The sequence below is a fragment of the Eucyclogobius newberryi genome, unplaced genomic scaffold (assembly GCF_026437365.1).
Source record: "Eucyclogobius newberryi isolate DKJ021-1_F unplaced genomic scaffold, fEucNew1.0.hap1 SCAF_14, whole genome shotgun sequence".
In the NCBI taxonomy this organism is placed as follows: domain Eukaryota; kingdom Metazoa; phylum Chordata; class Actinopteri; order Gobiiformes; family Gobiidae; genus Eucyclogobius; species Eucyclogobius newberryi.
Window position 1 is genome coordinate 37101422 of NW_027315768.1, and position 72089 is coordinate 37173510.

General features: G+C 48.0%; 3 protein-coding genes across 4 annotated transcripts in view; all 3 read right to left on the reverse strand.

Annotated features, from left to right (window-relative positions):
• ptpn4a (protein tyrosine phosphatase non-receptor type 4a) overlaps nt 1-14839 on the reverse strand; it is a 35339-nt gene extending 20500 nt beyond the window's left edge. Inside the window, exons 1-11 of the mRNA XM_072445369.1 lie at nt 14557-14839; nt 9719-9873; nt 9321-9428; nt 9096-9138; nt 8954-9032; nt 5096-5140; nt 4972-5024; nt 4021-4144; nt 3015-3191; nt 1382-1445; nt 1001-1173 (exon numbers count right to left, since the gene is read on the reverse strand). Coding sequence (XP_072301470.1) covers nt 1001-1173; nt 1382-1445; nt 3015-3191; nt 4021-4144; nt 4972-5024; nt 5096-5140; nt 8954-9032; nt 9096-9138; nt 9321-9428; nt 9719-9856 — 1004 coding nt within the window. The 5' untranslated portion in view covers nt 9857-9873; nt 14557-14839. The remainder of the gene's footprint in view (nt 1-1000; nt 1174-1381; nt 1446-3014; nt 3192-4020; nt 4145-4971; nt 5025-5095; nt 5141-8953; nt 9033-9095; nt 9139-9320; nt 9429-9718; nt 9874-14556) is intronic.
• Nucleotides 14840-15571: 732 nt separating this feature from the next.
• On the reverse strand, nt 15572-21315 carry tmem177 (transmembrane protein 177). Its single transcript, XM_072445373.1, has 3 exons — nt 21278-21315; nt 19969-20842; nt 15572-16546 (listed from the first exon to the last, which is right to left on the reverse strand). The coding sequence occupies exons 1-3, from the start codon at nt 21298-21300 to the stop codon at nt 15824-15826; spliced, it is 1620 nt and encodes a 539-aa protein (XP_072301474.1). The 5' UTR covers nt 21301-21315; the 3' UTR covers nt 15572-15823.
• Nucleotides 21316-23323: 2008 nt separating this feature from the next.
• Nucleotides 23324-52586, reverse strand: farsb (phenylalanyl-tRNA synthetase subunit beta). Of its 2 annotated transcripts, XM_072445371.1 has the most exons (18): nt 52506-52586; nt 51676-51731; nt 51443-51597; nt 50952-51024; nt 50479-50594; nt 37635-37785; nt 34443-34551; nt 33777-33847; nt 32349-32410; nt 32236-32287; nt 32100-32161; nt 31786-31993; nt 31142-31222; nt 29306-29398; nt 25986-26103; nt 25530-25682; nt 24893-25040; nt 23324-23832 (listed from the first exon to the last, which is right to left on the reverse strand). In XM_072445371.1, the coding sequence occupies exons 1-18, from the start codon at nt 52561-52563 to the stop codon at nt 23418-23420; spliced, it is 2181 nt and encodes a 726-aa protein (XP_072301472.1). In that variant the 5' UTR covers nt 52564-52586; the 3' UTR covers nt 23324-23417. The 2 variants fall into 2 exon arrangements, with proteins under 2 accessions (XP_072301472.1, XP_072301473.1); XM_072445372.1 differs by lacking the exon at nt 23324-23832 and having other exon boundaries at nt 23974-25040.
• Between the last annotated feature and the right edge of the window lie 19503 nt (nt 52587-72089).

Genomic DNA, 72089 nt, shown 5'->3' on the forward strand with positions numbered 1-72089 from the left:
AGTCTGTACATTAGAGTCCGTACATTAGAGTCTGTACATTAGAGTCTGTACATTAGTCCGTACATTAGAGTCTGTACATTAGAGTCCGTACATTAGAGTCCGGACATTAGAGTCTGTACATTAGAGTCCGTACATTAGAGTCTGTACATTAGAGTCCGTACATTAGAGTCTGTACATTAGTCCGTACATTAGAGTCCGTACATTAGAGTCCGTACATTAGAGTCCGTACATTAGAGTCCGTACATTAGAGTCTGTACATTAGAGTCCGTACATTAGAGTCCGTACATTAGAGTCCGTACATTAGAGTCCGTACATTAGAGTCCGTACATTAGAGTCTGTACATTAGTCTGTACATTAGAGTCTGTACATTAGAGTCCGTACATTAGAGTCTGTACATTAGTCTGTACATTAGAGTCTGTACATTAGAGTCCGTACATTAGAGTCTGTACATTAGAGTCCGTACATTAGAGTCTGTACATTAGTCCGTACATTAGAGTTGGTTGACAGTAGTTGTCATGAAACACTCAAACTCAGACACTTTTTCTGATGAACTCATTTTTACACAAAGTCTCGATGTGAAACTTCTCAGAGAAGAAGAGGCGCCAAAAAGGTCAAAGTTCGCCATCTATTGGGGAAATGTGGGCATTACAGTGTCGTGAGTTCAAATCCCGACTCCGACATTTGCTGCATGTCCTCCTTTCTCTCTCATTCCATCTACTGTCTAATAAAGCCTACGGGCAAAAATAAAATATATATATTTTAATATACCTTGGACAAGCTTGGCGGGCCGGATGTGGCCCGCGGGCCGTAGTTTGCCGGCCCCTGGATCAGAGTAAAACAGATTGAGAATGACTTTTGGATGAAAGTCAAACAGTGTTTTTGTCGGGTCCATTTCTTCAGGAGTCGCACTTGAAAGTCAAACAGAAGCTGAGGAACATGAGCAGGTGTCGGACCCGCCACAGAAAAGTCCCACAGAGCATCTTTAAGTGTGAGTTCTCACCAGTATCGGAACTTGGAGCCTAAGGTGAAGTAGTGGCTGAAGAAGTTCTTCTGAGGCGGCAGCGGGCGCTCGAGTCTGAAGAAGGTGTGATGCTCCACACACGCCTTCCACAGGTTCTTACAGGCGCGATAGTTCACCATGTGGAAGCCCAGCAGCGTCTCCCGAGACTCCGCCTGGAACAGCAGGAGGTCAGAGGACCACCGGGAGGTCATCTGCAGAGGACCACCGGGAGGTCATCTGCAGAGGACCACCGGGAGGTCATCTGCAGAGGACCACCGGGAGGTCATCTGCAGAGGACCACCGGGAGGTCATCTGCAGAGGACCACCGGGAGGTCATCTGCAGAGGACCACCGGGAGGTCATCTGGAGGAGGCGCTCGTACCACTTCTCGGCGCAGCTGGATGAAGAACTGTTTACACTTGAACGAGATCTTCACGATTTTTAACCTGAAACAGAAACACACAAAATTCACACTTTAATTTTCCACAGCTTTTCACATCCAGTTTATGAGAAACAGAAGAGTTCATGTGAGAGCAGGAGGAACAGAGCAGGAGGAACAGAGCAGGAGGAACAGAGCAGGAGGAACAGAGCAGGAGGAACAGAGCAGGAGGAACAGAGCAGGAGGAACAGAAGAGTCCTTCCAGAAGACAGTGGAGATGATCGTGGTCACAGCCCCCCCTCACCTTCACAGCCCCCCCCTCACCGTCCCAGCCCCCCCCTCACCTTCACAGCCCCCCCCTCACCGTCCCAGCCCCCCCCTCACCTTCACAGCCCCCCCTCACCTTCACAGCCCCCCCCCCTCACCGTCCCCCCCCTCACCGTCACAGCCCCCCCCTCACCTTCACAGCCCCCTCTCACCTTCACAGACCCCCCCCTCACCGTCACAGCCCCCCCTCACCTTCACAGACCCCCCCTCACCTTCACAGCCCCCCCCTCACCGTCACAGCCCCCCCTCCACCTTCACAGCCCCCCCCACACCGTCACAGCCCCCCCCTCACCTTCACAGCCCCCCCCACACCGTCACAGCCCCCCCTCACCGTCACAGCCCCCCCCTCACCTTCACAGCCCCCCCCACACCGTCACAGCCCCCCCCTCACCTTCACAGCCCCCCCCACACCGTCACAGCCCCCCCCTCACCGTCACAGCCCCCCCCTCACCTTCACAGCCCCCCCTCACCGTCACAGCCCCCCCCTCACCGTCACAGCCCCCCCACACCGTCACAGCCCCCCCTCACCTTCACAGCCCCCCCCTCACCTTCACAGCCCCCCCCTCACCGTCCCAGCCCCCCCTCACCTTCACAGCCCCCCCCACACCGTCACAGCCCCCCCTCACCGTCACAGCCCCCCCTCACCGTCACAGCCCCCCCCTCACCGTCACAGCCCCCCCTCACCTTCACAGCCCCCCCCTCACCGTCACAGCCCCCCCTCACCTTCACAGGCCCCCCCTCACCTTCACAGGCCCCCCCTCACCTTCACAGCCCCCCCCTCACCGTCACAGCCCCCCCTCACCTTCACAGGCCCCCCCTCACCTTCACAGCCCCCCCCTCACCGTCACAGCCCCCCCCTCACCTTCACAGCCCCCCCTCACCTTCACAGCCCCTCACTGTCACAGCCCCCCCCCTCACCGTCCCCCCCCTCACCGTCACAGCCCCCCCTCACCTTCACAGCCCCCCCCTCACCTTCACAGCCCCCCCTCACCTTCACAGCCCCCCCTCACCGTCCCCCCCCTCACCGTCACAGCCCCCCCCTCACCGTCACAGCCCCCCCTCACCGTCACAGCCCCCCCCTCACCTTCACAGACCCCCCCCTCACCGTCACAGCCCCCCCTCACCTTCACAGCCCCCCCTCACCGTCACAGCCCCCCCTCACCGTCACAGCCCCCCCTCACCGTCACAGCCCCCCCCTCACCTTCACAGCCCCCCCTCACCTTCACAGCCCCCCCTCACCGTCACAGCCCCCCCTCTCAGTGTTGTAGTAGTTTTGGTGGTAGTAGTATTTGAGTACTTCAGCACTGACCAGGGGAAGTAGTTGATCCGGACCCGGTTCTTGTAGACCAGGATCCCCCCGGACTGGACCCCGAGCAGGATCTCGCTCTGGTTCTGGTCCCGGGCCCAGTGCAGTTCCACTCCATAAAGATCCAGAGTCCGAGCCGTGTTCAGGTACTGGAACTCAGCCTGGGCCGGGGTCAGACCGCTGTGGACAGACCAAGACCGGGTTCAGACCGGGACTAAACCAGGGACTAAATATGAGGAGGTGGACTTTAGCTCAGGGGGAGGAGCCTCCACAGCGCAGCCAGATGATTGGACGAGAGAGAACGCAGACCAAAGCAGAAACACTAAAGAATCATTTGTCTCAAACTCTGACTTGATCTCGTGCTAAAGCTCCGTGTTTCCACTGATGCTAACGACCATGTGGAGCCTTAGCAACACAAAGCTAGCAAAGCACGTTAGCAACACAAAGCTAGCAAAGCACGTTAGCAACACAAAGCTAGCAAAGCACGTTAGCAACAGCCGTTTCCTGTTTATGGCACTCGCTCTGTCAAGAGCCACAATCTGATATTTCCAGGTCATAAAGCGTCTGACATTAGCATTAGCATTAGCATGACATAAGGAGAGGTTCAAACGCCACGCCCCTCACACACACACTAGCTTTAGCCACGCCCCTCACACACACACTAGCTTTAGCCACGCCCCTCACACACACTAGCTTTAGCCACGCCCCTCACACACACACTAGCTTTAGCCACACCCCTCACACACACACTAGCTTTAGCCACGCCCCTCACACACACTAGCTTTAGCCACGCCCCTCACACACACACTAGCTTTAGCCACACCCCTCACACACACACTAGCTTTAGCCACGCCCCTCACACACACACTAGCTTTAGCCACACCCCTCACACACACACACTAGCTTTAGCCACACCCCTCACACACACACACTAGCTTTAGCCACACCCCTCACACACACTAGCTTTAGCCACGCCCCTCATATGCGTAGAGGCGTGGCTGGTCAGTACCTGTGCTGCTGGTGGTGCTTGCTGACCTCGCGGTGGAAGTCCTGGGGCGGGTTTGGGATGAAGCTGAAGTCGGACAGATATTCTGCCACTGGATGTTGCTCCTCGCTGTAGTCGCCCAGTTCAGCTGCACAAACACACCACATTAAAGACCGACGCGGCGCACACGTGTAAACGCGAGGCACACGTGTAAACGCGAGGCACACGTGTAAACGCGAGGCACACGTGTAAACGCGAGGCACACGTGTAAACGCGAGGCACACGTGTAAACGCGAGGCACACGTGTAAACGCGGCGCACACGTGTAAACGCGGCGCACACGTGTAAACGCGAGGCACACGTGTAAACGCGAGGCACACGTGTAAACGCGAGGCACACGTTACACGTGTAAACGCGAGGCACACGTGTAAACGCGAGGCACACGTGTAAACGCGAGGCACACGTGTAAACGCGAGGCACACGTGTAAACGCGGCGCACACGTGTAAACGCGGCGCACACGTGTAAACGCGGCGCACACGTGTAAACGCGGCGCACACGTGTAAACGCGGCGCACACGTGTAAACGCGGCGCACACGTGTAAACGCGGCGCACACGTGTAAACGCGAGGCACACGTGTAAACGCGAGGCACACGTGTAAACGCGAGGCACACGTGTAAACGCGAGGCACACGTGTAAACGCGAGGCACACGTGTAAACGCGAGGCACACGTGTAAACGCGAGGCACACGTGTAAACGCGAGGCACACGTGTAAACGCGGCGCACACGTGTAAACGCGAGGCACACGTGTAAACGCGGCGCACACGTGTAAACGCGAGGCACACGTGTAAACGCGAGGCACCGGACTTTAAATGTCAGTAAAAAGGTGATTTTTTTCTTTTGTTTTTCAAAACAAACTAAAACAATGAAAAGTTTAAAACTAAATAAAGCAGGTGAAAGGTCAAAGGTCAGACTCACATTGAACGGCGTAGGAGGCGAGCAGAGCCGCAGTGTTGTGTGGACAAGGCAAACTGCACACAAAGACAAAGACACACGTGTAACAGCGCTCACATGTGTCCAGAGAAATGTGAGGGACACAAACCGGCCACTGCAGATGTCCTGCTTAATCTGGAGGAAGAACTGGTACCTGAGGGTCAGAAGAGCAGAAGAGCAGAAGAGTCAGAGTCAACTGGATTTCATCTCACGTGTTTTGACTCTTAACACGTGTTCTTACCGTTGTGTTTTGACTCATTACACGTGTTCTTACCGTGTGTTTTGACTCTTAACGTGTTCTTACCGTGTGTTTTGACTCTTTACGTGTTCTTACCGTGTGTTTTGACTCTTTACGTGTTCTTACGTGTGTTTTGACTCATTACACGTGTTCTTACCGTGTGTTTTGACTCATTACACGTGTTCTTACGTGTGTTTTGACTCATTACACGTGTTCTTACGTGTGTTTTGACTCTTTACACGTGTTCTTACCGTGTGTTTTGACTCTTTACACGTGTTCTTACCGTGTGTTTTGACTCTTTACACGTGTTCTTACCGTGTGTTTTGACTCTTTACACGTGTTCTTACCGTGTGTTTTGACTCTTTACACGTGTTCTTACCGTGTGTTTTGACTCATTACACGTGTTCTTACCGTGTGTTTTGACTCATTACACGTGTTCTTACCGTGTGTTTTGACTCTTTACACGTGTTCTTACCGTGTGTTTTGACTCTTTACACGTGTTCTTACCGTGTGTTTTGACTCTTTACACGTGTTCTTACCGTGTGTTTTGACTCTTTACACGTGTTCTTACCGTGTGTTTTGACTCTTAACGTGTTCTTACCGTGTGTTTTGACTCTTAACGTGTTCTTACCGTGTGTTTTGACTCTTTACACGTGTTCTTACCGTGTGTTTTGACTCTTTACACGTGTTCTTACCGTGTGTTTTGACTCTTAACGTGTTCTTACCGTGTGTTTTGACTCTTAACGTGTTCTTACCGTGTGTTTTGACTCTTAACGTGTTCTTACCGTGTGTTTTGACTCTTAACGTGTTCTTACCGTGTGTTTTGACTCTTAACGTGTTCTTACCGTGTGTTTTGACTCTTAACGTGTTCTTACCGTGTGTTTTGACTCTTTACGTGTTCTTACCGTGTGTTTTGACTCATTACACGTGTTCTTACGTGTGTTTTGACTCATTACACGTGTTCTTACGTGTGTTTTGACTCATTACACGTGTTCTTACCGTGTGTTTTGACTCTTTACACGTGTTCTTACCGTGTGTTTTGACTCTTTACACGTGTTCTTACCGTGTGTTTTGACTCTTAACGTGTTCTTACCGTGTGTTTTGACTCTTAACGTGAACTTACCGTGTGTTTTGACTCTTAACGTGTTCTTACCGTGTGTTTTGACTCTTAACGTGTTCTTACCGTGTGTTTTGACTCTTAACGTGTTCTTACCGTGTGTTTTGACTCATTACACGTGTTCTTACCGTGTGTTTTGACTCTTTACACGTGTTCTTACCGTGTGTTTTGACTCTTTACACGTGTTCTTACCGTGTGTTTTGACTCTTTACACGTGTTCTTACCGTGTGTTTTGACTCTTTACACGTGTTCTTACCGTGTGTTTTGACTCTTTACACGTGTTCTTACCGTGTGTTTTGACTCTTTACACGTGTTCTTACCGTGTGTTTTGACTCTTTACACGTGTTCTTACCGTGTGTTTTGACTCTTTACACGTGTTCTTACCGTGTGTTTTGACTCTTAACACGTGTTCTTACCGTGTGTTTTGACTCTTAACGTGTTCTTACCGTGTGTTTTGACTCTTTACACGTGTTCTTACCGTGTGTTTTGACTCTTTACACGTGTTCTTACCGTGTGTTTTGACTCTTTACACGTGTTCTTACCGTGTGTTTTGACTCTTTACACGTGTTCTTACCGTGTGTTTTGACTCTTAACACGTGTTCTTACCGTGTGTTTTGACTCTTTACACGTGTTCTTACCGTGTGTTTTGACTCTTTACACGTGTTCTTACCGTGTGTTTTGACTCTTTACACGTGTTCTTACCGTGTGTTTTGACTCTTTACACGTGTTCTTACCGTGTGTTTTGACTCTTAACGTGTTCTTACCGTGTGTTTTGACTCTTAACGTGTTCTTACCGTGTGTTTTGACTCTTAACGTGTTCTTACCGTGTGTTTTGACTCTTAACGTGTTCTTACCGTGTGTTTTGACTCTTTACGTGTTCTTACCGTGTGTTTTGACTCTTTACGTGTTCTTACCGTGTGTTTTGACTCTTTACGTGTTCTTACCGTGTGTTTTGACTCTTTACGTGTTCTTACCGTGTGTTTTGACTCATTACACGTGTTCTTACGTGTGTTTTGACTCATTACACGTGTTCTTACCGTGTGTTTTGACTCATTACACGTGTTCTTACCGTGTGTTTTGACTCATTACACGTGTTCTTACCGTGTGTTTTGACTCTTTACACGTGTTCTTACCGTGTGTTTTGACTCTTTACACGTGTTCTTACGTGTGTTTTGACTCATTACACGTGTTCTTACCGTGTGTTTTGACTCATTACACGTGTTCTTACCGTGTGTTTTGACTCATTACACGTGTTCTTACCGTGTGTTTTGACTCATTACACGTGTTCTTACCGTGTGTTTTGACTCATTACACGTGTTCTTACCGTGTGTTTTGACTCTTTACACGTGTTCTTACCGTGTGTTTTGACTCTTTACACGTGTTCTTACCGTGTGTTTTGACTCTTTACACGTGTTCTTACCGTGTGTTTTGACTCTTAACGTGTTCTTACCGTGTGTTTTGACTCATTACACGTGTTCTTACCGTGTGTTTTGACTCTTTACACGTGTTCTTACCGTGTGTTTTGACTCTTTACACGTGTTCTTACCGTGTGTTTTGACTCTTAACGTGTTCTTACCGTGTGTTTTGACTCTTAACGTGTTCTTACCGTGTGTTTTGACTCTTAACGTGTTCTTACCGTGTGTTTTGACTCTTAACGTGTTCTTACCGTGTGTTTTGACTCTTAACGTGTTCTTACCGTGTGTTTTGACTCTTAACGTGTTCTTACCGTGTGTTTTGACTCTTTACGTGTTCTTACCGTGTGTTTTGACTCATTACACGTGTTCTTACCGTGTGTTTTGACTCATTACACGTGTTCTTACCGTGTGTTTTGACTCTTTACACGTGTTCTTACCGTGTGTTTTGACTCTTTACACGTGTTCTTACCGTGTGTTTTGACTCTTTACACGTGTTCTTACCGTGTGTTTTGACTCTTTACACGTGTTCTTACCGTGTGTTTTGACTCTTTACACGTGTTCTTACCGTGTGTTTTGACTCTTTACACGTGTTCTTACCGTGTGTTTTGACTCTTAACGTGTTCTTACCGTGTGTTTTGACTCTTAACGTGTTCTTACCGTGTGTTTTGACTCTTTACACGTGTTCTTACCGTGTGTTTTGACTCTTTACACGTGTTCTTACCGTGTGTTTTGACTCTTAACGTGTTCTTACCGTGTGTTTTGACTCTTAACGTGTTCTTACCGTGTGTTTTGACTCTTTACACGTGTTCTTACCGTGTGTTTTGACTCTTTACACGTGTTCTTACCGTGTGTTTTGACTCTTTACACGTGTTCTTACCGTGTGTTTTGACTCTTTACACGTGTTCTTACCGTGTGTTTTGACTCTTTACACGTGTTCTTACCGTGTGTTTTGACTCTTTACACGTGTTCTTACCGTGTGTTTTGACTCTTTACACGTGTTCTTACCGTGTGTTTTGACTCTTTACACGTGTTCTTACCGTGTGTTTTGACTCTTTACACGTGTTCTTACCGTGTGTTTTGACTCTTTACACGTGTTCTTACCGTGTGTTTTGACTCTTTACACGTGTTCTTACCGTGTGTTTTGACTCTTTACACGTGTTCTTACCGTGTGTTTTGACTCTTTACACGTGTTCTTACCGTGTGTACTCCTCCTGCAGTTTACTGGGCTCGCTCACAAAGAACTTGACCCTGAAGCTGAGGCTGTGCGGAGAACCTCCTGAAACACAAACATGAGTGAGACTCAGACGTGGCTCCAGAAGGCGACGGGTTCTAGACTCACTCTTGAGCTGTTTCCGGACGGGTTTGTTTGGGTCGAGCCATCGCTGCAACAGAGACACAAGTTTAGACTGGAACTTTCTCAAGCTCCAAGAGAAAAGATCAGAGAAATCAACCCTAACAGTTCAGGGTCTAAACCGGGTCTGAACCGGGTCTGAACCGGGTCTGAACCGGGTCTGAACCGGGTCTGAACCGGGTCTGAACCGGGTGTTTGTGAGGCGTTTCTGACCGGAGTGTCTGAAGACTCGTCGGTCAGGTGAAGACCAAAGTAATCTCTCTCCGTCAGCTCCAGATGTTTGAAGACCAGGTCCAACAGAACCTGCCCCAGGTCCGACTTCTGCAACAGACACAGGAACGTGTCAGATGCCCTCCCGTGTGAGCCGCACGAGCCACAGTGAAACACATGTGTTTTATATGTATTATTACATTTATTTAAATGTGTGTGTGTGTTATGTGTGTGTTGTATGTGTGTGTGTGTGTTATGTGTGTGTGTGTGTGTGTGTTGTATGTGTTATGTGTGTGTGTGTGTGTTATGTGTGTGTGTGTGTGTTATGTGTGTGTGTGTGTTATGTGTGTGTGTGTGTGTGTGTTGTGTGTGTGTGTGTTATGTGTGTGTGTGCGTCTCACGTTGACCCTGAAGGCGTGGACCCCGTTGTCCAGCAGCAGCACGTTGCACACGGTGTGGGCGTGGCTCCGCTCTCTCTCCAGCTCGCTCGCTCGCACATTGTAGGCTTTAGCAGAAGGTAAACGGAAGCGAGCGCTCATCACGGCCCCGCCCACGTCTGCAAGAGACGCACGACACCGTCACACTGTGTGTGTGTCTGTCTCTCTGTGTGTGTGTGTCTGTCTCTCTGTGTGTGTGTGTCTGTCTCTCTGTGTGTGTGTGTCTGTCTCTCTGTGTGTGTGTGTCTGTCTCTCTGTGTGTGTGTGTCTGTCTCTCTGTGTGTGTGTGTCTGTCTCTCTGTGTGTGTGTGTCTGTCTCTCTGTGTGTGTGTGTCTGTCTCTCTGTGTGTGTGTGTCTGTCTCTCTGTGTGTGTCTGTCTCTCTGTGTGTGTGTGTGTGTCTGTCTCTCTGTGTGTGTGTCTGTGTCTGCGTGTGTGCGTAGCAGGTCGGAGCCTGAACACAAAGAATGTGAGTCTGAACAGAAAAGCTGACGTGACTTTTCTCTTTCTACAAACTCTTCAGTGCAGTGGCCCCTCCAGGGTTCCAGGGGCCCTGGAGGGGAGTCTTGGGGTCCTACCCCAGAAAATCTTTGAATATATCACACACATTATGAGACAGAGAAGAGGAGAGAGGTCCTGTCCCAGACCCGGGACCCTGTCCCAGGTCCAGACCCAGGATCCTGGTTCAGTTTGTAGTTGAGTCAGAGGAATGTGGACAGGTCTGAACTGGTGAACGCTCTGAGTCTGAGATCAAACTTTTACTGAAGTTTGAGTTGTGTTCAAGAGAATATCACATCTGATATTTTAGAGATCTGCAAATTTCAAAAGTGGAATATCTCGTTTATGATCATAATAATCTAAACTGATCTGAAAAAGACAATCTGTGACATCTCAAATGTGACGAGTTTGAGACCTCGAGAAGAAAAGCAGGACGAGGATCTTCATGACCTGAACCCAAAGCGCCTCAGGAGCTTCCTCAGGAGCTTCACCTGGAGCTTCACCGGGAGCTTCACCGGGAGCTTCACCGGGAGCTTCACCGGGAGCTTCACCGGGAGCTTCACCGGGAGCTTCACCGGGAGCTTCACCGGGAGCTTCACCGGGAGCTTCACCGGGAGCTTCACCGGGAGCTTCACCGGGAGCTTCACCGGGAGCTTCACCGGGAGCTTCACCGGGAGCTAACCCGGGGCGCGTCTGGTGGTTTGTCCATAACCAACACCATGTTCACTGACACCAGGACACAGGCCCTGATCCACTTTGGTGTCGGGTCATCCGACCTTAGGGACACTCCGGTGAAGAGAGGGGCGGGGCTGAAGAGAGGGGCGGGGCTGAAGAGAGGGGCGGGGCTGTACCAAATAAAATGTGTAAATCTGAAGCTTCGAGGAGACAATATTAAATGTTGAATGGACGATTTTTTTTGGCCCAAATCTGAGTCTTATTTCCTCGTGTCGTGGATAAATCATTTGTCCTGCCACGTGTCAATCATAAAACGCACCTGTCGCTCACATGCAGCCGCGTCAGGCTCGTCCCCACGTTTCCGTGTGTCTAAGTGCATGGATCTATCATAATATAGTTCCCTCAGTGTACGGGGCAAAATGAAGACGGAGAAAGACGGTTCGAGCTGACGCAGAAGTGGACAGAAATCTACGGGAGACGAGAGATGTGATGCGATCTGTTGCGCTAATAAACAAACACACGTGTGTGTTGTATCAGTCCACACGGGGGAGTGGCATGTGCACGGGGGAGTGGCATGTGCACGGGGGAGTGGCATGTGCACTGGGGAGTGGCATGAGCACGGGGGAGTGGCATGTGCACGGGGGAGTGGCATTTGAGGAGGGGCTCAGAGGAGGCGCTCAAAGGAGGCGCTCAGAGGAGGCGCTCAGAGGAGGCGCTCAGAGGAGGCGCTCAGAGGAGGCGCTCAGAGGAGGCGCTCAGAGGAGGCGCTCAGAGGAGGCGCTCAGAGCACTAAAGTGTCCCACATAAAGAGCTCAATCCCAAAGGAGGAAACACAGGAATTAAGGTCAAATATGTGTGTGTTTTATAAAGCCCGTGTGTCCAACAGAAACACGTCTTTAAACATGTTCATTGCACTAGGCTCCTCCCCCCTGAGCAGCAATAGATTAAATAAAAAAGGTCAATAAATAAAGAAATGAATAATTAAACAAATGTAAACGTCTGTAAAATTAATACAAAAGTGCAGAAATATCACTATTTTTTACTTTTCTGTAGCATTTCATAAACGATAAACTCCATATGATTTACAAATCCTCTAAACAGTGTTGCCGCCATCTACAACATCTATATTACTACAGCTATTACAGTGTTATTACTGTTAGAACTACTGCTATTACAGTCTTATTACTGTTAGTAATAACACTAATAGCAATAGCAGTAGTTCTGTTAGAACTACTGCAATTACAGTCTTATTAACGTTAGAACTACACCTATTACAGTCTTATTACCGTTAGAACTACTGCTATTACAGTCTTATTACCGTTAGAACTACTGCTATTACAGTCTTATTACCGTTAGAACTACTGCTATTACAGTCTTATTACCGTTAGAACTACTGCTATTACAGTCTTATTACCGTTAGAACTACTGCTATTACAGTCTTATTACCGTTAGAACTACTGCTATTACAGTCTTATTACCGTTAGAACTACTGCTATTACAGTCTTATTCCCGTTAGAACTACTGCTATTACAGTCTTATTACCGTTAGAACTACAGCTATTACAGTGTTATTACTGTTAGAACTACTGCTATTACAGTCTTATTACTGTTAGTAATAACACTAATAGCAATAGCAGTAGTTCTGTTAGAACTACTGCAATTACAGTCTTATTACCGTTAGAACTACACCTATTACAGTCTTATTACCGTTAGAACTACTGCTATTACAGTCTTATTACCGTTAGAACTACTGCTATTACAGTCTTATTACCGTTAGAACTACTGCTATTACAGTCTTATTACCGTTAGAACTACTGCTATTACAGTCTTATTCCCGTTAGAACTACTGCTATTACAGTCTTATTCCCGTTAGAACTACTGCTATTACAGTCTTATTCCCGTTAGAACTACTGCTATTACAGTCTTATTACCGTTAGAACTACTGCTATTACAGTCTTATTACCGTTAGAACTACTGCTATTACAGTCTTATTACCGTTAGAACTACTGCTATTACAGTCTTATTACCGTTAGAACTACTGCTATTACAGTCTTATTACCGTTAAAACTACTGCTATTACAGTCTTATTACCGTTAGAACTACTGCTATTACAGTCTTATTACCGTTAGAACTACTGCTATTACAGTCTTATTACCGTTAGAACTACTGCTATTACAGTCTTATTACCGTTAGAACTACTGCTATTACAGTCTTATTACCGTTAGAACTACTGCTATTACAGTCTTATTACCGTTAGAACTACTGCTATTACAGTCTAATATATGTGTAACAGATAAACCCAGATGCCCTGGAGTCAAAAGTCTCTGTTTAAATGCATTGTTTGTCAGAACTAAAGATACTTAGTGAAAACACGTTTTTCAAAAGAGAGTAAAGTGTTATTTTTAAACTGTTTTAAGACTTTTAAGCTGCAGCTTCTTTTCCCCAGAGCTCCGCGGCGCTTGTTCCGCGCCGTGACGCGACCGCGCCGCCACCGAAAATCCGCGAGCGCAGCACCATTACGTCATCCCCAAAGCTCCAGCTGCGCGCGCGCATCGACCCCCGCCACCGGAACCGGGCCCTGCACCGAGCCCCGGGACCGGACAGAGCGGCATGGAGCGGCACGGAGCGGCACGGAGCGGCACAGAGCGGCACGGAGCGGCACGGAGCGGCACGGAGCGGCACAGAGCGGCACAGAGCGGCACAGAGCGGCACGGAGCGGCACGGAGCGGCACGGAGCGGCACGGAGCGGCACGGAGCGGCACGGAGCGGCACAGAGCGGCACGGAGCGGCACGGAGCGGCACAGAGCGGCACGGAGCGGCATGGAGCGGCACAGAGCGGCACAGAGCGGCACGGAGCGGCACGGAGCGGCACGGAGCGGCACGGAGCGGCACAGAGCGGCACGGAGCGGCACAGAGCGGCACGGAGCGGCACAGAGCGGCACGGAGCGGCACGGAGCGGCACGGAGCGGCAGAGCACGGCAGAACCCGGGCCTGCGCTCTGCCGCGCTCTGCCGCCCGCCTGACGCGTGGAACAGAAGCGGGCGGTGCGGCGATGATGCGATTTCTGCACGAATCACGCAAACGGGAGATTTAATCCGTGTTTGTGGCGAGAACAACAGGATCTGGAATTTAAGAGGCGAGATTAGCCGCGGCAGTGAAGCGAAAACGCGGAGAAAACGCGAACCAAACACTGGAGAATCGCAAAGGAGGCGAAGACGTAGCGGAATGTTGACGCTCGAGTGCAAACAGAGCAGCAAAAGTGAAAGTGCAGCGCCAAATCAAACCAAAAACATGCAAAAGAAGCGGCTGCGGCGCGGCTCTGTGCAGCGGGGGTCTGTGTGCACGCGTGCGGGACGCATGCGGGACGCGCGGGGGTCTGCGACCTGCGCACACCGCTTTAGCCCCGGTTTGAATGAGCTAACCGCGCTAGCTCACGGGCCGAACACACTCCGCCATGAAACACACAATTACACACAATTACACGCGGTAGAACGTCGCGTTGACGCTTCAGAACGCGTTGCAGAAGCGGCTCCGGAGCAGAAACGCGAGCTGAAGCGCTCGGTTCCGCGCCGCGGCGCAGTGACAGCGGCGGCTCCTGCGGACGTCAGCCGCACAAACGCGCTCTTCTCACCGTCACAGGGAGCTCCAGGGGCGGCTCCAGGGGCGGCCAGCTTTCACGGTGCGCGCTCGGCGGCGACAGAAACCAAACGCCGTAACATCCAGGGCCGAATGAGGCCACAGAGCGGTCCGTCCAGCGCGGGGCCTCCTCCGGGCTCCTCCGTCACACTGGCCTCGGCCCCGGGCATGAGTTAGAGCTGCGGCCGCCTCGGGAGCTGCAGGTCCGGGCTCAGAAGCGGGAGTTAGTCCGGTGCATGCTGCGGAGGAGAGGCGGCGGAAGGCGGCGGTTCGCGCGGGTCGTTGTTGTGCAGCTGCTCTGGCTCCGCGTTCAGCAGCTCCGGCAGCACGCAGCACGCAGCACGCAGCACGCAGCACGCAGCACGCAGCACGCAGCACGCAGCACGCAGCACGCAGCACGCAGCACGCAGCACGCAGCACGCAGCACGCAGCACGCAGCACGCAGCACGCAGCACGCAGCACGCAGCACGCAGCACGCAGCACGCAGCACGCAGCACGCAGCACGCACACGCAGAGGGGCGGGGCGAAGCGGGGGTTCTCACACTGAGGGTCGCGGTCAGAGTCGCGCTCATGTTTTTATTTGTCAAAGTAAAATAATATTGACATGAGATGAGTTTTGTCCCAGTGGTTGCTGGGTAATTTTCTAGTGTGATGTCATCAATTACAAACAGGAAGTGAAATGATGAACCTTTAAAACGCACTGTTCTGTGACATTTGCTCTGAAGTGCACTTCCTGTAGGGGGCGCTGTAAACCCGTGTGCCACGTGAGTGTGTGCTGCCCTCTTGTGGTGTTGAGTGGAACTACAGAGGGTTAAAGCTGTCAGTGCGGGCGCACTTCCGCCACCCCAGACGCTTCCTCTTCCTCCATACTGCACTTTCCTCCTCCAACTGTGAAGCAGCTGCAACAAACAAACAAACAAACAAACAAACAACCAGATCTAAAGTGCACATTATAAATGTTTTGAAGAAATCCATAAAGTGAATATCCAGTGTCGCTAAAGGACATTTATTATTTTAGAGTCAGTTCACATTTGAGAAAACGAGTTGTTTTGACATGTTTCTGTTGCACCTGAAATATTCAGACAAAATATAGACTTCTCTGTCCCTCCGGGCCGTACGGTCTTACTCTGTCCCTCCGGGCCGTACGGTCTTACTCTGTCCCTCCGGGCCGTACGGTCTTACTCTGTCCCTCCGGGCCGTACGGTCTTACTCTGTCCCTCCGGGCCGTACGGTCTTACTCTGTCCCTCCGGGCCGTACAATGTTACTCTGTGATCAGGGCCTGGATGCCGTCCCTCCGGGCCGTATAAGGCGCGTGCTTCAGCTGGAGCAGGTTGCTAGGGAACAGGTTGCCATTGGCGGCGTACATCTCTTCTCCTTTGGGCCCCATGAGTGCCCGGAGCGTCCGGTTCCTGGACAGAAGCTTGTTGTAGAACTCGACTCCTCCGTGAGCGTAGTGCGGGGACACGGCGGCGGCGCGGCGGTCCGAGCTGTAGTCCACAAACTGCCCCGCGGCGTCCGAGGCCAGGAAGTACGTGACGGCTCCGATGGCGAGCGAGAGCGCGTTGGCGGCGGCTCTGAGGAGCAGCGGGCCCCCGTGCAGACTAAACACCTGCTTCAGGACCACGCTGTAGACCCAGACTCCGCCCACAGACACCGGGGCCACGGCGGCGCTCAGCAGCGGGAGACAACCCTCCAAACGAGCCACTTCACGAGCCACGGCGAACTTTTGAGCGTGCTCAGAAAGCACCAGGGCGTGTCTGAGGGCGGAGCCTGAGGAGCTGCTCCAGTCCACTGCACGGCCGTTGATGAAGATGGTTCTGTCCGTGGTTCCGCGCAGGTCGTCCTCGCTGCTGTTGAAGTTTGCAGGAATCCCAACACGGACACCAGAGGGCAGCAGAGGCAGCCCCGCCCCCACAGGGTGGAACCCGAACGAGGCGAACGCAGAGAACTTGTGAGGAGAACCAACGCCACAGTCCTGCAGAACCTGAGCACAGAGAGGAACCTGAGCACAGAGAGGAACCTGAGCACAGAGAGAAGAACCTGAGCACAGAGAGGAACCTGAGCACAGAGAGGAACCTGAGCACAGAGAGGAACCTGAGCACAGAGAGAAGAACCTGAGCACAAAGAGAAGAACCTGAGCACAGAGAGGAACCTGAGCACAGAGAGGAACCTGAGCACAGAGAAGAACCTGAGCACAGAGAGGAACCTGAGCACAGAGAGAAGAACCTGAGCACAGAGAGGAACCTGAGCACAGAGAGAAGAACCTGAGCACAGAGAGAAGAACCTGAGCACAGAGAGGAACCTGAGCACAGAGGAACCTGAGCACAGAGAAGAACCTGAGCACAGAGAGAAGAACCTGAGCACAGAGAGAAGAACCTGAGCACAGAGAGAAGAACCTGAGCACAGAGAGAAGAACCTGAGCACAGAGAGGAACCTGAGCACAGAGAGAAGAACCTGAGCACAGAGAGAAGAACCTGAGCACAGAGAGGAACCTGAGCACAGAGAGGAACCTGAGCACAGAGAGGAACCTGAGCACAGAGAGAAGAACCTGAGCACAGAGAGGAACCTGAGCACAGAGAGGAACCTGAGCACAGAGAGAAGAACCTGAGTACAGAGAAGAACCTGAGCACAGAGAAGAACCTGAGCACAGAGAGGAACCTGAGCACAGAGAGAAGAACCTGAGCACAGAGAGGAACCTGAGCACAGAGGAACCTGAGCACAGAGGAACCTGAGCACAGAGGAACCTGAGCACAGAGAGGAACCTGAGCACAGAGAGGAACCTGAGCACAGAGAGGAACCTGAGCACAGAGGAACCTGAGCACAGAGAGAAGAACCTGAGCACAGAGAGAAGAACCTGAGTACAGAGAAGAACCTGAGCACAGAGACGAACCTGAGCACAGAGAGGAACCTGAGCAGAGAGGAACCTGAGCACAGAGAGAAGAACCTGAGCACAGAGAGGAACCTGAGCACAGAGAAGAACCTGAGCACAGAGAGGAACCTGAGCACAGAGAGAAGAACCTGAGCACAGAGAGAAGAACCTGAGCACAGAGAGGAACCTGAGCACAGAGAGGAACCTGAGCACAGAGAGAAGAACCTGAGCACAGAGAGGAACCTGAGCACAGAGGAACCTGAGCACAGAGGAACCTGAGCACAGAGAGAAGAACCTGAGCACAGAGAGGAACCTGAGCACAGAGAAGAACCTGAGCACAGAGAGGAACCTAAGCACAGAGAGGAACCTGAGCACAGAGAGGAACCTGAGCACAGAGAGGAACCTGAGCACAGAGAGAAGAACCTGAGCACAGAGAGGAACCTGAGCACAGAGGAACCTGAGCACAGAGGAACCTGAGCACAGAGAAGAACCTGAGCACAGAGAGGAACCTGAGCACAGAGAGAAGAACCTGAGCACAGAGAGAAGAACCTGAGCACAGAGAGGAACCTGAGCACAGAGGAACCTGAGCACAGAGAGGAACCTGAGCACAGAGAGAGGAACCTGAGCACAGAGAGGAACCTGAGCACAGAGAGGAACCTGAGCACAGAGAGGAACCTGAGCACAGAGAGAAGAACCTGAGCACAGAGAGGAACCTGAGCACAGAGAGGAACCTGAGCACAGAGAGGAACCTGAGCACAGAGAGAAGAACCTGAGCACAGAGAGGAACCTGAGCACAGAGGAACCTGAGCACAGAGAGAAGAACCTGAGCACAGAGAGGAACCTGAGCACAGAGAAGAACCTGAGCACAGAGAGGAACCTGAGCACAGAGAGGAACCTGAGCACAGAGAGGAACCTGAGCACAGAGAGAAGAACCTGAGCACAGAGAGGAACCTGAGCACAGAGGAACCTGAGCACAGAGAGGAACCTGAGCACAGAGAAGAACCTGAGCACAGAGAGAAGAACCTGAGCACAGAGAGAAGAACCTGAGCACAGAGAGGAACCTGAGCACAGAGAGGAACCTGAGCACAGATAGGAACCTGAGCACAAAGAGAAGAACCTGAGCACAGAGAGGAACCTGAGCACAGAGAGGAACCTGAGCACAGAGAGAAGAACCTGAGCACAGAGAGGAACCTGAGCACAGAGGAACCTGAGCACAGAGAGAAGAACCTGAGCACAGAGAGGAACCTGAGCACAGAGAAGAACCTGAGCACAGAGAGGAACCTGAGCACAGAGAGGAACCTGAGCACAGAGAGAAGAACCTGAGCACAGAGAGGAACCTGAGCACAGAGGAACCTGAGCACAGAGGAACCTGAGCACAGAGAGAAGAACCTGAGCACAGAGGAACCTGAGCACAGAGAAGAACCTGAGCACAGAGAGGAACCTGAGCACAGAGAGGAACCTGAGCACAGAGAGAAACCTGAGCACAGAGAGGAACCTGAGCACAGAGAGGAACCTGAGCACAGAGGAACCTGAGCACAGAGAGGAACCTGAGCACAGAGAGAGGAACCTGAGCACAGAGAGGAACCTGAGCACAGAGAGGAACCTGAGCACAGAGAGAAGAACCTGAGCACAGAGAGAAGAACCTGAGCACAGAGAGAAGAACCTGAGCACAGAGAGGAACCTGAGCACAGAGAGGAACCTGAGCACAGAGAGGAACCTGAGCACAGAGAGAAGAACCTGAGCACAGAGAGGAACCTGAGCACAGAGGAACCTGAGCACAGAGAGAAGAACCTGAGCACAGAGAGGAACCTGAGCACAGAGAGGAACCTGAGCACAGAGAGGAACCTGAGCACAGAGAGGAACCTGAGCACAGAGAGGAACCTGAGCACAGAGAGGAACCTGAGCACAGAGAGGAACCTGAGCACAGAGGAACCTGAGCACAGAGAGGAACCTGAGCACAGAGGAACCTGAGCACAGAGGAACCTGAGCACAGAGAGAAGAACCTGAGCACAGAGAGGAACCTGAGCACAGAGGAACCTGAGCACAGAGAGGAACCTGAGCACAGAGAAGAACCTGAGCACAGAGAGGAACCTGAGCACAGAGAGAAGAACCTGAGCACAGAGAGGAACCTGAGCACAGAGAGGAACCTGAGCACAGAGAGGAACCTGAGCACAAAGAGAAGAACCTGAGCACAGAGAGGAACCTGAGCACAGAGAGGAACCTGAGCACAGAGAGGAACCTGAGCACAGAGAGGAACCTGAGCACAGAGAGAAGAACCTGAGCACAGAGAGGAACCTGAGCACAGAGGAACCTGAGCACAGAGAGAAGAACCTGAGCACAGAGGAACCTGAGCACAGAGAAGAACCTGAGCACAGAGGAACCTGAGCACAGAGAAGAACCTGAGCACAGAGAGGAACCTGAGCACAGAGAAGAACCTGAGCACAGAGAGGAACCTGAGCACAGAGAGAAGAACCTGAGCACAGAGAGGAACCTGAGCACAGAGAGGAACCTGAGCACAGAGAGAAGTCCAGTCTCACCTGTTGGAAGAGGTTCTTGAGTTTGTCCGACAGCTGGACTGGTTCCCCTCTGGACCAGGCCTGGTACAGAGCACAGAAGGACTGGTCAGGGACCAGGTGCTGGACCAGGTTGAGTCCGAAGAGTCCGGAGCAGGTTGTGATGAACAAAGGCGAGCGATACTTCTGCAGCAGCAGCGACGCCCGGAGCCAGCCTGACGCCATCGTCTCTGAGGGACACGGACGTCTCTGAGGGACACGGACGTCTCTGTCTCTGAAGGACACCGACGTCTCTGTCTCTGAGGGACACCGACGTCTCTGAGGGACACGGACGTCTCTGTCTCTGAAGGACACCGACGTCTCTGTCTCTGAGGGACACCGACGTCTCTGAAGGACACCGACGTCTCTGAGGGACACGGACGTCTCTGAAGGACACCGACGTCTCTGAGGGACACGGACGTCTCTGAAGGACACCGACGTCTCTGAGGGACACCGACGTCTCTGAGGGACACCGACGTCTCTGAGGGACACGGACGTCTCTGAAGGACACCGACGTCTCTGAGGGACACGGACGTCTCTGAGGGACACGGACGTCTCTGAGGGACACGGACGTCTCTGAGGGACACGGACGTCTCTGAAGGACACCGACGTCTCTGAGGGACACCGACGTCTGAGGGACACGGACGTCTCTGAGGGACACCGACGTCTCTGAGGGACACGGACGTCTCTGAAGGACACGGACGTCTCTGAAGGACACCGACGTCTCTGAAGGACACCGACGTCTCTGAGGGACACCGATGTCTCTGAAGGACACGGACGTCTCTGAAGGACACCGACGTCTCTGAGGGACACGGACGTCTCTGAAGGACACGGACGTCTCTGAAGGACACCGACGTCTCTGAAGGACACCGACATCCACGGAGTTATACTTTACATTTGTATATGAATTTGTTTTATTCATATTTATGGAGGATCTGAATCATACCTTTGAACCTGGGTAACATTTAATATGCTTCATGTAATAATTATGATCACTATTTAATCAGCTGACTCACACTGGTCTGTGATTGGTTAAATCCACCTGTCAGTCACTCAGAGCTGACCAATAGGAGAGATCTTCACAGGACTCACAGAGGAGGTCTTTATGTCCAGCAGTAAAGTCATAACTCTAACCTCTGCAGGTGCACACAGCAGTACAAGTACAAGTACTTGTACGAGTACAAGTACACGTACTTGTACGAGTACACGTACTTGTACAAGTAACAGTTGTTCTACAATGGAACTCTCCAGGAGGGACTTACACCCACACAGTCACAGTCAACGAGGACCTCACCTTTTAGAGAACTCACAGGACATCAGTCTGAGGAGCAGCTCTGGACACTGTGTCCACGCGTGTCCTCTGTCCAGAGACACTTTCGCTCAAAGACAAACTGCCCCGCGTTCCCCAGAGAAACGTGATCAATAACAAGAGTGAACCCCGCGGATGTGATATAAGCGCGGGTCTGTGAGGGCGGGCGTCCTCGTGTCCCCGCGTCCTCTCGCTGTGACCCTGAGGACAAACTGGACACTCACGTCTGGTTTCTGTCCGTTTCTTCTTCACAGACGCTTCTGGAGGACGTCCATGCCGCTGCCGTAACGCGCGCGGACTGTCGTAAACGCAAACACAACAAGCCCCGTGTTTACGACAGTCACGTGCTTTTGGTTCTGACCTAGTTTTATTAAAACAAGGAGCAAACGTGAACACTAGAGGGCGCTGCACCGGCTCCGGTCATTGTTCTCTGATAATGTACTTTATAAATATGCAGCGCTGTTCTGACGTTTTACAAGAGAAACTGTTTTTTTAATGTCAAAAACAAAACCACACAGTGATGGAGGTGACGGAGGAGGTGACGGAGACGGAGGTGAAGGAGGAGGTGACGGAGACGGTGAAGGAGGAGGTGACGGAGACGGTGAAGGAGGAGGTGACGGAGACTGAGGAGGTGACGGAGACGGTGAAGGAGGAGGTGACGGAGACGGAGGAGGTGAAGGAGGAGGTGAAGGAGGAGGTGACGGAGACGGAGGTGAAGGAGGAGGTGACGGAGGAGGTGACGGAGACGGAGGTGAAGGAGGAGGTGACGGAGGAGGTGACGGAGACGGAGGTGAAGGAGGAGGTGACGGAGGAGGTGACGGAGACGGTGAAGGAGGAGGTGACGGAGACTGAGGAGGTGACGGAGACGGTGAAGGAGGAGGTGACGGAGACGGAGGAGGTGAAGGAGGAGGTGAAGGAGGAGGTGACGGAGACGGAGGAGGTGAAGGAGGAGGTGAAGGAGACGGAGGTGAAGGAGGAGGTGACGGAGGAGGTGACGGAGACGGAGGAGGTGATGGAGGAGGTGACTGAGGAGGTCCCACTTGAGGTCCTGGTGATGGTGGTGATGGAGTCCACCGTGGAGATGGTATGCATATATAACTATATAAATTATATATGTACTTCAGTTAAAGTATAAATAAAAGGCAGTGGCTGCAGAGCCGCGAGGCGGTCATATGGCTGCGGACACTCCCTAAATGAATAGTAGACAGTTGAAATGGTCATTTGCATATTCTCTAAGCTCTGGCCAATCAGAGCAGGCGATAGTGACGTTTGGAGTGTTATACTTTAAATCTAAACTGCAATTAGAAGGATTTAAATGTCACTTATAACGATTACATTACTATAGTATTTGTAATCGATACTTTTCTCCAGATAAAACATGAAATAAAAACAATCCACGTAAAACGTCTTTATTCTCAGATCTTATTGACCACCGCCACCGACCGCACGAGGTCCTGAAGACGCCGCCACCGACCGCACGAGGTCCTGAAGACGCCGCCACCGACCGCACGAGGTCCTGAAGACGCCGCCACCGACCGCACGAGGTCCTGAAGACGCCGCCACCGACCGCACGAGGTCCTGAAGACGCCGCCACCGACCGCACGAGGTCCTGAAGACGCCGCCACCGACCGCACGAGGTCCTGAAGACGCCGCCACCGACCGCACGAGGTCCTGAAGACGCCGCCACCGACCGCACGAGGTCCTGAAGACGCCGCCACCGACCGCACGAGGTCCTGAAGACGCCGCCACCGACCGCACGAGGTCCTGAAGACGCCGCCACCGACCGCACGAGGTCCTGAAGACGCCGCCACCGACCGCACGAGGTCCTGAAGACGCCGCCACCGACCGCACGAGGTCCTGAAGACGCCGCCACCGACCGCACGAGGTCCTGAAGACGCCGCCACCGACCGCACGAGGTCCTGAAGACGCCGCCACCGACCGCACGAGGTCCTGAAGACGCCGCCACCGACCGCACGAGGTCCTGAAGACGCCGCCACCGACCGCACGAGGTCCTGAAGACGGCGATGGCCTCCTCCAGCACGCCCGTCCAGACTTTGAGTTCCTCGACCACGCTCCCGATCTTCACGTCCAGAAGGATGGAGGACTTGGCGACGGCGGCGAGCTTCTAGGCGTTTCTCGCTGCGTACTCGGCAAGCAAGTCCAGATCCTCGCCGTCGTTTGCAGAAGCGGCGTTACCTTGAGCGGGAAGGACGTAGTGACCTTTGGACGCCGGCAGCCGCGCCCGCTCCCCGTACAGGGATCTGGTGTGATTGTGCCAGCGCAGGAGGTGGCACAGGTCGGGCGGCGGCGCGGCGGCTATGGCATCGAACACGGCGATGTCGGCCTGCGACGCCGAAAACCCCTCGATGTAGCTTTTGTCCGCCAGAAAACGGTCAAGGGATTTGAGGGCGGTCAGGTCGCTCAGGTCGCCGAACGTGGTTTGAGTCGAGGCGGGAAACAAAGGTTTAGTTTGGAACGAGTGAAGATGAAGCTCCTGCAGCGGAACGTCATGGCAAAGGGACAGTTCAGAGGAGTGACCGCTGCAACCAACAAGGAACATGAGACCACCGTGAGGAAGAGGGCGGGGCAACTACACACACAGTCACTCCCCACGCGCACGCGCACGCGCACGCGCACGCGCACGCGCACGCGCACGCGCACACACACACACACACACACACACACACACACACACACACACACACACACACACACACACACACACACACACACACACACACACACACACACACACACACACACACACACACACACACACACACACACACACACACACACACACACACACAGTCACTCCCCGCACACACACGCACACACACACACACACACACACACACACACACACACACACACACACACACACACACAGTCACTCCCCGCACACACACGCACACGCAATGTTTACATTTCAACTTTGATATTTTAGGTTTAATAATATTAGCATGCAAAAAAACACAAAGTGGTGCCAGGAAGTGATGAGAATGAATTTGATATAATATATAATATATAATATAAGGCGGGTCGAAGGACAGAGGACTCTGGGACATGGTCCCCACAGACATTATTTTATCTGTTTTTCACTGTCGCCCTCAGAGGCAACTGTTGTGATTTTGGGCCTTACAAAAATGAATTGAATTGATTTATTATTTATTATATATAGTATATGTTTGAGTGTTTTTAGTTGACCCTCTCTTATGGTCAGTGTGCTGACCACAATAACAGACTGAACTTTAATACATTCTCGTGACTTTATGGCATTAAACTTGTCATATTTCATAATTACAAAAGTAAAATAACACCACAAAAGTGTGTCATGCATGATTTTAAGTGTCTAATGGCCAGATGTGTTTTTCATTTGAAACATATTTATAATGTAAATGTGTTTGGATCAGAGAGACCATGAGCAGCACAACCATCACAGAACATCACAGGGACCAGGACTTCCTGTCACCAAGAGCAATTTAGCTCCAGTGGGTCACATGGTTACTATGGTTGCTATGGTTACATGACTGTAAATCCTGATCTCTGTCTTCATGGCTGGTCTGGTCAAACACAATGAAAGAGAGAAAAGAGAATCACAGAAATGGTTCCAGGTCCATCTCCAGAGCGGAGCAGGGCATCGTGAGCTCGAAGCGCGTGATCACGTCAGGATGAAGGACCCCGAGGCGCCCCACACTCTGCCCGCGCACAAAGATCTCAGCACAGCGGCCCGGGAAGAAGGTGCAGTCTGAGGAGAAGCAGAAGACACAGGAAGAACATTCAAACTGGGACCCGGGGACGACCGGGACAAAGATATTGGGCTGTTTAATAAATCAAAATGCAAATACAATGATGATTTTTGCTCAATCTTGATATAAATGTGAACTCAACATGAGCCGTGTTCAGTTTGTGGGCGTTTCCATTAGTGACTCGAGTTGTAAAGTTGAGTGTGTATGCTCGCCACGCCCTGAGCTCGCCACGCCCTGAGCTCGCCACGCCCTGAGCTCGCCACGCCCTGAGCTCGCCACGCCCTGAGCTCGCCACGCCCTGAGCTCGCCCCTCCCTCCCGGAGCTCGCCCGTCCCACCCGGAGCTCGCCCCTCCCTCCCTGAGCTCGCCCCTCCCACCCGGAGCTCGCCCCTCCCACCCGGAGCTCGCCCCTCCCACCCGGAGCTCGCCCCTCCCACCCGGAGCTCGTCACACCCTCCCCGAGCTCCCGACACTCTCGCTGAGCTCACCGTCTGCCGCCCGGATGTGGTAGCCATCTTCTGGTCCAGGTCTGACCTCGAGCAGCTGCATGGTCCGGTCCAGGAGTCCATGGATCACCTCAAAACCAGGACTCTTGCTGTAGAAGAGCGCACAGAAGCGCCGGATGTTCCGGGCGCCCACATCTGCACAACAACAGAGTAAAGTCACACAACAACAACAACAACAACAGAGTAAAGTCACACATCTGAACAACAACAGAGTAAAGTCACACATCTGCACAACAACAGAGTAAAGTCACACAACAACAACAACAACAGAGTAAAGTCACACATCTGCACAACAACAGAGTAAAGTCACACAACAACAACAACAACAACAGAGTAAAGTCACACATCTGAACAACAACAGAGTAAAGTCACAGGTGTTGCTCAGTTACACTCAGGCAGAGGAAGTAGAAAAGTGAGTTTGTCGTATGTCTTTCCCACCTTTGCTCTCGTCCTTTAGAACCACGTCAGAAATCTCAAACAGCTTCAGCGGCAGAGGCATTTTTCTGTTCGCCGCCACCGTCTTCAGAACGCCCGGCAACAGAGACGTGCGCACCACCTGCAGGACAAACACTGTAACAGCAGCAGAGACGTGAGCACCACCTGCAGGACAAACACTGTAACAGCAGCAGAGACGTGAGCACCACCTGCAGGACAAACACTGTAACAGCAACAGAGACGTGCGCACCACCTGCAGGACAAACACTGTAACAGCAACAGAGACGTGAGCACCACCTGCAGGACAAACACTGTAACAGCAGCAGAGACGTGAGCACCACCTGCAGGACAAACACTGTAACAGCAACAGAGACGTGAGCACCACCTGCAGGACAAACACTGTAACAGCAGCAGAGACGTGAGCACCACCTGCAGGACAAACACTGTAACAGCAGCAGAGACATGAGCACCACCTGCAGGACAAACACTGTAACAGCAGCAGAGACGTGAGCACCACCTGCAGGACAAACACTGTAACAGCAGCAGAGACGTGCGCACCACCTGCAGGACAAACACTGTAACAGCAGCAGAGACATGAGCACCACCTGCAGGACAAACACTGTAACAGCAGCAGAGACATGAGCACCACCTGCAGGACAAACACTGTAACAGCAGCAGAGACGTGCGCACCACCTGCAGGACAAACACTGTAACAGCAGCAGAGACGTGCGCACCACCTGCAGGACAAACTATGTAACAGCAGCAGAGACATGAGCACCACCTGCAGGACAAACGCTGTAACAGCAGCAGAGACATGAGCACCACCTGCAGGACAAACACTGTAACAGCAGCAGAGACGTGAGCACCACCTGCAGGACAAACACTGTAACAGCAGCAGAGACGTGCGCACCACCTGCAGGACAAACACTGTAACAGCAGCAGAGACATGAGCACCACCTGCAGGACAAACACTGTAACAGCAGCAGAGACGTGCGCACCACCTGCAGGACAAACACTGTAACAGCAGCAGAGACGTGAGCACCACCTGCAGGACAAACACTGTAACAGCAGCAGAGACGTGAGCACCACCTGCAGGACAAACACTGTAACAGCAGCAGAGACATGAGCACCACCTGCAGGACAAACACTGTAACAGCAACAGAGACGTGAGCACCACCTGCAGGACAAACACTGTAACAGCAGCAGAGACGTGAGCACCACCTGCAGGACAAACACTGTAACAGCAGCAGAGACGTGAGCACCACCTGCAGGACAAACACTGTAACAGCAACAGAGACGTGAGCACCACCTGCAGGACAAACGCTGTAACAGCAGCAGAGACATGAGCACCACCTGCAGGACAAACACTGTAACAGCAACAGAGACGTGAGCACCACCTGCAGGACAAACGCTGTAACAGCAGCAGAGACATGAGCACCACCTGCAGGACAAACACTGTAACAGCAGCAGAGACGTGAGCACCACCTGCAGGACAAACACTGTAACAGCAACAGAGACATGAGCACCACCTGCAGGACAAACGCTGTAACAGCAGCAGAGACGTGAGCACCACCTGCAGGACAAACGCTGTAACAGCAGCAGAGACGTGAGCACCACCTGCAGGACAAACACTGTAACAGCAGCAGAGACGTGAGCACCACCTGCAGGACAAACACTGTAACAGCAACAGAGACGTGAGCACCACCTGCAGGACAAACACTGTAACAGCAGCAGAGACATGAGCACCACCTGCAGGACAAACGCTGTAACAGCAGCAGAGACATGAGCACCACCTGCAGGACAAACACTGTAACAGCAGCAGAGACGTGAGCACCACCTGCAGGACAAACACTGTAACAGCAGCAGAGACGTGAGCACCACCTGCAGGACAAACACTGTAACAGCAGCAGAGACATGAGCACCACCTGCAGGACAAACACTGTAACAGCAGCAGAGACGTGCGCACCACCTGCAGGACAAACACTGTAACAGCAGCAGAGACGTGAGCACCACCTGCAGGACAAACACTGTAACAGCAACAGAGACGTGAGCACCACCTGCAGGACAAACACTGTAACAGCAACAGAGACGTGAGCACCACCTGCAGGACAAACACTGTAACAGCAGCAGAGACGTGAGCACCACCTGCAGGACAAACACTGTAACAGCAGCAGAGACATGAGCACCACCTGCAGGACAAACACTGTAACAGCAGCAGAGACGTGAGCACCACCTGCAGGACAAACGCTGTAACAGCAGCAGAGACGTGAGCACCACCTGCAGGACAAACGCTGTAACAGCAGCAGAGACATGAGCACCACCTGCAGGACAAACACTGTAACAGCAGCAGAGACGTGAGCACCACCTGCAGGACAAACACTGTAACAGCAGCAGAGACGTGAGCACCACCTGCAGGACAAACACTAACAGCAACAGAGACGTGAGCACCACCTGCAGGACAAACACTGTAACAGCAACAGAGACGTGAGCACCACCTGCAGGACAAACACTGTAACAGCAGCAGAGACATGAGCACCACCTGCAGGACAAACACTGTAACAGCAACAGAGACGTGAGCACCACCTGCAGGACAAACACTGTAACAGCAACAGAGACGTGAGCACCACCTGCAGGACAAACACTGTAACAGCAGCAGAGACGTGAGCACCACCTGCAGGACCAACACTGTAACAGCAGCAGAGACATGAGCACCACCTGCAGGACAAACACTGTAACACCAGCAGAGACATGAGCACCACCTGCAGGACAAACGCTGTAACAGCAGCAGAGACATGAGCACCACCTGCAGGACAAACACTGTAACAGCAGCAGAGACGTGAGCACCACCTGCAGGACAAACACTGTAACACCAGCAGAGACATGAGCACCACCTGCAGGACAAACACTGTAACACCAGCAGAGACATGAGCACCACCTGCAGGACAAACGCTGTAACAGCAGCAGAGACATGAGCACCACCTGCAGGACAAACACTGTAACAGCAGCAGAGACGTGAGCACCACCTGCAGGACAAACACTGTAACACCAGCAGAGACATGAGCACCACCTGCAGGACAAACACTGTAACAGCAGCAGAGACGTGAGCACCACCTGCAGGACAAACACTGTAACAGCAGCAGAGACGTGAGCACCACCTGCAGGACAAACACTGTAACAGCAGCAGAGACGTGAGCACCACCTGCAGGACAAACACTGTAACAGCAACAGAGACGTGAGCACCACCTGCAGGACAAACACTGTAACAGCAGCAGAGACGTGAGCACCACCTGCAGGACAAACACTAACAGCAACAGGCTCTTTACCTGGAACTCTGCAGTTTTGGGGTTGGAGATGTGGACGGCTTTTGTGTCTTCAATCTTCTTTCCAAGTTTGTCAGCGAGATCCTCTTGAGAGCACTGCAGGAGGAGAAGAAGAAACATGGAGTACACGGTCAGTAATGTCCCACTGTAAGTCTTTACTTTGAGCTCTCTTTATGCTGAAGAAAACAAACACTTTGAATCTTTCCTGAATATTTGAAATGTTGTTTTGTCATGTGGTCCTAACTAGTTTAACAAAATATTGTCTACTGCAGGACTAAAGCAGGACTAAAGCAGGACTAAAGCAGGTCCAAACCCGGTCCAGACAGAGGGTCTGAGGACAGGGGATGAACATGGTTTAATCCGTTTTCACCGTGACCTTCATGTTGTGACTTTAGGCGTTACAAAAATAAATATAAATCTAGCCGCAAGCGGCAATGATCGGCCCTCGACACGCCGCCGCTGCCTTTTATTACGCCTACTGCTGAATCTGTGACGCTGTCACATCTTCTCCCCTTTGTTTTACATCAAAAAGCAATTTTATTTTGAATTCTTGGCAAAATGTGCGGCTTTGCCGCTCAGACACCGTGACTCTTAGAATAAAAATGTGGATAACTTTTGATGGTCCTGAAGATGAGTCTCACCAAATTTCAGGTTCATATGTCTAACGCCCTGAGGGGGAGGAGTTTGTGAAAGTCTAAAGTGTAAACATGTTCTGGCGATTTCCCCATTGGAATAAAGTGGGAGGTTTTGGTCATCGCTACGGCAACGCCATAACAATTATGACATGAGTCATTGACTTTTTTGATGGGGCCAAAATTGAGTTTTGTGTCAAATTTCATATAATTTTGCAAAACTAAACATTTAACCTCCATATAAAATCTGTAGGGGGCGCTGTGGCGCCAAATTAATTAATTTCACTTCAAGTAGGTTTAGGGCAAAGAGTTTAACAACTGATTCTAATTTGACGCAATTCACACTTTATCTGCGCAAACGGCAGAAATTTTAAATTTGGGAAATTTCTGAAATTCTAGCTTAAGTTTGTGGCTTCACCGCACAGAGACCGTGACAGGGTCAATGTCATTTAATAACTTTAGATGTCCCACTCCTCAGTAGCATTTTCACACAGTTTCAGCTTTTTAGGGCCATCTACCTCTGCGCCAAATGTCATGATTCTACGATCAGATTTTTTTGGGGTCATTTCCTATCTCTCAATGAATTTTTGGTACATTTGGGGGCGCTGACGCGCCAATTTTTTATTTTAGAAAAGGGAAATAGCCAGAATGTAGAGAGGCACGATTCTTAGAGGCGTGCAAATTTTTGTGACTTTTCGTCAATGTTCACTGTCCCATTTTTCAAATATCATAAACTATACATTTTCGGAAAGCGCTCGCGCTTTCCTACCTCATGGTGTGGGTCCCTGGTCACTGACGGGTACTTTCGTTAATTTTGTGTTTTTGGCCCTCTAAACAGTAATAATGTTACATTTTTGCATTACATGTTTATATGCACGGAACATGCAGGAGATGGGGAACATGTTTGTGAGCTACTTAGCGCAAATGAGTGCTTTATATGGGGATCCCAATGTAAAGTGCTCGTTTAGTGCGCACTTTTGCACGGGCTTCGCCCGTTTACAACGGTAATGTACCATTTTCCTACTACTAATTAGTATGCACGGGGCGTGCATGAGTGAAGGAGTGCGTTAGTGAGTGTTTGGAAGTGGGCGAGCGCTTCGCGCTCGATTTCGTGCGCACTTTCGCAGCTGTGCTTCGCACGGCCTTACGAGACTAATAGGCCTCTCGCCAGCTTGTGGCGCTTGGGCCTAATGATCTGAATTCTTACCAGAGCAAAGTTGAGGGCTTCGGTAAAACCAGCAGCAGCCAAGTCCAGTCTCAACAGCTCCGTCAGTTTATTAATGGGAAACTGTAAACAATCAAAAACAGTTCAAGACGTGATACAATTTTATTCTGATTTTAATACCATAATCATTTTTTTCGACTATGGCGGCACAAGCGATCCATATTTGAACCCTTTGAATACAATCTTCTTCTGTATCGTGTATCTCAAGATAAAAAAGCTGTGTAGTTGTGACCAATGATTGTGAAGCTTGTTTTTAGACTGCGAGGGGCACCAAGGTCTCACTACTTCATTGAGAGCCTTTTGAGTTCATTTGCTTTTAGTTGTAGGATCTGGCAACCCAAAAACGTTGTGTTAATACAACTTCCTTTGGCTCCGAGCCTCACAAAACACTGTTTCAAACCTCTTGGCTTTGTGAAGTCACAAGTGGAGCTCGAGATGTTTCCTGTGCGGTTTCTAGTCTAGGGAAACTAGCCTCGTTTTGATCCACATGGTAATACCCTCAGCTGCCAGCAGGTGGAGCGCTAACACCAACCGTGCCGAGGAAACGCCTGCCTCAAGAGCAAGGTTAAAAGGCCGACCATGAGAGAAACCGTTTTTAAACTTCACAATGTGGTTTAAACACTCGCCTGGTTGGCGACGGTGCAGGTTCTGGGCGTGGTGCGGACGATGTTGTTGAACCCGTAGGCGACCGCGGCGTCTTCCATGATGTCACAGGCATGGATGACGTCAGAGCGAGTGGGCGGGATCTCCACCTCGATCTCGTCTCCGGCTCCCGTGGCTCTGGACTTCAAGCACATCCGGGTCAGGAGCTGTGCGATCTTTTCTGGCGACTCCCTGACCAATGCAAGCGTTTGGTTTAGTTCCATCGCCACAAACGCCATTTACGTTTCTCCTCGAGTTCAATCGTGTTCATTTCAGAAGTGGTGGACCAATCACTCACTTGATTCCCACTTTGCGGTTTATGTAGTCACTTGGCAGCTTCTCCGTCCTGTAGGCCAGCTCCTGAAAGTGACCACGCCCTTCATTTAAACGAGCGCAAACATATTTAATAGTTTGCATTATTGACATAAACATACGGGGTAAACGCAGCGTTTTCCGTCGGGGTAAACCACTTCTGCCTCTTCCACACTGAAAAACAACATCATTACATTTGTTCAAACACGACCGACAAAACCAGAGCTCGACTCACGTAAAAGGCTGAGCGCAGTATTCACTAAACGCCGTCACCATCATGTCCAGAACGATCTTGGCCTGTCCAAAGAGTAACACCAAGAACACACGTAAAACACACAAAGAACACACGTAAAACACACAAAGAACACACGTAAAACACACAAAGAACACACGTAAAACACACAAAGAACACACGTAAAACACAAAAAGAACACACGTAAAACACAAAAAGAACACACGTAAAACACACGTAAAACACACGTAAAACACACAAAGAACACACGTAAAACACACAAAGAACACACGTAAAACACACAAAGAACACACGTAAAACACACAAAGAACACACGTAAAACACACAAAGAACACACGTAAATCACACAAAGAACACACGTAAAACACACAAAGAACACACGTAAAACACACAAAGAACACACGTAAAACACACAAAGAACACACGTAAAACACACAAAGAACACACGTAAAACACACAAAGAACACACGTAAATCACACAAAGAACACACGTAAAACACACAAAGAACACACGTAAAACACACAAAGAACACACGTAAAACACAAAAAGAACACACGTAAAACACAAAAAGAACACACGTAAAACACACGTAAAACACACGTAAAACACACAAAGAACACACGTAAAACACACAAAGAACACACGTAAAACACAAAAAGAACACACGTAAAACACACCAAGAACACACGTAAAACACACCAAGAACACACGTAAAACACACAAAGAACACACGTAAAACACACAAAGAACACACGTAAAACACACAAAGAACACACGTAAAACACACAAAGAACACACGTAAAACACACAAAGAACACACGTAAATCACACAAAGAACACACGTAAAACACACAAAGAACACACGTAAAACACACAAAGAACACACGTAAAACACACAAAGAACACACGTAAAACACACAAAGAACACACGTAAATCACACAAAGAACACACGTAAAACACACAAAGAACACACGTAAAACACACAAAGAACACACGTAAAACACAAAAAGAACACACGTAAAACACACGTAAAACACACGTAAAACACACAAAGAACACACGTAAAACACACAAAGAACACACGTAAAACACACAAAGAACACACGTAAAACACAAAGAACACACGTAAAACACAAAGAACACACGTAAAACACAAAAAGAACACACGTAAAACACAAAAAGAACACACGTAAAACACACAAAGAACACACGTAAAACACACAAAGAACACACGTAAAACACACAAAGAACACACGTAAAACACACAAAGAACACACGTAAAACACACAAAGAACACACGTAAAACACACAAAGAACACACGTAAAACACACAAAGAACACACGTAAAACACATAAAAACTCATGTAAAAAACTTTAGTAAAACTAAACTCCGCCTCCTCCTCGTTACCTTGGTGACGTCGGTGGCCGTGCACTCGATGAAGACGTTCTTGGTCTTGATGCTGATCTTGGAGTGTTCTCCTGAAGATAAACATACGATTCACTACATTTAAATAAAGTGTTGGAGCGGTCAGACCGTTGATGATGGGGTCATGGACGTGTCTTATATAAAGTGTTGGAGCGGTCAGACCGTTGATGATGGGGTCATGGACGTGTCTTATATAAAGTGTTGGAGCGGTCAGACCGTTGATGATGGGGTCATGGACGTGTCTTATATAAAGTGTTGGAGCGGTCAGACCGTTGATGATGGGGTCATGGACGTGTCTTATATAAAGTGTTGGAGCGGTCAGACCGTTGATGATGGGGTCATGGACGTGTCTTATATAAAGTGTTGGAGCGGTCAGACCGTTGATGATGGGGTCATGGACGTGTCTTATATAAAGTGTTGGAGCGGTCAGACCGTTGATGATGGGGTCATGGACGTGTCTTATATAAAGTGTTGGAGCGGTCAGACCGTTGATGATGGGGTCATGGACGTGTCTTATATAAAGTGTTGGAGCGGTCAGACCGTTGATGATGGGGTCATGGACGTGTCTTATATAAAGTGTTGGAGCGGTCAGACCGTTGATGATGGGGTCATGGACGTGTCTTATATAAAGTGTTGGAGCGGTCAGACCGTTGATGATGGGGGGCATGGACAGGACCACGCCGTTTTTGTCGTGTATCACGGGATAAAGGGGTTCGTCTTCGATGATGTGAAGGAAATGTCTCAGGTGGCCGTCCGTCTGAGCAGGACAAAGACGATAAAGACAGAAGATTAACATTTGGGACGGGCAATAACACATATTTTTAATGATATTCAGACCATATTTTCAGGGCCAAAATAATAATGCCGCTGTCTTTAAAATGTATTCTTGTTTGTGTTTGTCTGTATTAGAGCTGGGTTGAAATAATCAATTTTCCGATTTTTAAATCGATTTGCATATTAAAAGGTGGAATGGACGATTTTTTTCAGCAATTTTGTATCATATTTCCTCGTGGCGTGGATAAATCATTTGTCCTGCCACGTGTCAATCATAAAACGCACCTGTCGCTCACATGCAGCCGCGTCAGGCTCGTCCCCACGTTTCCGTGTGTCTAAGCGCATGGATCTATCATAATATAGTTCCCTCAGTGTACGGGGCAAAATGAAGAAGGAGAAAGACAGTTCGAGCTGACGCAGAAGTGGACAGAAATCTACGGGAGACGAGAGATGCGATGCGATCCGTTGCGCTAATAAACAAACACACGTGTGTGTTGTATCAGTCCACACGGGGGAGTGGCATGAGCACGGGGGAGTGGCATGAGCACGGGGGAGTGGCATGAGCACGGGGGAGTGGCATGAGCACGGGGGAGTGGCATGAGCACGGGGGAGTGGCATGAGCACGGGGGAGTGGCATGTGCACGGGGGAGTGGCATGAGCACGGGGGAGTGGCATGAGCACGGGGGAGTGGCATGAGCACGGGGGAGTGGCATGTGCACGGGGGAGTGGCATGTGCACGGGGGAGTGGCATGAGCACGGGGGAGTGGCATGTGCACGGGGGAGTGGCATGAGCACGGGGGAGTGGCATGAGCACGGGGGAGTGGCATGTGCACGGGGGAGTGGCATGTGCACGGGGGAGTGGCATGAGCACGGGGGAGTGGCATGTGCACGGGGGAGTGGCATGAGCACGGGGGAGTGGCATGAGCACGGGGGAGTGGCATGTGCACGGGGGAGTGGCATGTGCACGGGGGAGTGGCATGTGCACGGGGGAGTGGCATGAGCACGGGGGAGTGGCATGAGCACGGGGGAGTGGCATGAGCACGGGGGAGTGGCATGTGCACGGGGGAGTGGCATGAGCACTTCCGCCTGCGTTCTCAAATCGCCGAAAATCGTCCATACCGCCTTTAATGATCGATTATCAATTTGTACGTCCAAATAGATTTTTTTTTAAATTAAAATTCTTTTCTACATTTCCCTCGGTGAACTTCAATCCACCTTCAAGAAAGATAATTCAGGATTCCAGGATGATCTTTCTTGAAGGTAGATTGACCCTTGACCTTTCATCTTCCATCAGTAACTACAATACTCCGTTTCATATTGATATCATACTAGTTTGAATATGTTGCTTCTCTCCACAGTCATGAAGTGAAGGAAACAGTTCAAATACATTTTTCATTTTTAATAACATTAACCCCCGGATCCAATCGAAATCGGATCCAATCGAAATCAGATCGGATGGGATATGAGAAATCAGAAAAAAACGATTTTGAAACGTAAAAATCGGAATCGAATCGATTCTTGAAATTTGAATCGAAACCCAGCTCTAGTCTTTACAGTTGTGCTATTGACCTTAATCCGCCCCGCCCACTTTTCGTCTGGACGTACAGACGGTTGCTGTGGTCAGTGTCGTGTGGACGTACAGACGGTTGCTGTGGTCAGTGTCGTCTGGACGTACAGACGGTTGCTGTGGTCAGTGTCGTGTGGACGTACAGACGGTTGCTGTGGTCAGTGTCGTCTGGACGTACAGACGGTTGCTGTGGTCAGTGTCGTGTGGACGTACAGACGATTGCTGTGGTCAGTGTCGTGTGGACGTACAGACGGTTGCTGTGGTCAGTGTCGTCTGGACGTACAGACGGTTGCTCTGGTCAGTGTCGTGTGGACGTACAGACGGTTGCTCTGGTCAGTGTCGTGTGGACGTACAGACGATTGCTGTGGTCAGTGTCGTGTGGACGTACAGACGGTTGCTGTGGTCAGTGTCGTCTGGACGTACAGACGGTTGCTCTGGTCAGTGTCGTGTGGACGTACAGACGGTTGCTGTGGTCAGTGTCGTCTGGACGTACAGACGGTTGCTGTGGTCAGTGTCGTGTGGACGTACAGACGGTTGCTCTGGTCAGTGTCGTGTGGACGTACAGACGGTTGCTGTGGTCAGTGTCGTCTGGACGTACAGACGGTTGCTCTGGTCAGTGTCGTGTGGACGTACAGACGGTTGCTGTGGTCAGTGTCGTCTGGACGTACAGACGGTTGCTCTGGTCAGTGTCGTGTGGACGTACAGACGGTTGCTGTGGTCAGTGTCGTCTGGACGTACAGACGGTTGCTCTGGTCAGTGTCGTGTGGACGTACAGACGGTTGCTGTGGTCAGTGTCGTCTGGACGTACAGACGGTTGCTCTGGTCAGTGTCGTGTGGACGTACAGACGGTTGCTGTGGTCAGTGTCGTCTGGACGTACAGACGGTTGCTGTGGTCAGTGTCGTGTGGACGTACAGACGGTTGCTGTGGTCAGTGTCGTCTGGACGTACAGACGGTTGCTGTGGTCAGTGTCGTGTGGACGTACAGACGGTTGCTGTGGTCAGTGTCGTCTGGACGTACAGACGGTTGCTCTGGTCAGTGTCGTCTGGACGTACAGACGGTTGCTGTGGTCAGTGTCGTGTGGACGTACAGACGGTTGCTGTGGTCAGTGTCGTGTGGACGTACAGACGGTTGCTGTGGTCAGTGTCGTGTGGACGTACAGACGGTTGCTGTGGTCAGTGTCGTCTGGACGTACAGACGGTTGCTGTGGTCAGTGTCGTGTGGACGTACAGACGGTTGCTCTGGTCAGTGTCGTCTGGACGTACAGACGGTTGCTGTGGTCAGTGTCGTGTGGACGTACAGACGGTTGCTGTGGTCAGTGTCGTCTGGACGTACAGACGGTTGCTCTGGTCAGTGTCGTGTGGACGTACAGACGGTTGCTCTGGTCAGTGTCGTGTGGACGTACAGACGGTTGCTCTGGTCAGTGTCGTCTGGACGTACAGACGGTTGCTCTGGTCAGTGTCGTGTGGACGTACAGACGGTTGCTCTGGTCAGTGTTTACCTTGTACAGGCTCATGAGCTCGGAGGCGCTGAACTCTTTGCTCTGGTTCAGAGGTTTGAACCTGATCTGAGCCGGAGGTTTGGCCGTGTAGGTGAAAGGGCCCGAGATGGTGTCCAGGTCGTGCGTCCCGATGGCCACAAGGCTCCGCTTTCTGCCCACACAAGACGCAACGTTATAGAAATATCCTTTTCCCAAATCAAGCTTGTCCAATGAAGACGCAGCTGAACAATCTTATGGCAGTAAAAGAAAATGAAAAATACTGAACAAACTCAAGTAAAAGTAGTTTTACAGGGCTAAAAATACACTACATGTGTAGTAAACAGTATGCAAATTACTCACAGTACTAGTTACTTTTAATACAATCTAAGAAGCATTTTAGATGGACACTGCTAAACCAATTCTGACATGGTTTAGAGGCTCTACCTGCAGATGTTTGTGTGGACTCTGACATGGTTTAGAGGCTTGTGGTGTAAAAATGTAATGTCTTTGCCTGATGCCATAGAACTTAGGTCAGCATATGTTTAACATCTGGGTCACACTTATGACTCTGTCTGCAGACGTCCCTGGGTAAACAGACTGACAGCTGCAGATCCAAGGATGTCTCGCATGCGGTAGAACATTGAGTGTGTTTTTCTGCAATATGTTTAGACTGGTTTTGTGCATACGTGGCACCTGTTGTGCCTTAACAAGCTGAACTCAATGTTTGCTCTGGTCAGATCAGGGAGGGACAGAACGGCAAATGTCAGGGAGAGCTTTTTTGGCTGTGCACGGCTAAAATAAAGAACCACTTTTGAACAAGACAACTTGGTTATATTTTGCCTCATTTTCTCTGTCATTTGTTATAGAATAGTTTCCGCAACAATTTGGTGTCAGAAGTGGGATCCTTCGTCCGATGACTCGTCTTCGCGGGCAGTGACCGGTGTTTGGCCACCTGAAACCATAACAAGATTTCAGCCTCATTCCTCATCATTTGGGAGAGAGGACCGTCTCATTGGCCTGAGAAGACAGCGTCGGCGCTAGGATCCGAGCAAAGAGAAAAGTTGTGGTGAGTTGTCTTGTTTCAAAATGTGTAGACTAGGGTTTTTTAATGTATGTTAACTGTTAATTGACAGACAGACTATTCTGACTAGTCCGGTACCCATTTTTCCTTGACATTTTAAACACTAAAGGACGTGTCTGGGACTATTTTTGAGGTAGTACCCTGCACTTTAAATTTTAGTCTAAAAATAGCACCTTTAAATTTATTCAAATTGAAGGGTCTTTCTTTAGAGACATTCTTTACAATTCTAAAACTACTATTTAGACACAATTGCATTTGAACATTTATCTAATTTTGCTGGACACAATAGCCCATTGTGCTGGTGTCCAAACGCAGCCGCATGGCAGGTGCCTGGGGACAGGGTCAGAACACACACTGGGGACAGGGTCAGAACACACTGGGGACAGGGTCAGAACACACACTGGGGACAGGGTCAGAACACACTGGGGACAGGGTCAGAACACACACTGGGGACAGGGTCAGAACACACTGGGGACAGGGTCAGAACACACACTGGGGACAGGGTCAGAACACACTGGGGACAGGGTCAGAACACACACTGGGGACAGGGTCAGAACACACACTGGGGACAGGGTCAGAACACACTGGGGACAGGGTCAGAACACACTGGGGACAGGGTCAGAACACACTGGGGACAGGGTCGGCATTAAGCCTTCTGTAAAGTCCAGGAAGTCCTGGCGCACCTGGACCCACTGACCAATAGCCTGGTTCTAACACTAAAGCTTTGGTCGAGTTTTGTCTGAGACAATTAGTTTAGTGAAAGCTAAATCTAGGGAGGGGCAGACGAGACGAGGTCGGTAAAGATACGAAGCGCCACACATCAGGTGGAGGCGTCGACGAGAGAGTCGTCGAAAAAGAAACATACGCTCTGCACAGACGTGTGCAGTTTGCAGAGAGCTCTGATATGGGAACCAATCAATCTAAAAGTGAAGTGTCCATCCCGGAGACACCTGTCATGCTGGCAATGTCAAATAAATATGGGAAGGAGTGTCTGGAATGCCTGCCAACGTGGGCGAATAAGTTTGGATTTCCAACTGGAGGTTCACTGAGCACTAATCAAATTGCAAATCTAAAAGCAAAATTAGAAAAAACAAAAAAAGAGACATTAGAGGGAAATAAAACGGTGTCCACAGAGGTAGTGAGAGACATGGAGAAGCACGAGAAATGGATCAAACTGTGGGAAACTGAGGCCGTAACTCGGGAAAGGAAGAAATTATGCAAACAGATGACCGGTGTGAGTGTGAAAGAGAGTGAGAGAGAGAGCAATCCACACCCTGCACAGAGCACACAGGCTGGTGCAGGCACAAGAACACATGTGCCCCTGCATACACACGGACACCCGCACCACAACACACACGGACACTCTCACCTGAACATATGACTGTGTCAGTTCCTTCTATTTACCCAGATCTCACCTGCCTTTCTGCGGCGCGGCTGGACCCGGATTTGGACGCCTGTCCAGTCAGAACCACCATGTCCAAGCTCGAGGAGGAGGACATGCTGGAGGTCGTCACCCACCCCACAGCAGAGAGGGCACCACCCGTACTTCAACCAGCGACACGGGCCCTGCGAAGCAACGCACCGCCAGGACAGCTTCTCACGTGTCCGATGATTGAAGTGGCCGGACCCGATGGGCAATTTTATGTGTACCGGCCCTGGTCAAAGGAGGAGGTCATGGCTGTGGCTAAATCGCTGCCCAACCAAGTCACAGATGGAAAAACCTTTGCCAAAGATTTCACCGAGTTTTGCGCTGAGTACCGTCCCTCCGGACTGGAAAGTCGTAAAATTCTGGGTTTTGCTATGACATGTCACATGAGTGACTTTGCGAAAATAAAGACAAGTATCCCGTAGAATCACTTGCATGCCGACAAACCCATATATGAGGACAATGTGGAATACACTGCTGCCATAACAACCCTGACCACTGCCATCGCCCGTGAGTTCCTGCTGGTGTATGACTTAACAGCAATTGACAGATGCGTACAAATGCCAGACGAGTCCCCGGATGAATACATACACAGGCTCACCCAGGTGTTTGACCAACAAAGTGGCATGAAGGACTTGAAAGACCAAGCAGGCGGTCCATATGAGGTGTTGCTCTGTCAGGCAATAATCGGAGGACTGCACAAGAACATTGTCAAAGCAATCAAGGGCTCATACGTGGGCGGCATCAAACGGCCCAAACTCCACGTACTGGCTGACCATGCGCGTCATGCATGGGAGATGATACAAGAAGAGAAGGGGAAAGATAAAAAGACAAAAGAAAAAGATGATGCAACTCTAACGCTCTTCTCCAACACGGTTGCCGCTCCAAGACAACAACAGCAGCAAAACTATGTCCACAGACGTGGCCGTGGAAGACGGGATGGACAGAGAGGTGCGTGCTACGTGTGTGGTCAATTTGGACATTTCTATCGAGACTGCCCACATCAGAACCTGCGACCACACAGTCCTGGACCACAGCATGGGGCCTACTTTGGGCCATATCCAGGACAGCCACAGCAACAGGCCTGGTCAGGGCCACAGCAACAGTCTTATCAAGGACAGCAGCAGCCATATCCAGCGCCACCACAGCACCTAAACCAACAGCGGCCTGGAGGGAATTATGGGTCGGACTGACTGGACGGGGCCAAAGGGGGGTCTCAGCGCGTGGCAGAAACAGCAGCCGGGACAACACACCCAGAGCACTTGTCTCTGCAGGAGGGTAACGAGCACGATACACTACTCACACACGCTATCTCTCATCTTGAGGCTCGAGCTGCTAAACCTAATGACATTTATCTCACAACATCTCAATCAAGTTCTAAATTTCCAGAGTTCTCTTTAATTGTTAATGGTGAAAAAATCAATTTTCTTGTGGACTCAGGAGCTACACGTTCTGTAGTCAAAAAATCTGCACTAAAAAAAAAGTTAAGTGGTCGCTACACATATTCATTAGCGGCGTCTGGTGAGACATAAAAGGAACACTACACCTCTCCTTTAACATGCTCTGATACCTCTCCTTTAACATGCTCTGATAGCAGTGGTCAAAAATTCAAACATGAATTTCTATATTCTCACTCGTGTCCTGTCAATCTTCTTGGACGAGATCTCATGTGTCATTTGGGTCTTTGTCTCATCTCCACTTCAGATGGATTAAAGGTGACGACTATCAAAGAATTAAATTATGATTCAAATTTCCTTATGGAGCTCACAGCTCCCAAATCTAATTTTCACTGGAAATTGACCCCTAATTCCTCAATTGAACTGATTTCTTTAGCTCAGAACAAAGTGAAGCTGATGACACTGACTTTAGAGATGTAGGAGCTGCAGAACACTGACTTTAGAGATGTAGGAGCTGCAGAACACTGACTTTAGAGATGTAGGAGCTGCAGAACACTGACTTTAGAGATGTAGGAGAGCTGCAACACATTCCTTGTTTGTCACAGACATAGAACTGAATGATGCTGTGCAATGGTGTGAATGTGGGGAAGATGTACTAATGACTGACTTCTTTTACTGGGATGATCATTTCTCTGGCGTCTCTGTGCCACTCCCAGACTATCTCGAAAATTTAAATTTGTCTAATACAAATATGTATCTAGCATTATCAAAACCTATTATGGCTAACTGGGGGGAAACTCAAGATTTTGTTAAAGATTTCTGTGGAGGACTGGGTTGAAATGCCTGATTCTGATGTGTTGTTTTAACATTCCACAAAGTCTTGGAGAAAGCGTTTGTCTCTAGCTTTGCAGACTGTTTGTTGTGTTTCCAAAGACATAGATAAGAGCAACGCTGCTGAAGGAGGTTTTTTTTTTCAAACATTTACATGCAGAAGGCCACAAAGCGAGCCTTTCTAAATTACAATTCGTTAAAGAGGAAGTCACCTTCTTGGGTCATGTGATATCTAAACATGGGTCATGTGATATCTAAACATGGCAAAAGTATATCCACAAAGCGTGTTGCAACAATACAAAATATTCCAAAACCAATAACTAAGAAACAATTGATGTCATTCCTGGGAATGTGTTCATATTGTCCACAATTCATCCCAAATTATTCTGTAATGGAGTCTCCTTTAATGGAGTCTCCTTTAATGGAGTCTCCTTTAAGTGCACTCATTCATAGTAAAGGCCTTCGGACTAATGACAAAATGACCTGGACAGATGAAGCAGACACAGCTTTCTGTGAGTTGAAAATGGCCTTACAGAAGCCTCCAACTCTGACCCGACACAACTAGACCTTTCAGACTGTCCACGAACGCAACGGCTGCAGGACGTCTGTCCTTTTGACCATGGGGGCTCCCTACCACCTGTCGCTTATTTCTCTGCTAAACTGGACCCAGTTGCAGAAAATCATCTTTCTATCTCATTGTTGTTTCCACTGACCGGACCCGAGGGAGGAGCCACACACTGAGGGAGGAGCCGCTCACTAACCCTGATTTGATTCTTTTTCTAGATGGTTCTGCATCTTGGGACGCAGACACAGGACGGAAACCGAGTAGGGTTTGCAGTGTGCACTAACTGAGAGGTGCTGGGCTCAGGTCCCCTGCCCAGACACATCTGTAACCATAGTAACCATAGGACTGTGACCATTTTTACTGTATGTTTTGTGTCTCATGTAGCATCCATCCCACATTCTCTCAATGCCATGCAGAGCTTTGCCACAACAGAGGAAATCTCTGTGTGGAAGAAGTCTGGGGCGTGGAAAAGGGCTGAAGTTTGGTTGGTCTGCTTATCTAAATATGTTTTCAGATGGTGCTGATTTCACATGGCCGTGACCTGCATCGAAGGGGGAATGATAAATTGGTTCACAAAGATTTTAACATTTATGCCCAAAAGATTTGTCGATGCTTAGTCCCGGCATGTGGAGGCGTTTCCATGGAAACACGCCTCCAGCAACGCAGTGGTCAAAGCTCTGATCACAGAGTACCACGCCGGGGCATGGCGTCCTGTAAAGAATTGTATGCACTGTTGTTCTCTATTTCTGTGCAGGTGAAAACGGCTCTCCCAAAGGCAGCTGAAGCTGTCCTCCACAACTTCAAACCAGGTGACTGGATCCTGGTCCGAGAGCCGAGGCGCAAGCATTGGAGATCTAAGCGTTGGATTGGGCCTCTACAAGTTCTTCTCATCGCCGACACTGCAGTGAAAGTTGCAGAACGGGGCACCTGGATTCACGCATCACACTGCAGAGCCATCTTCAGCTCACCTGTGGAGGCTGTCTGTCCACCTGTGGGTCAGACACACGGGCCGACCACTGAGGACGTCGTGGGACCTTTGAGTTGCAACGATCTCAAGTGCGAGAGAGCGGGGGGCAGAGCAGGTCGTAAGGCTCGACCCGCACAACTAGAGCGGTCTGATCGGGTGCTCCGAGCACGGGGCACTTTGCCAAACCACAGCGCAGTTTAAAGCTCCACTTTTCTCTGCAGCGTTTGGTAATCACATCTACACAGACACTCTCCACTTTCCCACTTTCCTCATGGCTCCTGAGCCACACCTGGAGCCCAAGAGCTCCAACAAGATCGACAGGAGCACCGGCAGGAGCACCGGCAGGTCTTGGATCTGTAGAATCATGTTTCTTGTCCCGTTGTTGTTGTTGTTGTTGTTTGCAGCTTTAACATGGTTGATACTTCATATTGCTCTGCTTAATTTGATATGTCCAAAAGAACAAAGTTTAGACCGTAACACTCGCACTCTGCAGAATCATGACTCACCTAAAGCCAAGACACACCTTACATACACTAGCAATCATTCCACTGTCTACACACTACATTTCTGGTATCGATATGCTAAATATATAGCCGAGAGCCACAAACGTAAAGATTGCTATGTGCGTACACACATGCCCATGGCAACCACGTCCCCACATGTGCTGCCTCTTCCTGTGCCTGACCTAGCCAACAGAGTACCTGCCACTCTGATGTCTCTAGATTATGCTAAACTTCTGAGTAAGATAGTTTGGTCTGTGTGGAGAGCGATAACTCCTCCTATATCACGCAAGACTAAAGGTCGACCTAGAATCAAACCTCCTGAAAACTTAGCATTGGGACCACTCTTTGGACCAGTCCATATTAAACCTGGCTCTAAATTCACCTGCTTCGCACAGAACATTACATCCGTAGACCTAGTATCTGAACTTCAACCAACACGCGTGGGACAAATCCCTAATATATATTGTTCTACAGTATATGTCCCGTGCACTTATCTAGAGGACGGCACACACCTGAACACATCCCAGTCGAGTCCTGGAACCACATGTGCACCATACTTCACTGTACCAGACATTTTAGGGACCATTCCAATAGAGGATTACATGTTTCTTTGTGGATATTACATGTATGAATGTCTTCCGGTGGGATGGGTGGGCCGATGTGCCGCTGTGGTCCCTTCAGATCATTCATACATAATATCCAGCACACCACATGTCACACACAGGGCACAAAGGGATCTGCTGCCACATGACTCTGGTTGGAGTTCTGATGTGCCAGACGACCACAAAATTTGGACAACAGGGGAAAAAGTATTATTGGCATTGTTCCCAAATCTAGGTGTGGGTTAAACTGATGTTGTGTGTAGAGACTCTTAGCTATAGATTTACTTCCTTTATCAACACAACACTGGCTACTATTGAATTACAGAGAGAAGAGCTGCATGCACTTCGCACAGTGGCACTTCAGAATCACATCGTCCTCGATCTGATAACAGCCTCAAAGGGTGGAGTCTGCACTTTACTGCGCCAAGCTTGTTGTGCATACATTCCCTCTAACGATGAGGATGGAGGAGCAATCCAACAGGGACTCGCAAATTTGACTAAGCTCCGTGATCTCATGGAGTCAGAGACTCTGTCCCACACTCACTCTTCGTCGGTGTTCGACTGGTCTCTGTCCTCCTGGTCTCTGTCCTCCTGGTCTCTGTCCTCCTGGTCTCTGTCCTCCTGGTCTCTGTCCTCCTGGTCTCTGTCCTCCTGGTCTCTGTCCTCCTGGTCTCTGTCCTCCTGGTCTCTGTCCTCCTGGTCTCTGTCCTCCTGGTCTCTGTCCTCCTGCATAACAGACTTATCAATTTTGCTATAATTATGGTAGTAATCTTAATCCTATTCTCCTGTGTGATCCCATGCTTACACAGGGTGTGATCCCATGCTTACACAGGATGATTAGTAAGACAGTTTCTGCCCAATTTGTGTCAATTCAAATGACAGGACCTGACACAATCACTCCACCTGGTGATTCTGATCATGTGAGTGACTCAGATGATGACTCCACCTGCAGAGGAGTCTTGTAGATTAGTTTCAGATATAACAAAAAAAAAATTAGATTGGAACCACTTGGTTTTATTTTTTTTATCTATTCTTAATCATATACTTAACCTAATCACCGGAGATGAACTAATCATTGTTTGCATTTTAAATACATGTGCTCATTTTGTGGTAATGTGAGGATTGAGACACTGGTTTAAAGTCCCAGGACAAAAGGTTTAGACTCTGAACAGGTGTTAAGTGTTTCTCCTTTGACAGTTTTGCTTCTGCTGAATTTTGATGATGTGTTTAACATTCTTTTGATTTTCAGGTTGTTGATTTACTTATATTGATTGATACATTGTTGACATTTTTTTTGCTAATGATTAATAATAAACCAGGGGTTTGATTCTAATCATAAGGGGGGAATTGTGGTGTAAAAATGTAATGTCTTGTCCTGATGCCATAGAACTTAGGTCACATATGTGTAACATCCGGGTCACACTTATGACTCTGTATGCAGACGTCCCTGGGTAAACAGACTGACAGCTGCAGATCCAAGGATGTCTCGCATGCGGTAGAACATTGAGTGTGTTTTTCTGCAATATGTTTAGACTGGTTTTGTGCATACGTGGCACCTGTTGTGCCTTAACAAGCTGAACTCAATGTTTGCTCTGGTCAGATCAGGGAGGGACAGAACGGCAAATGTCAGGGAGAGCTTTTTTGGCTGTGCACGGCTAAAATAAAGAACCACTTTTGAACAAGACAACTTGGTTATATTTTGCCTCATTTTCTCTGTCATTTGTTATAGAATAGTTTCCGCAACAGGCTCCACCTGCAGATGTTTGTGTGGACTCTGACATGGTTTAGAGGCTTCACCTGCAGATGTTTGTGTGGACTCTGACATGGTTTAGAGGCTTCACCTGCAGATGTTTGTGTGGACTCTGACATGGTTTAGAGGCTTCACCTGCAGATGTTTGTGTGGACTCTGACATGGTTTAGAGGCTTCACCTGCAGATGTTTGTGTGGACTCTGACATGGTTTAGAGGCTTCACCTGCAGATGTTTGTGTGGACTCTGACATGGTTTAGAGGCTCCACCTGCAGATGTTTGTGTGGACTCTGACATGGTTTAGAGGCTTCACCTGCAGATGTTTGTGTGGACTCTGACATGGTTTAGAGGCTCCACCTGCAGATGTTTGTGTGGACTCTGACATGGTTTAGAGGCTCCACCTGCAGATGTTTGTGTGGACTCTGACATGGTTTAGAGGCTCCACCTGCAGATGTTTGTGTGGACTCTGACATGGTTTAGAGGCTCCACCTGCAGATGTTTGTGTGGACTCTGACATGGTTTAGAGGCTCCACCTGCAGATGTTTGTGTGGACTCTGACATGGTTTAGAGGCTCCACCTGCAGATGTTTGTGTGGACTCTGACATGGTTTAGAGGCTTCACCTGCAGATGTTTGTGTGGACTCTGACATGGTTTAGAGGCTCCACCTGCAGATGTTTGTGTGGACTCTGACATGGTTTAGAGGCTCCACCTGCAGATGTTTGTGTGGACTCTGACATGGTTTAGAGGCTCCACCTGCAGATGTTTGTGTGGACTCTGACATGGTTTAGAGGCTTCACCTGCAGATGTTTGTGTGGACTCTGACATGGTTTAGAGGCTTCACCTGCAGATGTTTGTGTGGACTCTGACATGGTTTAGAGGCTCCACCTGCAGATGTTTGTGTGGACTCTGACATGGTTTAGAGGCTCCACCTGCAGATGTTTGTGTGGACTCTGACATGGTTTAGAGGCTCCACCTGCAGATGTTTGTGTGGACTCTGACATGGTTTAGAGGCTTCACCTGCAGATGTTTGTGTGGACTCTGACATGGTTTAGAGGCTCCACCTGCAGATGTTTGTGTGGACTCTGACATGGTTTAGAGGCTCCACCTGCAGATGTTTGTGTGGACTCTGACATGGTTTAGAGGCTTCACCTGCAGATGTTTGTGTGGACTCTGACATGGTTTAGAGGCTCCACCTGCAGATGTTTGTGTGGACTCTGACATGGTTTAGAGGCTCCACCTGCAGCTGTTTGTGTGGACTCTGACATGGTTTAGAGGCTCCACCTGCAGATGTTTGTGTGGACTCTGACATGGTTTAGAGGCTTCACCTGCAGATGTTTGTGTGGACTCTGACATGGTTTAGAGGCTTCACCTGCAGATGTTTGTGTGGACTCTGACATGGTTTAGAGGCTTCACCTGCAGATGTTTGTGTGGACTCTGACATGGTTTAGAGGCTCCACCTGCAGATGTTTGTGTGGACTCTGACATGGTTTAGAGGCTTCACCTGCAGATGTTTGTGTGGACTCTGACATGGTTTAGAGGCTTCACCTGCAGATGTTTGTGTGGACTCTGACATGGTTTAGAGGCTCCACCTGCAGATGTTTGTGTGGACTCTGACATGGTTTAGAGGCTTCACCTGCAGATGTTTGTGTGGACTCTGACATGGTTTAGAGGCTCTACCTGCAGATGTTTGTGTGGACTCTGACATGGTTTAGAGGCTCCACCTGCAGATGTTTGTGTGGACTCTGACATGGTTTAGAGGCTCCACCTGCAGATGTTTGTGTGGACTCTGACATGGTTTAGAGGCTCCACCTGCAGATGTTTGTGTGGACTCTGACATGGTTTAGAGGCTCCACCTGCAGATGTTTGTGTGGACTCTGACATGGTTTAGAGGCTTCACCTGCAGATGTTTGTGTGGACTCTGACATGGTTTAGAGGCTTCACCTGCAGATGTTTGTGTGGACTCTGACATGGTTTAGAGGCTCCACCTGCAGATGTTTGTGTGGACTCTGACATGGTTTAGAGGCTCCACCTGCAGATGTTTGTGTGGACTCTGACATGGTTTAGAGGCTCCACCTGCAGATGTTTGTGTGGACTCTGACATGGTTTAGAGGCTTCACCTGCAGATGTTTGTGTGGACTCTGACATGGTTTAGAGGCTTCACCTGCAGATGTTTGTGTGGACTCTGACATGGTTTAGAGGCTCCACCTGCAGATGTTTGTGTGGACTCTGACATGGTTTAGAGGCTCCACCTGCAGATGTTTGTGTGGACTCTGACATGGTTTAGAGGCTCCACCTGCAGATGTTTGTGTGGACTCTGACATGGTTTAGAGGCTTCACCTGCAGATGTTTGTGTGGACTCTGACATGGTTTAGAGGCTCCACCTGCAGATGTTTGTGTGGACTCTGACATGGTTTAGAGGCTCCACCTGCAGATGTTTGTGTGGACTCTGACATGGTTTAGAGGCTCCACCTGCAGATGTTTGTGTGGACTCTGACATGGTTTAGAGGCTCCACCTGCAGATGTTTGTGTGGACTCTGACATGGTTTAGAGGCTCCACCTGCAGATGTTTGTGTGGACTCTGACATGGTTTAGAGGCTTCACCTGCAGATGTTTGTGTGGACTCTGACATGGTTTAGAGGCTCCACCTGCAGATGTTTGTGTGGACTCTGACATGGTTTAGAGGCTCCACCTGCAGCTGTTTGTGTGGACTCTGACATGGTTTAGAGGCTCCACCTGCAGATGTTTGTGTGGACTCTGACATGGTTTAGAGGCTTCACCTGCAGATGTTTGTGTGGACTCTGACATGGTTTAGAGGCTTCACCTGCAGATGTTTGTGTGGACTCTGACATGGTTTAGAGGCTTCACCTGCAGATGTTTGTGTGGACTCTGACATGGTTTAGAGGCTCCACCTGCAGATGTTTGTGTGGACTCTGACATGGTTTAGAGGCTTCACCTGCAGATGTTTGTGTGGACTCTGACATGGTTTAGAGGCTTCACCTGCAGATGTTTGTGTGGACTCTGACATGGTTTAGAGGCTCCACCTGCAGATGTTTGTGTGGACTCTGACATGGTTTAGAGGCTTCACCTGCAGATGTTTGTGTGGACTCTGACATGGTTTAGAGGCTTCACCTGCAGATGTTTGTGTGGACTCTGACATGGTTTAGAGGCTCTACCTGCAGATGTTTGTGTGGACTCTGACATGGTTTAGAGGCTCCACCTGCAGATGTTTGTGTGGACTCTGACATGGTTTAGAGGCTCCACCTGCAGATGTTTGTGTGGACTCTGACATGGTTTAGAGGCTCCACCTGCAGATGTTTGTGTGGACTCTGACATGGTTTAGAGGCTTCACCTGCAGATGTTTGTGTGGACTCTGACATGGTTTAGAGGCTTCACCTGCAGATGTTTGTGTGGACTCTGACATGGTTTAGAGGCTCCACCTGCAGATGTTTGTGTGGACTCTGACATGGTTTAGAGGCTCCACCTGCAGATGTTTGTGTGGACTCTGACATGGTTTAGAGGCTCCACCTGCAGATGTTTGTGTGGACTCTGACATGGTTTAGAGGCTCTACCTGCAGATGTTTGTGTGGACTCTGACATGGTTTAGAGGCTCTACCTGCAGATGTTTGTGTGGACTCTGACATGGTTTAGAGGCTCTACCTGCAGATGTTTGTGTGGACTCTGACATGGTTTAGAGGCTCCACCTGCAGATGTTTGTGTGGACTCTGACATGGTTTAGAGGCTCTACCTGCAGATGTTCTGGTGCAGTTTCTCCTGGAGCTCGATGAAGCTGTCGTATCTCTCCCGAGTGAACGTGATGTTCCTCAAAACGGCAGCGACAGCGTGAGGTCGAACCGCCGCCGTCTGAAGGAGAAAAACACTCACCATGAACCGTCTAAAAGCAACGATCAAAATTCAGGCTTTTCAAAATGCTCCTGATCATGAGGTCTTTTTAAGCGAGAGGTCCACAGCCAGACCTCTGTCAGGAAAGCCTTTGTTCTGGAGAAGAAATTTGGATTATTTTTTTGTGTGTGAATAAAAAAGACAATAATTGGAGGTCTGTATTGTTTATGTAGTGAAATTCAATTTGAAAACTATTTTAATTAGTTTTGATCAAATTGCAAATCAAGATGGATCAATGAGGGGAAAAGGGTTAGCCCAGCTCATCGTGCATCTGATGTTTATAGAGCAGGGTTTGAACACAAATCTAGAGTTACCGACCTCCTCCGTGATGATGAGTCTTTGAGGTTCTCCGCTCGACGCTCTGACTCGTCTGTATCGTGGGGCCTCGCGTCTGCAGGAAAATATGGAATTAATGTCATGTTTTTTTGCTGTAGAAAATACTAGCTCTCGTTCAAATGTGGCGTGGCTGCCCTGTGGCTGATGTGGCTGCCATTCTGTGCCAGAAGAGTCAAGATTTTATTCAATTTATCCAAGTTCAAAAAGAATAAACTGCATCAGACTGTACTGATATTACACTTAATTGTAAATATTCTCCATCCGGACGTCTTCAGTCAGCATGTTTACACCTTTATTTGGGTGATAATGGATTAAGAACGCTCAATTCACAATAAGAAAATACGTGATATAACGGTGGTGGTTGTTGTTGTTGTCAGCCCCAGACTCCGCCCTCAAAGTCAACCAGACCAAAACAGACTCAATAATGATGTTTGACCAGAAGTTGCACAGTTCTACTCGTATTCTGGCCGTACTTGTTCTTGAAGACCTGCAGGCCGCGCACCAGGCCCTCCAGGCACAGCAGGTCATAGCGGTTTGCTGGAACATCGATTTTGTACAGGATTAGGTCAGATGCCCCGGACGCTTTGGAGTCTCCCTGTTCTTTGCTGATTATTTCCTTTTCAGTCGTCTAAAAAGGAACCAACGAGAATGTTCAATAAATGTACAAAAGAAAGCAGTGAAACACCATTTAAAAGATTTGACTCACAATTTCATCCAACTCCAAACCGAACTCAAAACACAGCTCGTCAAACTCTTCGTCCGCTAGAGGAAGATAAACAACAGATTTGAACTTTCAGAGGATTTGAACAACAAAGTAAGATTATTAAACATGAGGAGGATGAATCTATGAAAAGGTCTATTCTTGTTTCATGCAGGTCAGGCACAATAATCCTATCGTTCAATAATGAGTGTTGGATTAATGTATTTTTAATCTCTTCTTGACAAAAGTGGGAAATATTTGGTTCTTTTTCAAATACACAAAGATTTGAGCTAAAACGTTGAATAATCAGAAAAGGTTTATTATTGCCATTGTCACTGAACAGTTTGCAAACATAAAAAAAACTTGTCTCTGCGTCAAGTGCAACGTAAAACAATAATAATAATAGTCAAATATGGCATGCATTCATTAAGAATTGACTAATAAAATAAGGTAAAGAATGAAATATACTTGTCTAAATATGTCGCGCACAGATATTTATCACGTCACGTTTTAAAGCCGTTTAAATGACATGATGCAATCATGTTGACTTAATCTTTCATTTGAAGGAAAACCAGGTTTATGAACATTTATCAAACTTATTTATCAAACCATAACATCCTATTAAACACAGTGACATATCATGAAATCACAATCAGACAGAAACAGTATAAACATGTGTGAACATACGAGGCTCGTGCGGACACTCAGAACATCCCGCGTGTTCTTTAGTCTTTTCCGTAAACAAACAAACAAACAAACAAACAAACAAACAAACAAACAAACAGAGATAACGTCTGTATTTCCGTCTTGTGAACTTGAATCCTCTGGAAACTTACAGTATGTTTTGCCCAGCGCTTTGAAGAGAAGGTCCCGTTTGACTCCGACAGTCGGCATGTTGATGCTAATGCTAATGCGGTGCAGAGGACCCCGCGAGCGCGTTTAGCTGCCCTGTACTCTGCCTGAGTCACGTCACGTTACACTTTAAGGACTTATTATGGTTATTTTGTTGAACTTTTGCTTTTATCGAATTTATTTCTATTATTAATTTATGTACGTGAACATGTGTTAGAGGCATGATCAATGACTCCTAAGTCTGCTAACTAGGAAGCCAGACCTAAGTTATTATAAAACCAGGTCTAAACCAGGTCTAAACCAGGTCTAAACCAGGTCTAAACCAGGACTAAACCAGGTCTAAACCAGGTCTAAACCAGGACTAAACCAGGTCTAAACCAGGTCTAAACCAGGACTAAACCAGGACTAAACCAGGTCTAAACCAGGACTAAACCAGGACTAAACCAGGTCTAAACCAGGACTAAACCAGGACTAAACCAGGTCTAAACTAGGTCTAAACCAGGACTAAACCAGGACTAAACCAGGTCTAAACCAGGACTAAACCAGGACTAAACCAGGTCTAAACTAGGTCTAAACCAGGTCTAAACCAGGACTAAACCAGGTCTAAACCAGGACTAAACCAGGACTAAACCAGGTCTAAACCAGGTCTAAACCAGGACTAAACCAGGACTAAACCAGGTCTAAACCAGGTCTAAACCAGGACTAAACCAGGACTAAACCAGGTCTAAACTAGGTCTAAACCAGGACTAAACCAGGACTAAACCAGGTCTAAACCAGGACTAAACCAGGACTAAACCAGGTCTAAACCAGGACTAAACCAGGACTAAACCAGGTCTAAACCAGGACTAAACCAGGTCTAAACCAGGTCTAAACCAGGTCTAAACCAGGTCTAAACTAGGTCTAAACCAGGTCTAAACCAGGACTAAACCAGGTCTAAACCAGGACTAAACCAGGACTAAACCAGGTCTAAACCAGGTCTAAACCAGGACTAAACAAGGACTAAACCAGGTCTAAACCAGGTCTAAACCAGGACTAAACCAGGACTAAACCAGGTCTAAACTAGGTCTAAACCAGGACTAAACCAGGACTAAACCAGGTCTAAACCAGGACTAAACCAGGACTAAACCAGGTCTAAACCAGGACTAAACCAGGACTAAACCAGGTCTAAACCAGGACTAAACCAGGTCTAAACCAGGACTAAACCAGGACTAAACCAGGTCTAAACTAGGTCTAAACCAGGTCTAAACCAGGACTAAACCAGTCTAAACCAGGACTAAACCAGGACTAAACCAGGTCTAAACCAGGACTAAACCAGGACTAAACCAGGTCTAAACCAGGACTAAACCAGGACTAAACCAGGACTAAACCAGGTCTAAACCAGGACTAAACCAGGACTAAACCAGGTCTAAACCAGGACTAAACCAGTTCTAAACCAGGTCTAAACTAGGACTAAACCAGGTCTAAACCAGGACTAAACCAGGACTAAACCAGGTCTAAACCAGGACTAAACCAGGACTAAACCAGGTCTAAACTAGGACTAAACCAGGTCTAAACCAGGACTAAACCAGGTCTAGACCAGGACTAAACCAGGTCTAGACCAGGACTAAACCAGGTCTAAACCAGGTCTAAACCAGGACTAAACCAGTTCTAAACCAGGACTAAACGAGGACTAAACTAGGTCTAAATCAGGACTAAACCAGTTCTAAACCAGGACTAAACCAGGACTAAACCAGGTCCAAACCAGGACTAAACCAGGTCTAAACCAGGACTAAACCAGTTCTAAACCAGGACTAAACCAGGTCTAAACCAGGACTAAACCAGGTAAAACCAGTTCTAAACCAGGACTAAACCAGTTCTAAACCAGGACTAAACCAGGACTAAACCAGGTCTAAACCAGGACTAAACTAGGTCTAAACCAGGTCAAAACCAGTTCTAAACCAGGACTAAACCAGGACTAAACCAGTTCTAAACCAGGTCTAAACCAGGACTAAACCAGGTCTAAACCAGGACTAAACCAGGACTAAACCAGGACTAAACCAGGTCTAAACCAGGACTAAACTAGGTCTAAACCAGGTCAAAACCAGTTCTAAACCAGGACTAAACCAGGTCCAAACCAGTTCTAAACCAGGACTAAACCAATTCTAAACCAGGTCTAGACCAGAACTAAACCATGACTAAACTAGGTCTAAACCAGGTCTAAACCAGGTCCAAACCAGGACTAAACCAGGACTAAACCAGGTCTAAACCAGGACTAAACCAGGTCTAAACGAGGTCCAAACAGGGACTAAACCAGGACTAAACCAGGACTAAACCAGTTCTAAACCAGGTCTAAACCAGGGCTAAACCAGGTCTAAACCAGGACTAAACCAGGTAAAACCAGTTCTAAACCAGGACTAAACCAGTTCTAAACCAGGACTAAACCAGGACTAAACTAGGTCTAAACCAGGTCAAAACCAGTTCTAAACCAGTTCTAAACCAGGACTAAACCAGGACTAAACCAGGTCTAAACCAGGTCTAAACCAGGGCTAAACCAGGTCTAAACCAGGACTAAACCAGGTAAAACCAGTTCTAAACCAGGACTAAACCAGTTCTAAACCAGGACTAAACCAGGACTAAACCAGGTCTAAACCAGGACTAAACTAGGTCTAAACCAGGTCAAAACCAGTTCTAAACCAGGACTAAACCAGGTAAAACCAGTTCTAAACCAGGACTAAACCAGTTCTAAACCAGGACTAAACCAGGTCCAAACCAGGACTAAACCAGGTAAAACCAGTTCTAAACCAGGACTAAACCAGTTCTAAACCAGGACTAAACCAGGTCCAAACTAGTTCTAAACCAGGACTAAACCAGTTCTAGACCAGGTCTAGACCAGAACTAAACCATGACTAAACTAGGTCTAAACCAGGTCAAAACCAGTTCTAAACCAGGACTAAACCAGGACTAAACCAGTTCTAAACCAGGTCTAAACCAGGACTAAACCAGGTCTAAACCAGGACTAAACCAGGTAAAACCAGTTCTAAACCAGGACTAAACCAGGTCTAAACCAGGACTAAACCAGGACTAAACCAGGGCTAAACCAGGACTAAACCAGTTCTGAACCAGGCCTAAACCAGGTCTAAACCAGTTCTGAACCAGGCCTAAACCAGGTCTAAACCAGGACTAAACCAGGTCTAAACCAGGACTAAACCAGGTCTAAACAAGGTCTAAACCAGGACTAAACCAGGTCTAAACAGGGACTAAACCAGGACTAAACCAGGACTAAACCAGGTCTAGACCAGAACTAAACCAGGACTAAACCAGGACTAAACCAGGACTAACCCAGGACTAAACCAGGACTAAACCAGGTCTAAACCAGGACTAAACCAGGACTAACCCAGGACTAAACCAGGTCTAAAAAAGTTCGAAACCAGGACTAAACCAGGTCTAAACCAGGACTAAACCATTTCTAAACCAGGTCAAAACCAGGTCTAAACCAGGACTAAACCAGGACTAAACCAGTTCTAAACCAGGACTAAACCAGATCTAAACCAGTTCTAAACCAGTTCTAAACCAGGACTAAACCAGGACTAAACCATATCCAAACCAGGACTAAACCAGGACTAAACCAGGTCTAAACCAGGACTAAACCAGGTCTAAACCAGGTCTAAACCTGGTCTAAACCAGGACTACACCAGATCTAAAAAAGTTCAAAACCAGGACTAAACCAGGACTAAACCAGGTCCAAACCAGGTCTAAACCAGGACTTAACCAGGTCTAAACCAGTTCTAAACCAGTTCTAAAACAGGTCTAGACCAGAACTAAACCAGGTCTAAACCAGGACTAAACCAGGTCTAAACCAGGACTAAACCAGGACTAAACCAGGTCTAAACCAGGACTAAACCAGGTCTAAACCAGGTCTAAACCAGGACTAAACCAGGTCTAAACCAGGACTAAACCAGTTCTAAACCAGGACTAAACCAGGACTAAACCAGGTCCAAACCAGGACTAAACCAGGACTAAACCAGGTCTAAACCAGGACTAAACCAGGTCTAAACCAGGCCTAAACCAGGCCTAAACCAGGTCTAAACCAGGACTAAACCAGGTAAAACCAGTTCTAAACCAGGACTAAACCAGTTCTAAACCAGGTCTAAACCAGGACTAAACCAGGTAAAACCAGTTCTAAACCAGGACTAAACCAGTTCTAAACCAGGACTAAACCAGGTCCAAACCAGTTCTAAACCAGGACTAAACCAGGACTAAACCAGTTCTAAACCAGGACTAAACCAGGTAAAACCAGTTCTAAACCAGGACTAAACCAGTTCTAAACCAGAACTAAACCAGGTCCAAACCAGTTGTAAACCAGGACTAAACCAGTTCTAAACCAGGTCTAGACCAGAACTAAACCATGACTAAACTAGGTCTAAACCAGGTCTAAACCAGGACTAAACCAGGTCCAAACCAGTTCTAAACCAGGACTAAACCAGTTCTAAACCAGGTCTAGACCAGAACTAAACCATGACTAAACTAGGTCTAAACCAGGTCAAAACCAGTTCTAAACCAGGACTAAACCAGGTCTAAACCAGGACTAAACCAGGTAAAACCAGTTCTAAACCAGGACTAAACCAGTTCTAAACCAGGACTAAACCAGGTCCAAACCAGTTCTAAACCAGGACTAAACCAGTTCTAAACCAGGTCTAGACCAGACCTAAATCATGACTAAACTAGGTCTAAACCAGGACTAAACCAGGTCCAAACCAGGACTAAACCAGGACTAAACCAGGTCTAAACCAGGACTAAACCAGGTCTAAACCAGGACTAAACCAGGTCCAAACAGGGACTAAACCAGGACTAAACCAGGACTAAACCAGGACTAAACCAGGTCTAGACCAGAACTAAACCAGGACTAAACCAGTTCTAAACCAGGTCTAAACCAGGACTAAACCAGGTCTAAACCAGGTCTAAACCAGTTTTAAACCAGGACTAAACCAGGACTAAACCAGGTCTAAACCAGGACTAAACTAGGTCTAAACCAGGTCAAAACCAGTTCTAAACCAAGACTAAACCAGGACTAAACCAGTTCTAAACCAGGTCTAAACCAGGACTAAACCAGGTAAAACCAGTTCTAAACCAGGACTAAACCAGTTCTAAACCAGGTCCAAACCAGGACTAAACCAGGTCTAAACCAGTTCTAAACCAGGACTAAACCAGGACTAAACCATGTCTAAACCATGACTAAACCAGGACTAAACCTGGTCTAAACCAGGTCTAAACCAGTTCTAAACCAGGACTAAACCAGGACTAAACCTGGTCTAAACCAGGACTAAACCAGTTCTGAACCAGGTCTAAACCAGGTCTAAACCAGGACTAAACCAGGTCTAAACCAGGTCCAAACCAGGACTAAACCAGGTTTAAACCAGGACTAAACCAGGACTAAACCAGTTCTAAACCAGGTCTAAACCAGGACTAAACCAGGACTAAACCAGGTCTAAACCAGGACTAAACCAGGACTAAACCAGGACTAAACCATGTCTAAACCAGGACTAAACCAGGTCTAAACCACGACTAAACCAGGTCTAAACCAGTTCTAAACCAGGACTAAACCAGGTCTAAACCAGGACTAAACCAGGACTAAACCAGTTCTAAACCAGGACTAAACCAGGACTAAACCAGTTCTAAACCAGGTCTAAACCAGTTCTAAACCAGTTCTAAACCAGGACTAAACCAGGACTAAACAAGGACTAAACCAGTTCTAAATCAGGTATAAACCAGGACTAAACCAGGTCCAAACCAGGACTAAATCAGGTCTAAACCAGGACTAAACCAGGTCAAACCAGTTCTAAACCAGGACTAAACCAGTTCTAAACCAGGACTAAACCAGGTCTAAACCAGGACTAAACCAGGACTAAACCAGGACTTAACCAGTTCCAAACCAGGACTAAACCAGGTCTAAACCAGGACTAAACCAGGTCCAAACCAGTTCTAAACCAGGACTAAACCAGTTCTAAACCAGGTCTAGACGAGAACTAAACCAGGTTTAAACCAGGACTAAACCAGGTCTAAACCAGGTCTAAACCAGGACTAAACCAGGACTAAACCAGGTCTAGACCAGAACTAAACCAGGTCTAAACCAGGACTAAACCAGGACTAACCCAGGACTAAACCAGGTCTAAACCAGTCCTAAACCAGGACTAAACCAGGACTAAACCTGGTCTCAACCAGGACAAAACTAGTTCTTAACCAGGTCTAAACCAGGTCTAAACCAGTTCTAAACCAGGACTAAACCAGTTCTAAACCAGGTCTAAACCAGTTCTAAACCAGGACTAAACCAGGTCTAAACCAGGACTAAACCAGGACTAAACCAGGACTTAACCAGGACTAAACAAGGACTAAACCAGGTCTAAACCAGGTCTAAACCAGGACTAAACCAGGACTAAACCAGGACTAAACCAGGTCTAAACCAGGACTAAACCAGGACTAAACCAGGGCTAAACCAGGACTAAACCAGGTCCAAACCAGTTCTAAACCAGGACTAAACCAGTTCTAAACTAGGTCTAGACCAGAACTAAACCAGGTCTAAACCAGGACTAAACCAGGACTAAACCAGGTCTAAACCAGGACTAAACCAGTTCTAAACCAGTTCTAGACCAGAACTAAACCAGGTCTAAACCAGGACTAAACCAGGTCTAAACCAGGACTAAACCAGGACTAAACCAGCTCTAAACCAGGTCTAAACCAGGACTAAACCAGGTCTAAACCAGGACTAAACCAGGACTAAACCAGGACTAAACCAGGTCTAAACCAGGACTAAACCACGACTAAACCAGGACTAAACCAGGACTAACCCAGGACTAAACCAGGTCTAAACCAGTCCTAAACCAGGACTAAACCAGGACTAAACCAGGACCAAACCTGGTCTAAACCAGGACTAAACTAGTTCTTAACCAGGTCTAAACCAGGTATAAACCAGGACTAAACCAGGTCTAAACCAGGTCTAAACCAGGACTAAACCAGGTCTAAACCAGTTCTAAACCAGGACTAAACCAGTTCTAAACCAGCTCTAAACCAGGACTAAACCAGGACTAAACCAGTTCTAAACCAGGTCTAAACCAGTTCTAAACCAGTTCTAAACCAGGACTAAACCAGGACTAAACCAGTTCTATACCAGGTCTAAACCAGGTCTAAACCAGGACTAAACCAGGACTAAACCAGTTCTAAACCAGGTCTAAACGAGGACTAAACCAGGACTAAACCAGGTCTAAACCAGGACTAAACCAGGACTAAACCAGGACTAAACCATGTCTAAACCAGGACTAAACCAGGTCTAAACCACGACTAAACCAGGTCTAAACCAGTTCTAAACCAGGACTAAACCAGGTCTAAACCAGGACTAAACCAGGACTAAACCAGGTCTAAACCAGGACTAAACCAGGACTAAACCAGTTCTAAACCAGGTCTAAACCAGTTCTAAACCAGTTCTAAACCAGGACTAAACCAGGACTAAACCAGGACTAAATCAGGTCTAAACCAGGACTAAACCAGGTCAAACCAGTTCTAAACCAGGACTAAACCAGTTCTAAACCAGGACTAAACCAGGTCTAAACCAGGACTAAACCAGGACTAAACCAGGACTTAACCAGTTCCAAACCAGGACTAAACCAGGTCTAAACCAGGACTAAACCAGGTCCAAACCAGTTCTAAACCAGGACTAAACCAGTTCTAAACCAGGTCTAGACGAGAACTAAACCAGGTTTAAACCAGGACTAAACCAGGTCTAAACCAGGTCTAAACCAGGACTAAACCAGGACTAAACCAGGTCTAGACCAGAACTAAACCAGGTCTAAACCAGGACTAAACCAGGACTAACCCAGGACTAAACCAGGTCTAAACCAGTCCTAAACCAGGACTAAACCAGGACTAAACCTGGTCTCAACCAGGACAAAACTAGTTCTTAACCAGGTCTAAACCAGGTCTAAACCAGTTCTAAACCAGGACTAAACCAGTTCTAAACCAGGTCTAAACCAGTTCTAAACCAGGACTAAACCAGGTCTAAACCAGGACTAAACCAGGACTAAACCAGGACTTAACCAGGACTAAACAAGGACTAAACCAGGTCTAAACCAGGTCTAAACCAGGACTAAACCAGGACTAAACCAGGACTAAACCAGGTCTAAACCAGGACTAAACCAGGACTAAACCAGGGCTAAACCAGGACTAAACCAGGTCCAAACCAGTTCTAAACCAGGACTAAACCAGTTCTAAACCAGGTCTAGACCAGAACTAAACCAGGTCTAAACCAGGACTAAACCAGGACTAAACCAGGTCTAAACCAGGACTAAACCAGTTCTAAACCAGTTCTAGACCAGAACTAAAGCAGGTCTAAACCAGGACTAAACCAGGTCTAAACCAGGACTAAACCAGGACTAAACCAGCTCTAAACCAGGTCTAAACCAGGACTAAACCAGGTCTAAACCAGGACTAAACCAGGACTAAACCAGGACTAAACCAGGTCTAAACCAGGACTAAACCACGACTAAACCAGGACTAAACCAGGACTAACCCAGGTCTAAACCAGGACTAAACTAGTTCTTAACCAGGTCTAAACCAGGTATAAACCAGGACTAAACCAGGTCTAAACCAGGTCTAAACCAGGACTAAACCAGGTCTAAACCAGTTCTAAACCAGTTCTAAACCAGCTCTAAACCAGGACTAAACCAGGACTAAACCAGTTCTAAACCAGGTCTAAACCAGTTCTAAACCAGTTCTAAACCAGGACTAAACCAGGACTAAACCAGTTCTAAACCAGCTCTAAACCAGGACTAAACCAGGACTAAACCAGTTCTAAACCAGGTCTAAACCAGTTCTAAACCAGTTCTAAACCAGGACTAAACCAGGACTAAACCAGTTCTATACCAGTTCTAAACCAGGTCTAAACCAGGACTAAACCAGGACTAAACCAGATCCAAACCAGGACTAAACCAGGTCAAACCAGTTCTAAACCAGGACTAAACCAGTTCTAAACCAGTACTAAACCAGGACTAAACCAGGTCTAAACCAAGTCTAAACCAGGACTAAACCAGGACTAAACCAGTTCCAAACCAGGACTAAACCAGGTCTAAACCAGGACTAAACCAGGACTAAACCAGGGCTAAACCAGGACTAAACCAGGTCCAAACCAGTTCTAAACCAGGACTAAACCAGTTCTAAACCAGGTCTAGACCAGAACTAAACCAGGTCTAAACCAGGACTAAACCAGGACTAAACCAGGACCAAACCATGTCTAAACCATGACTAAACCAGGACTAAACCTGGTCTAAACCAGGTCTAAACCAGTTCTAAACCAGGACTAAACCAGGACTAAACCTGGTCTAAACCAGGACTAAACCAGTTCTGAACCAGGTCTAAACCAGGTCTAAACCAGGACTAAACCAGGTCTAAACCAGGTCCAAACCAGGACTAAACCAGGTTTAAACCAGGACTAAACCAGGACTAAACCAGTTCTAAACCAGGTCTAAACCAGGACTAAACCAGGACTAAACCAGGTCTAAACCAGGACTAAACCAGGACTAAACCAGGACTAAACCATGTCTAAACCAGGACTAAACCAGGTCTAAACCACGACTAAACCAGGTCTAAACCAGTTCTAAACCAGGACTAAACCAGGTCTAAACCAGGACTAAACCAGGACTAAACCAGTTCTAAACCAGGACTAAACCAGGACTAAACCAGTTCTAAACCAGGTCTAAACCAGTTCTAAACCAGTTCTAAACCAGGACTAAACCAGGACTAAAAAAGGACTAAACCAGTTCTAAATCTGGTATAAACCAGGACTAAACCAGGTCCAAACCAGGACTAAATCAGGTCTAAACCAGGACTAAACCAGGTCAAACCAGTTCTAAACCAGGACTAAACCAGTTCTAAACCAGGACTAAACCAGGTCTAAACCAGGACTAAACCAGGACTAAACCAGGACTTAACCAGTTCCAAACCAGGACTAAACCAGGTCTAAACCAGGACTAAACCAGGTCCAAACCAGTTCTAAACCAGGACTAAACCAGTTCTAAACCAGGTCTAGACGAGAACTAAACCAGGTTTAAACCAGGACTAAACCAGGTCTAAACCAGGTCTAAACCAGGACTAAACCAGGACTAAACCAGGTCTAGACCAGAACTAAACCAGGTCTAAACCAGGACTAAACCAGGACTAACCCAGGACTAAACCAGGTCTAAACCAGTCCTAAACCAGGACTAAACCAGGACTAAACCTGGTCTCAACCAGGACAAAACTAGTTCTTAACCAGGTCTAAACCAGGTCTAAACCAGTTCTAAACCAGGACTAAACCAGTTCTAAACCAGGTCTAAACCAGTTCTAAACCAGGACTAAACCAGGTCTAAACCAGGACTAAACCAGGACTAAACCAGGTCTAAACCAGTCCTAAACCAGGACTAAACCAGGACTAAACCAGGACCAAACCTGGTCTAAACCAGGACTAAACTAGTTCTTAACCAGGTCTAAACCAGGTATAAACCAGGACTAAACCAGGTCTAAACCAGGTCTAAACCAGGACTAAACCAGGTCTAAACCAGTTCTAAACCAGGACTAAACCAGTTCTAAACCAGCTCTAAACCAGGACTAAACCAGGACTAAACCAGTTCTAAACCAGGTCTAAACCAGTTCTAAACCAGTTCTAAACCAGGACTAAACCAGGACTAAACCAGTTCTATACCAGGTCTAAACCAGGTCTAAACCAGGACTAAACCAGGACTAAACCAGTTCTAAACCAGGTCTAAACGAGGACTAAACCAGGACTAAACCAGGTCTAAACCAGGACTAAACCAGGACTAAACCAGGACTAAACCATGTCTAAACCAGGACTAAACCAGGTCTAAACCACGACTAAACCAGGTCTAAACCAGTTCTAAACCAGGACTAAACCAGGTCTAAACCAGGACTAAACCAGGACTAAACCAGGTCTAAACCAGGACTAAACCAGGACTAAACCAGTTCTAAACCAGGTCTAAACCAGTTCTAAACCAGTTCTAAACCAGGACTAAACCAGGACTAAACCAGGACTAAATCAGGTCTAAACCAGGACTAAACCAGGTCAAACCAGTTCTAAACCAGGACTAAACCAGTTCTAAACCAGGACTAAACCAGGTCTAAACCAGGACTAAACCAGGACTAAACCAGGACTTAACCAGTTCCAAACCAGGACTAAACCAGGTCTAAACCAGGACTAAACCAGGTCCAAACCAGTTCTAAACCAGGACTAAACCAGTTCTAAACCAGGTCTAGACGAGAACTAAACCAGGTTTAAACCAGGACTAAACCAGGTCTAAACCAGGTCTAAACCAGGACTAAACCAGGACTAAACCAGGTCTAGACCAGAACTAAACCAGGTCTAAACCAGGACTAAACCAGGACTAACCCAGGACTAAACCAGGTCTAAACCAGTCCTAAACCAGGACTAAACCAGGACTAAACCTGGTCTCAACCAGGACAAAACTAGTTCTTAACCAGGTCTAAACCAGGTCTAAACCAGTTCTAAACCAGGACTAAACCAGTTCTAAACCAGGTCTAAACCAGTTCTAAACCAGGACTAAACCAGGTCTAAACCAGGACTAAACCAGGACTAAACCAGGACTTAACCAGGACTAAACAAGGACTAAACCAGGTCTAAACCAGGTCTAAACCAGGACTAAACCAGGACTAAACCAGGACTAAACCAGGTCTAAACCAGGACTAAACCAGGACTAAACCAGGGCTAAACCAGGACTAAACCAGGTCCAAACCAGTTCTAAACCAGGACTAAACCAGTTCTAAACCAGGTCTAGACCAGAACTAAACCAGGTCTAAACCAGGACTAAACCAGGACTAAACCAGGTCTAAACCAGGACTAAACCAGTTCTAAACCAGTTCTAGACCAGAACTAAAGCAGGTCTAAACCAGGACTAAACCAGGTCTAAACCAGGACTAAACCAGGACTAAACCAGCTCTAAACCAGGTCTAAACCAGGACTAAACCAGGTCTAAACCAGGACTAAACCAGGACTAAACCAGGACTAAACCAGGTCTAAACCAGGACTAAACCACGACTAAACCAGGACTAAACCAGGACTAACCCAGGACTAAACCAGGTCTAAACCAGTCCTAAACCAGGACTAAACCAGGACTAAACCAGGACCAAACCTGGTCTAAACCAGGACTAAACTAGTTCTTAACCAGGTCTAAACCAGGTATAAACCAGGACTAAACCAGGTCTAAACCAGGTCTAAACCAGGACTAAACCAGGTCTAAACCAGTTCTAAACCAGTTCTAAACCAGCTCTAAACCAGGACTAAACCAGGACTAAACCAGTTCTAAACCAGGTCTAAACCAGTTCTAAACCAGTTCTAAACCAGGACTAAACCAGGACTAAACCAGGACTAAACCAGTTCTAAACCAGGTCTAAACCAGTTCTAAACCAGTTCTAAACCAGGACTAAACCAGGACTAAACCAGTTCTATACCAGTTCTAAACCAGGTCTAAACCAGGACTAAACCAGGACTAAACCAGATCCAAACCAGGACTAAACCAGGTCAAACCAGTTCTAAACCAGGACTAAACCAGTTCTAAACCAGTACTAAACCAGGACTAAACCAGGTCTAAACCAAGTCTAAACCAGGACTAAACCAGGACTAAACCAGTTCCAAACCAGGACTAAACCAGGTCTAAACCAGGACTAAACCAGGACTAAACCAGGGCTAAACCAGGACTAAACCAGGTCCAAACCAGTTCTAAACCAGGACTAAACCAGTTCTAAACCAGGTCTAGACCAGAACTAAACCAGGTCTAAACCAGGACTAAACCAGGACTAAACCAGGACTAAACCATGTCTAAACCATGACTAAACCAGGACTAAACCTGGTCTAAACCAGGTCTAAACCAGTTCTAAACCAGGACTAAACCAGGACTAAACCTGGTCTAAACCAGGACTAAACCAGTTCTGAACCAGGTCTAAACCAGGTCTAAACCAGGACTAAACCAGGTCTAAACCAGGTCCAAACCAGGACTAAACCAGGTTTAAACCAGGACTAAACCAGGACTAAACCAGTTCTAAACCAGGTCTAAACCAGGACTAAACCAGGACTAAACCAGGTCTAAACCAGGACTAAACCAGGACTAAACCAGGACTAAACCATGTCTAAACCAGGACTAAACCAGGTCTAAACCACGACTAAACCAGGTCTAAACCAGTTCTAAACCAGGACTAAACCAGGTCTAAACCAGGACTAAACCAGGACTAAACCAGTTCTAAACCAGGACTAAACCAGGACTAAACCAGTTCTAAACCAGGTCTAAACCAGTTCTAAACCAGTTCTAAACCAGGACTAAACCAGGACTAAACAAGGACTAAACCAGTTCTAAATCAGGTATAAACCAGGACTAAACCAGGTCCAAACCAGGACTAAATCAGGTCTAAACCAGGACTAAACCAGGTCAAACCAGTTCTAAACCAGGACTAAACCAGTTCTAAACCAGGACTAAACCAGGTCTAAACCAGGACTAAACCAGGACTAAACCAGGACTTAACCAGTTCCAAACCAGGACTAAACCAGGTCTAAACCAGGACTAAACCAGGTCCAAACCAGTTCTAAACCAGGACTAAACCAGTTCTAAACCAGGTCTAGACGAGAACTAAACCAGGTTTAAACCAGGACTAAACCAGGTCTAAACCAGGTCTAAACCAGGACTAAACCAGGACTAAACCAGGTCTAGACCAGAACTAAACCAGGTCTAAACCAGGACTAAACCAGGACTAACCCAGGACTAAACCAGGTCTAAACCAGTCCTAAACCAGGACTAAACCAGGACTAAACCTGGTCTCAACCAGGACAAAACTAGTTCTTAACCAGGTCTAAACCAGGTCTAAACCAGTTCTAAACCAGGACTAAACCAGTTCTAAACCAGGTCTAAACCAGTTCTAAACCAGGACTAAACCAGGTCTAAACCAGGACTAAACCAGGACTAAACCAGGTCTAAACCAGTCCTAAACCAGGACTAAACCAGGACTAAACCAGGACCAAACCTGGTCTAAACCAGGACTAAACTAGTTCTTAACCAGGTCTAAACCAGGTATAAACCAGGACTAAACCAGGTCTAAACCAGGTCTAAACCAGGACTAAACCAGGTCTAAACCAGTTCTAAACCAGGACTAAACCAGTTCTAAACCAGCTCTAAACCAGGACTAAACCAGGACTAAACCAGTTCTAAACCAGGTCTAAACCAGTTCTAAACCAGTTCTAAACCAGGACTAAACCAGGACTAAACCAGTTCTATACCAGGTCTAAACCAGGTCTAAACCAGGACTAAACCAGGACTAAACCAGTTCTAAACCAGGTCTAAACGAGGACTAAACCAGGACTAAACCAGGTCTAAACCAGGACTAAACCAGGACTAAACCAGGACTAAACCATGTCTAAACCAGGACTAAACCAGGTCTAAACCACGACTAAACCAGGTCTAAACCAGTTCTAAACCAGGACTAAACCAGGTCTAAACCAGGACTAAACCAGGACTAAACCAGGTCTAAACCAGGACTAAACCAGGACTAAACCAGTTCTAAACCAGGTCTAAACCAGTTCTAAACCAGTTCTAAACCAGGACTAAACCAGGACTAAACCAGGACTAAATCAGGTCTAAACCAGGACTAAACCAGGTCAAACCAGTTCTAAACCAGGACTAAACCAGTTCTAAACCAGGACTAAACCAGGTCTAAACCAGGACTAAACCAGGACTAAACCAGGACTTAACCAGTTCCAAACCAGGACTAAACCAGGTCTAAACCAGGACTAAACCAGGTCCAAACCAGTTCTAAACCAGGACTAAACCAGTTCTAAACCAGGTCTAGACGAGAACTAAACCAGGTTTAAACCAGGACTAAACCAGGTCTAAACCAGGTCTAAACCAGGACTAAACCAGGACTAAACCAGGTCTAGACCAGAACTAAACCAGGTCTAAACCAGGACTAAACCAGGACTAACCCAGGACTAAACCAGGTCTAAACCAGTCCTAAACCAGGACTAAACCAGGACTAAACCTGGTCTCAACCAGGACAAAACTAGTTCTTAACCAGGTCTAAACCAGGTCTAAACCAGTTCTAAACCAGGACTAAACCAGTTCTAAACCAGGTCTAAACCAGTTCTAAACCAGGACTAAACCAGGTCTAAACCAGGACTAAACCAGGACTAAACCAGGACTTAACCAGGACTAAACAAGGACTAAACCAGGTCTAAACCAGGTCTAAACCAGGACTAAACCAGGACTAAACCAGGACTAAACCAGGTCTAAACCAGGACTAAACCAGGACTAAACCAGGGCTAAACCAGGACTAAACCAGGTCCAAACCAGTTCTAAACCAGGACTAAACCAGTTCTAAACCAGGTCTAGACCAGAACTAAACCAGGTCTAAACCAGGACTAAACCAGGACTAAACCAGGTCTAAACCAGGACTAAACCAGTTCTAAACCAGTTCTAGACCAGAACTAAAGCAGGTCTAAACCAGGACTAAACCAGGTCTAAACCAGGACTAAACCAGGACTAAACCAGCTCTAAACCAGGTCTAAACCAGGACTAAACCAGGTCTAAACCAGGACTAAACCAGGACTAAACCAGGACTAAACCAGGTCTAAACCAGGACTAAACCACGACTAAACCAGGACTAAACCAGGACTAACCCAGGACTAAACCAGGTCTAAACCAGTCCTAAACCAGGACTAAACCAGGACTAAACCAGGACCAAACCTGGTCTAAACCAGGACTAAACTAGTTCTTAACCAGGTCTAAACCAGGTATAAACCAGGACTAAACCAGGTCTAAACCAGGTCTAAACCAGGACTAAACCAGGTCTAAACCAGTTCTAAACCAGGACTAAACCAGTTCTAAACCAGCTCTAAACCAGGACTAAACCAGGACTAAACCAGTTCTAAACCAGGTCTAAACCAGTTCTAAACCAGTTCTAAACCAGGACTAAACCAGGACTAAACCAGTTCTATACCAGGTCTAAACCAGGTCTAAACCAGGACTAAACCAGGACTAAACCAGATCCAAACCAGGACTAAACCAGGACTAAACCAGTTCTAAACCAGTACTAAACCAGGACTAAACCAGGTCTAAACCAAGTCTAAACCAGGACTAAACCAGGACTAAACCAGTTCCAAACCAGGACTAAACCAGGTCTAAACCAGGACTAAACCAGGACTAAACCAGGGCTAAACCAGGACTAAACCAGGTCCAAACCAGTTCTAAACCAGGACTAAACCAGTTCTAAACCAGGTCTAGACCAGAACTAAACCAGGTCTAAACCAGGACTAAACCAGGTCTAAACCAGGACTAAACCAGGACTAAACCAGGTCTAAACCAGGACTAAACCAGTTCTAAACCAGGTCTAGACCAGAACTAAACCAGGTCTAAACCAGGACTAAACCAGGTCTAAACCAGGACTAAACCAGGACTAAACCAGCTCTAAACCAGGTCTAAACCAGGACTAAACCAGGTCTAAACCAGGACTAAACCAGGACTAAACCAGGTCTAGACCAGAACTAAACCAGGTCTAAACCAGGACTAAACCAGGTCTAAACCAGGACTAAACCACGACTAAACCAGGTCTAAACCAGGACTAAACCAGGTCTAAACCTGGTACAAACCAGGACTAAACCAGGACTAACCCAGGACTAAACCAGGTCTAAACCAGTCCTAAACCAGGACTAAACCAGGACTAAACCAGGACTAAACCTGGTCTAAACCAGGACTAAACTAGTTCTTAACCAGGTCTAAACCAGGTCTAAACCAGGACTAAACCAGGTCTAAACCAGGTCTAAACCAGAACTAAACCAGGTCTAAACCAGTTCTAAACCAGGACTAAACCAGTTCTAAACCAGTTCTAAACCAGGACTAAACCAGGACTAAACCAGTTCTAAACCAGGTCTAAACCAGTTCTAAACCAGGACTAAACCAGTTCTAAACCAGGTCTAAACCAGGACTAAACCAGGACTAAACCAGGTCCAAACCAGGACTAAACCAGGTCAAACCAGTTCTAAACCAGGACTAAACCAGTTCTAAACCAGGACTAAACCAGGACTAAACCAAGACCAAACTAGGACTAAACCACTTCTAAACCAAGTCTAAACCAGGACTAAACTTGGACCACACCAGGACTAAACCAGTTCTAAACCAGTTCTAAACCAGGTCTAAACCAGGACTAAACCAGTTCTAAACCAGGACTAAACCAGGTCTAAACCAGTTCTAAACCAGGACTAAACCAGGTCTAAACCAGGACTAAACCAGGACTAAACCAGGTCTAAACCAGGTCTAAACCAGTTCTAAACCAGGACTAAACCAGGACTAAACCAGGTCTAAACCAGGACTAAACCAGGACTAAACCAGTTCTAAACCAGGTCTAAACCAGGAATAAACCAGGACTAAACCAGGTCTAAACCAGGACTAAACCAGGTTTAAACCAGGACCAAACCATGTCTAAACCAGGACTAAACTAGGAATAAACCAGGACTAAACCAGGTCCAAACCAGGACTAAACCAGGTCTAAACCAGGACTAAACCAGGACTAAACCAGATCCAAACCAGGACTAAACCAGGTCAAACCAGTTCTAAACCAGGACTAAACCAGTTCTAAACCAGGACTAAACCAGGTCTAAACCAGTTCTAAACCAGGTCCAAACCAGGACTAAACCAGGTCTAAACCAGTTCTAAACCAGGACTAAACCAGGACTAAACCATGTCTAAACCATGACTAAACCAGGACTAAACCTGGTCTAAACCAGGTCTAAACCAGTTCTAAACCAGGTCTAAACCAGTTCTAAACCAGTTCTAAACCAGGACTAAACCAGGACTAAACCAGGACTAAATCAGGTCTAAACCAGGACTAAACCAGGTCAAACCAGTTCTAAACCAGGACTAAACCAGTTCTAAACCAGGACTAAACCAGGTCTAAACCAGGACTAAACCAGGACTAAACCAGGACTTAACCAGTTCCAAACCAGGACTAAACCAGGTCTAAACCAGGACTAAACCAGGTCCAAACCAGTTCTAAACCAGGACTAAACCAGTTCTAAACCAGGTCTAGACGAGAACTAAACCAGGTTTAAACCAGGACTAAACCAGGTCTAAACCAGGTCTAAACCAGGACTAAACCAGGACTAAACCAGGTCTAGACCAGAACTAAACCAGGTCTAAACCAGGACTAAACCAGGACTAACCCAGGACTAAACCAGGTCTAAACCAGTCCTAAACCAGGACTAAACCAGGACTAAACCTGGTCTCAACCAGGACAAAACTAGTTCTTAACCAGGTCTAAACCAGGTCTAAACCAGTTCTAAACCAGGACTAAACCAGTTCTAAACCAGGTCTAAACCAGTTCTAAACCAGGACTAAACCAGGTCTAAACCAGGACTAAACCAGGACTAAACCAGGACTTAACCAGGACTAAACAAGGACTAAACCAGGTCTAAACCAGGTCTAAACCAGGACTAAACCAGGACTAAACCAGGACTAAACCAGGTCTAAACCAGGACTAAACCAGGACTAAACCAGGGCTAAACCAGGACTAAACCAGGTCCAAACCAGTTCTAAACCAGGACTAAACCAGTTCTAAACCAGGTCTAGACCAGAACTAAACCAGGTCTAAACCAGGACTAAACCAGGACTAAACCAGGTCTAAACCAGGACTAAACCAGTTCTAAACCAGTTCTAGACCAGAACTAAAGCAGGTCTAAACCAGGACTAAACCAGGTCTAAACCAGGACTAAACCAGGACTAAACCAGCTCTAAACCAGGTCTAAACCAGGACTAAACCAGGTCTAAACCAGGACTAAACCAGGACTAAACCAGGACTAAACCAGGTCTAAACCAGGACTAAACCACGACTAAACCAGGACTAAACCAGGACTAACCCAGGACTAAACCAGGTCTAAACCAGTCCTAAACCAGGACTAAACCAGGACTAAACCAGGACCAAACCTGGTCTAAACCAGGACTAAACTAGTTCTTTACCAGGTCTAAACCAGGTATAAACCAGGACTAAACCAGGTCTAAACCAGGTCTAAACCAGGACTAAACCAGGTCTAAACCAGTTCTAAACCAGTTCTAAACCAGCTCTAAACCAGGACTAAACCAGGACTAAACCAGTTCTAAACCAGGTCTAAACCAGTTCTAAACCAGTTCTAAACCAGGACTAAACCAGGACTAAACCAGTTCTAAACCAGCTCTAAACCAGGACTAAACCAGGACTAAACCAGTTCTAAACCAGGTCTAAACCAGTTCTAAACCAGTTCTAAACCAGGACTAAACCAGGACTAAACCAGTTCTATACCAGGTCTAAACCAGGTCTAAACCAGGACTAAACCAGGACTAAACCAGATCCAAACCAGGACTAAACCAGGTCAAACCAGTTCTAAACCAGGACTAAACCAGTTCTAAACCAGTACTAAACCAGGACTAAACCAGGTCTAAACCAAGTCTAAACCAGGACTAAACCAGGACTAAACCAGTTCCAAACCAGGACTAAACCAGGTCTAAACCAGGACTAAACCAGGACTA

Excerpts from the sequence above, each read along its gene's own strand:
- tmem177 (XM_072445373.1), bottom strand. The coding sequence starts at position 21,300 with ATGTCCTGTGAGTTCTCTAAAAG. Across the intron at positions 20,843-21,277 it reads TCCTGTGAGTTCTCTAAAAG|AGACGTCGGTGTCCTTCAGA; the intron begins GTGAGGTCCTCG and ends GGTGTCCTTCAG. Across the intron at positions 16,547-19,968 it reads TCAAGAACCTCTTCCAACAG|GTTCTGCAGGACTGTGGCGT; the intron begins GTGAGACTGGAC and ends CTCTGTGCTCAG.
- farsb (XM_072445371.1), bottom strand. The coding sequence starts at position 52,563 with ATGCCGACTGTCGGAGTCAAACGGGACCTTCTCTTCAAAGCGCTGGGC. Across the intron at positions 34,552-37,634 it reads AGCTCATGAGCCTGTACAAG|ACGGACGGCCACCTGAGACA; the intron begins GTAAACACTGAC and ends TGTCCTGCTCAG. Across the intron at positions 26,104-29,305 it reads CCAAAACTGCAGAGTTCCAG|GTGGTGCGCACGTCTCTGTT; the intron begins GTAAAGAGCCTG and ends TTTGTCCTGCAG.